We start from the raw sequence: 64,454 nt of genomic DNA on the forward strand, positions 1-64,454 counted from the left end.
TTAATAACCATAAGATAGTTACAAGCTTTCATGTTTAGGTTACAATCTCACAATGATCAAACACCCATCCCTCCACAGTGCACATTCCCCACCACCAATATCCCCGGTACACATCCCCTATCCCACCCTCTCCCTGACTCCATGGCAGACAATATTCTCCATACTCTCTCTCAGCTTTAGGGCATTATAGCTTGCAACACAGACACTGAGAGGTCATCATGTTTGGTCCATTATCTACTTTTGGCATGCATCTCCCATCCCAGCTGGTTCCTCCAGCCATCATTTTCTTAGTGATCCCTTCTCTATTCCATCTGCATTCTCCCCTCCACTCATGAAGCAGTCTTCCAGCTATGAGGCAATCCTCCTGGCCCTTGTATCTACTGTCCTTGGGTGTCAGTCTCATGTGATGTTATTCTATACGCCACAGATGAATGCAGTCCCTCTCTTTCTGACTCATTTCACTTAGCACGATACTCTCCATGTCTATGCATTTGTAAGAAAATTTCATGACTTCATCTCTCCTCACAACTGCATAGTATTCCATTGTGTAGATGTACCAAAGCTTCTTTAACCAGTCATCTGTTCTTGGGCATTCGGGTTTTTTTTCAGATTTTGACTATTGTGGACAGTTCTGCAATGAACATGTAGGTACAGATATTATTTCTACTATGCTTTCTTGCATCCTTGGGATATATTTCCAGAAGTGGTATTGCGGGGTCATATGAAAGCTCAATTTCTAGTTTTTGAAGGACTGTCCATATTATTTTCCAGAAAGGCTGGACCAGTCGGCATTACAGTGAAAGAGCGTCCCTTTTCCCCCACATCCATACCAGCACTGGTTGCTTTTGTTCCTTTGAATGTGTGTAGGTCTCTGTGGTGTGAGATGATATCTCATTGTTATTCTGATTTGCATCTCCCTGATGACTAGCGATGTGGAGCATTTTTTCATGTGCTTTTTGCTCATTTGTATTTATTTTTTGAGGAAACTTCTGTTCATTTCTTCTACCTATTTTTTGTTGGGGTTGGAGGTTTTTTTCTTGTACAATTCTACTAGTGTCTTATATATCCCGGATATTAGTCCTTTATCAGATGGGTAATGGTTAAATATTCTTTCCCGTCAGGACTTCTTACTGAAGGGGAAAAAATGGAGCATTTCAACACTGAAGTGGCTAGGAACAGCCCCTTAGACTTTATTGGTTTCTAAAAATGGACAACTGGGTGAAAAATGGAGGAAGGGAAGACCGTCAAAACTGGGACTGCTCTTAGCAGTTTGCAAGGGAAGAAAGAGGCTTCCTCTTTCACTGGGGTGATAGTTGAGGATATAATAAAACTTGGCAGAGAGTCTCTTGCCCGCACGCCTGGCTGTCTTCCCCGGGGCCCCTCAGAGGGGATGGGCTCCAGCTTCCCTCCCCACCCCAACCAGAGCTCCCGGCAGCTGAAGACCACAGGAACCTAGCTACAGCCATGCTGGAGGCCCCTCTCCACACGTTCGGACAGGCCTCATGCATGAAGGTACCAACAGAGGAACCCAGGTGTGTGTAATCCCATCAACAGCCAACATCCAGAGAGAGACTTAAAAGCAAGCTCCCAGAAGCGATATCTTTAGCCTACTTCTCCCTCTGGAAGAAACTGACAAACTTCTGAGAGTTTCCTGCCACATGGGACAGCTTTGCAAGCTTTCCATGGTGCATTCCTATGCAAAATCCAGTAACAAGCTGGATCTCATTGCCCTGACCCTGAAGTGCCCCCAGTGCAACATCATTAGGAGGGCTTAGTTGAGATGGATTTCTAAGATCTCAGGGAAAGGACGAAATGAGATGTTACTGAGCCCGCCTGAGAAATCAGTGATTAATGGCATTTCATGATTTCGTGATAATAAAACTTGATAAAGCAAACCCCCTACATCCAGTTTTCATGTTCACTGGGATGTGAGTGTTCTCATTTACTCCCCACCTTGCCACTGCTTTTGCCTCCATTTTCCTTATAGTCTTTTTAGCTGCGATAGCAGTGAAACCAGGCTTTTTAATTTGCATCTCTTTAATGTCTAATGCCATTGAGCTTGATTTTTCTCATAAGTCTGCCAGGGTTCTGCTAAGCTTGTTGAATATCCAAACTGAAAGAGGAACCCTTGATTTTCTCCTTGCTAGCTACTGTGAGCAGCTCCATTTTAGCTGTCCCCATCCTTCATATTTAAACATACCTGTAAATTTCTGGGCTCTCTCTGAGCCTGGAAAACTTAAAATTTCTCAAGACCCAGGCAAACAAATATTCTAAAAGTCCATCAGAAAAGGACTAACATTCTAAACAGAAACAAAATATAAGACCTTATTAGCCTTAAGTTAGCAACACAAAGGCCCCAAATTAGCCAGGTGATTTTGTAAACAAACAGGAATGCTGGCATTTCTTTTTTTTAACAATCTTGTCACTTGATAAGACAAATAACCTAATTTTCACTTAAAAGGACCTAAACAAAGACATCCTTAATAGCACAGCGGGTAGGGTAGGGTGTTTGCCTTGCAGGAGGCCAACCTGGGTTCTATTCCTCCTTCCCTCTGGGAGAGACCAGCAAACTAAGAGAGGATCCCACTCTCATGGCAGAGCCTGGCAAGCTACCCGTGGTGTATTTGATATGCCAAAAACAGTAACAAGTCTCACAATGGAGACATTACTGATGCCCTGTCGAGCAAATGAATGAACAACAGGAGGACAGTGCTACAGTGCTACCTTTAACTTTAATCTTTAGGTACTCCGTTCCTCCAGGGCATGAAGTTTGTTTTGCTTCTACTTTTCAATAAACTATTCTATTTCTACTCTGAGCATCATTATTACTCAATATTGTCACTCTTGAAAATACCTATCCTATGGAAGAATGTGCGAACTGTGGACAAACACAAAGCCCCCCACATCGAAACCAGTACTGACACCTCCCAGGCTGTGCAACTTTTACCTTTTCAAGTCCCTGAGATCACTTTTGTATTAAAAACTTCCCTAGAAAAAAGTTTGTTATTTCAAACTTCACTCCTATGTCTTGCAGGACAGCTGGCGGCCCTCACTGAATTAATCCAAATATCATTCTTGCTTCCAAAAGCAAGAATTGGAATACGCTAAGAGTAACCAAATAGCCTCCAAAAGTAATGGGTAAGAATGTGCCCACTTTTGGAGGATATATGTGTCATAGATCCATACAAAACAAAACAAAAGATTCTTTTGCAATCACAAGACTGCAAGATGAAACAGGCCAGCAGGTGGGGAGCCAGGGGCGAAGAGTTTTAGGTGAATGTATTAAAGTCACAATGAGTGAAGCCACATCAAGGATTCATCAAGTCCTCTTAAAAAGGATTCAGTGGTCCTAGTTCCACATTAGCCTTGCAAGGAACCTGAGAGGGAGGCTCAAACAGCTTAGAAAATCCCAACTAAAGCAGCAGTCATGACTTCTAATTTCATTGTAGCTCTCTGCTCCTCACCCTGGTTGGGTTGGGTTGGGCCAATCAGGAGGGTGGTGGTGTTAGCAAAAGCAAGTTCAAGTGCCAGTAGTTCGCCAGCCAATTATTTAAGAAAAGTGCAAGCCTATTAATTTATTCAACAAATATTTCAGGTGCTACTTATGGATAGTTTTCCGTATGGAACTTCTGATAACTATTTTAAAACCTGCAATACTAGCTTTTGAGGACTCCATATAGAATGTTTCTTGGATGGCTTTGTGCTGATACTTATTTGAGATTCCAAACTCTCAGATAATGAAATTTAACTTTAGTTATTTATGTGTATAACTAGATGTATAGATGTTGAAATCACTTGTTTATGTTGATATGTCACTCAGTTTCGTTAGAGTGGATGATTGTCTAAACGCTCCATGTTTCTGAGTTCTATACCATAGTTACTAATTGACCATTTCTTTTTGTTTTCTAGTTTTTGGTCCACACTCAGAGGTGGTAAAGACTTACTCTGGACTTTGCACACCAGACAGGGCTCAGGGGACCACATGGGGTTATGGTAATCAAACTCAGGTGGGTCGTTTACAAGACAAGCATCCTATCCACTCACTGTACTATCTCTACAATCCCCTAATTGATCATTGATGTTGTTGCAGGAAAATTGTGTCATTGATAGGTCCTGGAACTTACCCTGTGCAGACAGAGAGAAAGTGACAAGTAAATTGAAGAAACAGGAGAAATTTTGGGGGGTGCACCTGTGGCTGGACCCTAGTGCCCTGGACTCTAGTGCACTGGGAGAGGCTCAGCAGAGGAGGTGGCGGGGGTTAAGGTGTATTGGGCAGAAGGGGAAAAAGGACCAATGCATTTGGTCTGGCATAAGGAGTGGGTGTAAGGAAGCATGGCACGCAACCTGGTGGCTACCAGGCACCAGGTGGACCAATAAGTGTGTGTGTGTGTGTGTGTGTGTGTGCGTGTGTGTGTGCGCGCGCGCGAGTGCGGGGTGGAGGGTGATCTTTGATTCCAGGAATGTGTTGCTATTTTATCAGCCAATAGCCATCCTAAGAAAACTAACAATCATTCCCTTCCTCAGTTATTGGAAATAACTACTTATAAATAATGTGTTCACAGTTTCTCCAAAGACCTATTTTAGTACAACAACACAAGGCATTTGGTAAAATCTGTGTCTCTAAATGAGTCACTCTGAAATAAATAATAAATAAGATCTATATTTCAACTTGATGTATAGGGGAAGAAGAGATTTGTTAATCTTTTTAATGCTGTTGTGAAAATAAATCTTGTTAGTTTTCTTTTTAAATAAATATCTATTGACAGTGGTCTAGAATAAAGTGAGGAGGTAAATAGAATGTGTCTTTTCTTTTTTTATGGTATTTGTATAGAATACGTTGATAGAAACAAATACTCAAAATCTCAGTCTGCTTGCCTTGTAAATGATAGTCAAAGTTGCAGTATATGCATTTTGATTATATGTTCCAGGGATCAAATTCATTTTCTCTCTCACTCTATAAGTATATATATTTTTCCATGATGATATTCCAATGTGGTACACTTGATAAAATAACGCATCTCTGTGCCTTTTGTAAAGTATTATACTTGTAGTTTGGTATTGAGTTTCTTAATCATTTTGTGCAAAATAATTCTTACAACAAACAAACAAAAAATAGGAATATGAGTAGTGTGCTGGATAAGACATTTGAATTTAAGTGCAATTAAGAGAAAAACCATAGTGATAAAGTGAATATATTTTATCAGTTGTGTTTGATTAGCACATATAGTGTTTGAAATGTATCAGGTTAAGCAATGTAAAAAAACAATATATATATATATATATATAGGGACCATGTTAAAGGCAACTATAAAAAACAAAATGGCATGTTATGTGTAATTCAGACTTTATGCAGTGAATCCTGCATGTTGGGCTTGAGAGCAAACAGTACATCCATTCATATTAAGACTTATAAAACCACAATCATCCATATGAAACTCATGAATTAGATCACTCTGCAATACAATTTCCTCGCTTTCATATTTTATCATAATCAAAGTTATAGGGATAGCATCTGTGAATATATGCTTGGTTAGGGGATGGAGAGATATTACAGTGGGTAGGGCACTTGCCTTGCACATGACCCACTAGAGTAATTTTAAGTTAGAAAAACATTCAAGCACTAGAGTACAAGTACAGCTGTAGATAAGCAGCTACTCAAAAATGGGAAATTATATTAATCTTTGGTGTCTTTTGATATCCCAATTGAGAATAAACTGCAATTTCTAATCTTGCTTGCATCATGCCTTGTGATAAGATCCTTGGGGACAGTGACACTCACAAAACTATGCAGTCACTTGCTACTAAGATTCATTATGAGGCAAAAAAGGAGCACCTTCCACGCAGACAGGAGAGAGGGTATGTTTCTAAAGAATGGCCTTTGACTCACTGATGTCAAATAACTTGACTAAATAATATCACCATGTAACTTAAGATAAGAAGTTTTAAAATATATTAATGAATGGTAAAATAGTTTCTAAGTAGAAATGTTACTATTTGCACTTTTGAAATTGGAGAAAAACAATTACAAGTAAAAGGGACAAGATGGGTAGATAACAAACTAAAATTTTAGAACTTTGAATATGCTTACACCCTTTGGATTAAATTACATGGAGCACATTATGGTAGAATATCAGAAAACATGAAAGATAAGTGAAAAATAGGTAATGACTATTAATCTGATTGATAGTACACAAATTAACACTACACCATAAGCAACTGCTATTTCTTCCCGTGGTTTGTGGGAAGAAATGTTGGAGTCTAGACGCTCACAGTTTAAATAAGAGCCTTGGTTGAAACATCAAGCAAAAAATTTGTTTTATCTTCCCTTTTATCTTTGTATTTTTGATCAAAATATATTTTCCCATATTAAATGCAAATAGATATTTTGAATGAATGGGTTTATAGGTCCTTATTTTTCTTATTTTTCTGTAATTGTAATTGTACATTAAGGCTGGATCTGTGCTAGAGTTTCAAAATAAAATACAAATTTACTGGACCAGAGAAATATAACAGCAAGTTATGTTATATTTATGCTTGTCTGTATGTAGCCTACCTGGGTTTAAACCACAGCATTACATACTGTCCCTTGACACCACCAGGATTGATCCCTGAGCCGTGCCGTGGGAAAGCCCTGAGCAATATATGGTGTGTCCCATAAACAAAGGAAAACAAAACAGAATTTATGATGATACTTTCAGTATTTAAAAGTAACTAAGTATTTGTTATTAGCACACAGTATTTCTTCATAAGCATATCAATGAAAAAAATAAAAAAGACATTAAAATGTCCTTTTAATAATTTGAATAATAGTTGTACATAAAAAAGAAAAATTGATAAATTCTGAAGAAAATTTGAACAGATACAGACCATTCATTCACTTTTTCCCCTATATAATTCCCAGAATATAGAAAAGAATATGTATGATTTAAAACAAGAATGTGGGCCAGAAAGATAGTTCAGCGTGTGGACTTTTGCCTTGTGTTGGTCTAGGCTGGTTCAATATCCTACTACAATATCTACTACCACAAACCCCTCAGACCTGTTAAAGACATCCCTAAGCAAGAGCAAGGAATATGTCCTGAGCACTGCCAGGTGTGACTCAAAAATTCAAAAGTACATAAATAAATAAAGAATATGTTGCTTTCATTTTCCAGGTAAAAGAAAGAGAAAGAAAAATTGCATAAACAAGAGTTGATGTTTAATATTGATAAGAAATTCATGATTTTTATAATTTCTAGTTAAAAAAAGTGGTAATTAATCATTCAACTTTTAAGAAATATGAAGTGGGGCTGATGTTTTGACTCGATAGTAGAGCATTTGCCTCGCATGTGTGAGTCCTAAGCTCAATTCTAAGCACTCCAAAAAAATAAAACACCAAAAAAAAATGCAAAAATTTTATCAACTTAAAGAACATATAACTAATAGACAAAATACAATTTAATTTTTTTAATAAAATGTAAAAACACTCATCAGAGATTGGAAATGTGAATGAGAAAGTTACAAATCACTTACAAAGAAAATAATGACTTTATTAGAAGTCATTATATATTATAAAATTATATGTAGATTTATTCTCTTGGAGCGTAAAAGTTCATGGTTTAAATAAAGATAAAGATGGGGGCTAGTACAATTAGGGCACATGTTTTGCAGGACAGCCTGGGTTCAATCCCTGGCTTTCATATGGCCCCCCAAAACTGCCAGGAGTTTATCCAAGAGTCCAGAGTCATGACTGAGTGCCACTGGGTGTGGCCCAAAAACAAACAAATAAGAAAGAGTGAAAGATGCTTAGCAATATTGTATCGAGAGATCTAGAAATAATATAAGAATCTAACAATAGAATATATATGATATACTATATTGAGAACAAAATGAAGAAACGCAAACCACCAAGTGAAAATTGCATGGGTTTTAAACCTAGCTAACTTATTCAGGGCCCCTATGTAACTTGGATTGGTATTTCAATTTTGATCTTTTCTGCACCTATAAAGTAGCACTGTAGCACTGTCATCCCTTGTTCATCGATATTCTCAAGCGGGCACCAGTAATGTCTCCATTGTGAGACTCGTTACTGTTTTGGGCATATGAAACATGCCACGGGTAGCTTTCAGGTTCTGCTTTGTGAACGGGATACTCTCAGTAGCTTGCTGGGCTCTCTGAGAGGGACAGAGGAATCAAACCCAGGTCGGCAGCGTGCAAGGCAAATGCCCTACCCGCTGTACTATCGCTCCATCTAGCTTTGAAATCTGTCACCCCATTGATCGCCAGGGTTGATTCGGCTGATCTGGCTGGCTAGGAGTGTGTCCCCTTCCTCACCGCTCCGTGTGCAACCCTCCTGAATCTGTGCACTTGGTTGAAGAGGACAGCCTTCCCGGAATAGAGACGGACTAGTCTTCAGTCTAGGGTACACAAGTAGCTGTGCTCGCCTACTAGAACCTCCAAACAAAATAGGCATGATAATATGGTTTTTACACAAAAGTTTAATGAAACAAAAATGATAAAATAAACATCTCATCAGCCCTTTCTTATTATCCATTCTCATAATTGGTATTATTGAATTAAGTATGGAATTGGAAAATTAAAAAATTATGCTGATCTTCATAATAAAATATTAAAATGAAATAGAAAATGCAAAATTGTTTTAGCCAATATTTGAATGGTGTGGATTTTTGTCTGCACAGTCGAATCAAGCCACTATAACAGACCAGTGTTTCTTTATAAAACTAATGATAGTACGTGATAACAAATTCAGAGCTTAGTCATTCTAGCAAATCTAGTTATCATTTTAAATAATTTAGTGTATGAGATTATTGAAGAGATTTTGGCAATGTGGATTGTGGACAATTTCCACTTTTATATACGGACACTGACTTAGAATCTCAACATACAAACAATAATTAGACTAAGTAAATAGTGTCTTGACAAGATTTTAAAGCATAAAACCATCACTTACAGAAATATCTAATCAAATTGAATTAATTTCTTCCACCTTATGCAGATGTCTTAGCGCGATATGGCCCAGATGAACTGCACGGAGGTAGAAGAGTTTATTCTTTTGGGTCTCACAGACCGTCAAGACTTGAAGATGCCCCTTCTTGTGATTTTCTTCTCCATCTATGTCTTCACTGTAGTCGGTAACCTGGGTTTAATCCTGCTCATTAGAGCAGATGCAAGACTCCACACACCAATGTACTTCTTCCTCAGCAACCTGGCCTTTGTCGATTTCTGTTACTCTTCTGTCATTACACCCAAAATGCTTGGGAATTTCTTGTACAAGCAAAATGTCATCTCCTTCAATGCATGTGCTGCTCAGTTAGGCTGTTTCCTCACCTCCATGATATCCGAATGCTTGCTACTGGCTTCCATGGCCTATGACAGGTATGTGGCCATTTGCAACCCTCTCCTCTACATGGTTGTGATGTCTTCTGACATCTGCATTCAGCTTGCAGCAGTCCCCTATGTCTACAGCATCTCGACAGCTCTTTTTCACACCATCCTCACCTTTCGCCTCACCTATGGCCACTCCAATATCATCAATCATTTTTATTGTGATGACATGCCTCTGCTCGGGCTTGCCTGCTCAGACACTCACACCAAACAGCTGTGGATCTATATCAGTGCTGGGATGACATACATTCCGCCTGTTCTGATTGTCTCTGTCTCTTACGTGTACATCATTTCTGCCATCCTGAAGATGAAGTCAGCAGAGGGCAGGCGCAAAGCCTTCTCCACATGCGGCTCTCACATGCTGGCTGTCACCATCTTCTATGGGACCCTCATCTTCATGTACTTGCAGCCCAGCTCGAACCATTCTCTGGACAGAGATAAGATGGCCTCTGTCTTCTACACTGTGATCATTCCTATGCTGAACCCCTTGATCTATAGTCTCAGGAACAAGGATGTGAAAGACGCCCTCATTAAAGTGATCAATAAAACACAGGCTTTAGCATTCATGAAATCTGAAAGATGATTTGGGTCAGGGATGTGTCTCAATCATAGACTACATGCCTTACCTTTGTGGGAACCTGAGTTCTACCCATAACAGTGACACACAAATTTAATAACAAAATTAAAATGCGTTTGAATAGTCAAAGCATACTTTCTTTCACAATTGGCTTCTCATCCTCCATATAAACTAGTAGCCACTCTTGATCTTATGTGGTAAGCAATAAACAGTTTCATTATAAAATGGAATCTTCTCTGAATTCTTGATAAATAAGTTGACTTCTAGCAACATAGTAGTCATTTATATAGAAAAGCACCATAGGAACTTACATCATCAGACCATGGAAATAGCTCAAAGGAAAGGAACATGCATTTTGTGTGTGGAAACCCCAGGTTCCATCACAGGCATTACAGCGTCCCCTCCAGCACCACCAGGATATACTGAGCTGAGAGCAAATCCAGAGCACCACCAAACGTGGCCCAAAAACCAAAAACTAACACAGTAAATAAATGTGACCCAAAAATCAAAACAAACACACTAAATAAATAAAAGCAATTTATACCATGTCACTATGCAAATAAAGGTATACATATTTTTCAAATGTTGTTTTATTGTATTACCATGCTTTACAAAGTTATCCATAGTTATGATGTAGATGTAGACATACAATGTTCCATCTCTGATCCCACCACCAAGGTAAGCTTTCCACCACCAGTGTTCGCAGGTTCCCTATTCTACTCCCTCCCCAGCCTGACATGTGAACAGGAACCTTTTCAAGTACGGTTATTAAAGTTTGGGTCTCATGATCTCAATGTTGTTATTTAGACTCTGTGATTTGGATACTTAGCTCGATCATAAATGGAGGGTAGAGAGAAAAGATATAGATTTTTCTAATATTAATTTTTTATTTTATTGAATCACCATGAGATAGAGCATTACAAAACTGTTCAAGATTGGGTTTCAGTCAAACAATGTTCCAACACCCATCTCTCCACCAGTGTAATTTCCCAGCTCCAGTGTCTCCAGATTCTCGCGAACCCTCCCAAACTATGCGCCCCCCCAGCCTGTCTCTATGTCAGGCACCTCTCTTCTCTTTCTCTCTTTTTCTTTCTCTCTCTCATTTTAGGCATTATGGTGTTCAATGCAGATGCTGAAAGTTATCTTGTATAACCCTATACTTACTTTCATCTCTCAGTTCTTGTCCAAAATGATCATTTCTAACTCATGTAGTTATAATGCACCCTCAGAGCAGAGCAATAGTACAGCTGCAGATAGTTTGCTTGCCTTGGTCACAGCTTGCTCAGTTTTGATCTCTGCCCACATATAGACCCTCAGGATTGATTTCTGAGCACAGATCCAGGAGTAAGCCCTGAAGACCACCACCAGGTGTGGCCAAAAAACAAAAACAAAAAATAAATTCTCTGATCTGATATTTACATAAATTAACCAACATTGACTAAAACAATTTATATTGATACTAGGTATATTGGTACTAGGAGCATAAGAGGGTTTTAAAGACATATTCCAAATAAAATATTGGGACAATTGTAAATCAGCAGTTCTAACTGAATTGACTTCCACTCTAGAGAACATTGACAACCTTTGGGAATATTGATTTTACACTGGGACAAGGAGATATAAGGGAATAAAAGGAGAAATAAAATGAGTGCTGTTCCATAAAGAAAAACATACAGAAAGAGTTCACACACAAACTACCCAGTCCCAAAGGGTAACAATACCAAGACTGAGAAAGTTTGCCCTTAGTATGAAACTTTATTTTGGGGTAAAATTTCTTCTCTTAGAGTCTATTTTTTAATCACCTAAAAACGATTCCAACTCTCTTAGAGTTGTTATTTGCCTTAAATATTTATTGTTATATTTTCAAATAACTTACAACTTTCTGAAGTATAAAATGAGTTGTGGTTTTCACTGTGTCATTTTAAATATTTTTAATAGGGGGTATGGTGCCACCATTAGGTCAACCTGTACCTGCGGGGCAAGTGCATCAGCAGCCTGATGGTGCCTTCAAGCTTCCTGATATCCCAAAATTGCTGCTGTGCCTCTGGCCAGACCCCAACAACTTGGGACCAAGTTTACCAAGAAATTAAACGGCCAAAAGTTAGGTATGTGGGAGTCACATCAACAAACCACCTCTAGCTCAGCTATACAAGTTTATTTATTGGCCTTATTTCAGAGACCCATAGATAAATCTCTAAAGAGATCAAAAGCCACAGTTAATCTCTGAACCACACATGGCTGAACAGACTGGGGTAAATCAGAGGGGGCAGGTTGGCATGGTGGCCTGTCCAAGCAGAGCCCCCAGCAGCCACTCACAATCCAAAATTGCCACCATATCCTGGCCTGACTCCATTGTCTCAGGACTGACCTCACCAAGATATAATCTGCTGAAAATTCTGGTGCTTAGATTTTGTGACTGAAATCTCCTGTCTTTTTCAAAATTGGGGTGGGCTACCTCCCCCAACTTCCCAATACACATGGAAGCACTGGCAGTAACCCCCCACGAACCAATTCCAGTGCCACCCCATAAGCTCTACTGCCGGCCTTGCTTCAGAGACCCCTACATAAATCTCAAAAGAGATCAAAAGCCACAGAAAAGCTGGGACCCGTGCATGGCTGAATGGACCGGGGTAAAGCAGAGCCCCTGACAGTCACTTGCTTCCACAATCCAAAATCACTGCCATAGCCCCATCCTTGACTCCGTCTCAGGATGGACCAAGATATCTACTGAAAATTTTGTAATGTGGATCATAGCATACCAACAGCCATGACCCAGAAACACAACAGCAAGTTCTGGAAGACACCATCGCCCCAGAGATCTCTCCAGACCCCATACTGAGCCAATATCACCAGGGCACCCCAGATAGAGCAGATTCAGTCTCCTCACCTACTCCAGACGGAATCCTAGTGACCAAGAGTTTCCACAAGGAATGTCTGGTTATGCGGGTTCCAGGACTAAATCTCCAGGCGACATGGTGGCAGATGACCTGGGCTATCCCTCCCCAGGTCCCCACTGCCCAGCAGACTGTGCCCACAATTTGCCTCCGGGCATCATCTTAGTGCACCAACAGCCTGACCCAGAGACACAGCAGCAAGTCCCAGAAGACACCACAGTGCCAGAGATCTCTCTGGACCCCATACCAAGCCAACATTACCGGGCCCCCCCCAGATGGAGCAGGTGTAGTCTCCTCGCCTACTCCAGATGGATGCTCAGTGGCCAAGAGCTTCCACAAGCAAGGTCCAGGTATACGGGTTCCAAGACTAAATTTCCAGGCTGTGGACCCAGGCTGTCCCTCCTGGGTCCCTGCCTGCCTGATAGACTGGCTATCACGGCCACAATTTGCCTCCGGGTGCCATCTTAGCACATCAACAGCCTGGGCCCAGAGACTTCCAATTGAATCCTAAAATGGATTAGTGCCATAAAGAGATGTTTCTGGAACTCAGCCACTTGCAATCCAGAAATTGACATTTACAATCGCGGCTGTGTGAGCTCTCATGATATTCAAAACAAGCAATCATCTGTATCACTTGTCATCCCGTTGATCTTCGATTTGCTCAAGCAGGCACCAGTAACATCATTTGTCCCTGTCGTGTGCTAGTGTAGCCCAGTGGTATCTGCTCGCTCCAGGAACACGAAGAGCCTCAAACCATTCATTCAGGGTTTTGACGAAAAAGTCTGACCATCTTGTAGGTGGGTGGCCACATGGTCTTTTGATGTCCAGTGGAATGCAGCGGGTAACGGCTCTAGTCCAGTAGTCATCTCTAAATTGCATTACGTGTCCAGCCCATTTGATTTTCGATGCCTTGTCAAACGAGACAGCGTCCTGATTCTTGATCGTCGACAGAGGTCGGAACTCCAGATCCCTTCTCTCACTTGAGTGAAATGTGATATTCCAAGCAGAGCTCTTTCGATTCCTCTTTGGGATACCCAAATAGTGTTCTAGTCCTCTTTTCATAGGGCCCAGTCTCTGAGGCGTATGTTAGTGCAGGAAGATATATAACAAATTATATAGCATCTACCTCTGACAGGTATGCTTGAATGGTACTGGGAAATTTGGAGCAGAACATAATGCCCACAAGTAGAGAGAGAGTATTGGGGAAATTGTCTGTCATAGAAGCAGGTTGAATACTGTGATGTGGGTGGTGGAAAATGTGCACTGGTGGAGGGATGGGTGTTTCATCATTGTATGGCTGAATCTCAAACATGAAAGCTTTGTCAACTCTATCTCATGGTGATACAACAAAACAAAAAAGTAAGTGGAGTTTATGCCCAATTCAATCAGCTTAATCAACAGCTGAAGAAATAACAGTACTTCTACATTATTAAATATATATATATTTAATATATGTCTGAAATAGCTGGTTCATCGTCAGCTAAATGAGGATGTCCTTAAATTACTGAGAATACAATCATAAATGCAATACAGTGTGAAAGAAAAATAATTCCATGATTTTTCTCCATACGTAAGAATTTTTTAGATTGGAGATTATTTTGTTTCCTTGGAGATATTTTTTGGATGTTGCTGTTATTGTTCTTTAAGTGACCATCACAAAATACCATAACCTGGATGAATTAAACTCTAACGATGTGTTTCTCATAATTTTTGAGGCTGAAAAGTCTAAATTCAACTTTTTTGCTGATTTATTTTGGTGGGAGCTCTGACGCTGGTATACTGACCCTGAGACGCTGTCTGTTCATATGATTTCTTGGGTGTGAACAAAGACAGGTAAAGAGCAAGATATCTTACCATATCTTCTTATAAGAGATCAGAATTCCGATCTTCACTTTTTAAAAAAAAATAATTATTTTATATTAAATCACTATGGAGTATAAAATTACAAATTTGCATATTGAGTTTCAGTCATATGTTTCAAATCCCATCTCTTCACCAATGCACATTTCCTGCCACCAAGGTCACCAGTTTTTCTTCCACCTCAGCCTACCCCACCCCATTTCTATGTCAATCACTTTCTTCTCTCTCGCCCTCTATCTCTCTTGCTCTTTCTCTCTCTGTCTCTTTCTCTGTCTCTGTCTCTGTCTCTCTCTCTCTCTCATTAGGCCCTGATGTTTGCAATCATGTTACTGAAAGGGTATCATGAATATCATTTTTAGCATTCAGTTTTTGTCCAGAGTTATCACTGGTGATCATTTCCAATTATCACTGTCACAGTAGTCACCTCTCTGTCTCAACTGTTCTCTCCCTCCTGCTTTGTGGCAAGCTTTCTACCGTGGACCAATCCTCCTGGACCTTAATTTGATCAAAATTTACCCTTCACTAACCTCCCAAAGATCTCATCTTCAAATACCAAAATAGTGTAGGCTGGAACATCAACATATAAATTTGGGGAGGATACAATTCAGTTCATAATAACTATTGCTCCTGAACAAACCCTTAAACTATATTATTCTTGCTTACTCTTGCTCTGGTTGTAAATTAGCTAAGAAACCAATCTGCATAAACACTCTTCAGGCTAGTAAACCAAGAAAGTTAATGATCGAGACAGCTGAAAGGAAGAAGCATATTACAGATGCATTTCGAGTTAGCCAATTGACCAATGAGACAGACCTAGGTGTTAATACATTCAAGATGAGGGTCTTGGGAGAGCTGGTCTGTTCTCTGAAAGATACAAGGTATTAAAAAGTTGAAAACATGTGTCCTCTTTATTTCAAAGATAAATTTAAATTATCTCATCATGCCAAAAGACCACGAACAATTAAATCAGATGAACAATTAACATTATATTGAAATAATAACAACTCAAAAATTAAGCAATTTAAAGACAACAGTGTCATACTAAATACAGAGCCATAACCAGAGCAGATTCTTGGAGCCATGCATTTTGACTGTGAACTGAACTACAACCTCGTGCAGCCCGGGGAGGGATTTTTTTCCCTCTCCACCCCATTTTTCTGAGCGAAAATGGCGGCAGCGGCAGCAACCACGTGGTGAGAGCCACCCTCTAAGACCCCTACACCAGGAGGTAGGACTTTCTTTAGTGACGTAGCCTGTAGGTGATCCTGGGAGGGGAGGTGTTCCCGGCGCGCCTTCCGCCCAGAGATGAACCAAGAGCTGCGGCACGAGAAGCAGAGCCTCCCGCCTACTGACTGTGATCCTGAGGTCTCCTAACCCATTTTGGCACCAGAGCAGATTCTTGGAGCCATGCATTTTGACTGAGAACTGAGCTAAAATATTAGAAACCCAAAACCGCGCGGCCGCGATAGCGGCCGCGCGGACTCAAAATCTTCACCTTTACCAAGGAAGAGAAATTATTAGATGATGCTTATTCAGCAGGCCTGATTGTTGGGGAAAATTTCCAATCAACAATAGTGAGTTCTGTATGGAAATATGAAATGTACTCAATATATAGAGAGAATAATGGGAATATCATCAGCTACTTAGATGGGGGGTGGGGTGGGAGGGGGGTGTATTGGGGTTTTTGGTGGTGGAACGGGTGCACTGGTGAAGGGATGGTGGTTTAATCAGTATTTGACTGTGACTTAAACCTGAAAGCTTTGTATTTTTTTTTGTTTTCACGGTGGTTCAATAAAATATTTCTTTAAAAAAAAAAATAAAAAAATAAATACAGAGCCATAGGTCCATGGGTCCTCAAAAGAAGAAAATAATACTAATTGATCTCCAGACTCAGACTGCCCTGGGATCCCTATAGACATGAACTGTAATTTTTCTGATTATCTCTCATATATAGTAATCTAAGTATAAACCTTTTGGGATAAAGTCACTAACAAAACCTCATACTCTGTTTCCGCCTGAAGCTACTTGGTAAAGAAACAGAAGCACCCTTACCCAGGTAGTTTCAAAGAATTAATTTAGAAGCAAAAAAAAAATTAGACATTTTTAAATGAAATAGAATAGAATGGATTTAATAATGAAGAATTATGAGGTGGCATTTATCTACACAGTAAAGACTGTTTTTAATAATTTAATTTTGGTTAAATTATTTACATGATATTATATCAAATATATTATTTATTTGGCATATTTATTTGGCATAAGAACTGTTGAGACCTCCAAGATTGAATTGATTGGACTAGTTGGGAAACTCAGACAATAAGTAGATTATATCAAAATCATCTTTCTATTTTTTCAAAACTGGTCAGTTTATCTGGATAAAGAGGCAAGCACAGCTCCATGGCTGACAGCCTGCCTCATGAGCTGGGGGATAAGACAGCTGGATTAGAGAAGCGATCACTAAGTCAATGATGGTTGGAGGGATATCTGAGTGGAAGATGTGTGCTGAAAGTAGACAAAGGAATAAATGTGATTGCCTCTCAATATCTGTATTTCAAAACCACAATGCCCACAAGTAGAGAGTATGGGGGAAATTTTCCGCCATGGAGGCAAAGGAAGGGATGAGATGTGGGAGATACAGGGGACACTGGTGGTATAAAATGTGCACTGGAGGAGGGATGAGTGATCGATCATTGTATGACTAAAACTCAAACATGAAAGCTTTATAACTCTATCTGATGGTGATTAAAAATAATAATAATATAATAAAATAAAATAAATTTTTTAAAGTGGCAAGCACATTTAAATTGAGTCAACAAAATATACCTTAATGTCTTTGACATAAGTTGAGGATATTATGAAGGAGTACAAATATTAATTATTAAAAATAGTCTTTGATTCCATATTATAAAGCATCAAAATGAGTTAACTTAGGAAATGAATTAAAAATTATGGCTTCCACAATTTATCATAAGAAAAAATATAGAAACAATTAGACCTATAAACATGAAATTATTTGTGAATGACTTATATATAAAATGTTTCTAGAACACGAAAGAAAAATCTGAAAAGAAAACGGGAATGAAGGTGAAGAGAGGTCTTTATGTGAGTGGTACAATTTTGATACACTCTGACGCATAAATAAGAGTTTTCTCCAACTGTTCATTTTCTATTTCCATTCCTATGACTGGGAGTTGAAGATATGTGTGTAAGTGTTTATTAAAACAAATATCAAAATTACTATAAACTAAAGTGAATTAGCATGCTTTGGAAATAAATACCACAATGTAGTGACTCGAAGAAAATTGGTGTTCTACTGCTGACATGAGTATAAAATCAAGGTTGTGTGCTGTAGAAAAGCATGTAAGGATGCATTGTAGCGAGAACTGCATCTGAGAAGCAAGAGGTTAAATCATCTGTTAGGTGATGGCTGTAAGTTAATAGAAAGTATTTGCTTTTTCTTAGCTGGTAGCAGTGAAAAGTGGTCCTGTATGGTGGCAGGCAAGAGAGTTAAACTAAAGTAAAGATGATGAATGAACAAGTATATCGTAGTCTATTTTTTAATTAAATTTCATTTTAAAAGATATTACTGCTTTGTGATAATTATTTGAATCTAGGGATTTACGCATCAGGCTGTGACACTATTGTTTTGGATGCATGTCTCTCTTTATGTTTTTTTAAAGAAGTTCCTGCTCAAAACTGTTTTGACAGCATTAGGAAAAGTTTGTAACTATCTCACAGTGATTAAATAAAATTTTTAAAAAAGAAAGTATTAGGAAAAGGATGCTAGTCTGACCTTCCTTATAAGTGGATATATGATTTAATTTTCTCCAGTATTTATTTTTTTAGCATTGAAAATTAACTTTTTTAATCTATAAACATATAAGACAGAAGGTGTATTTTTCCTACAAGCCAGCATTGCTGTGATTGGAAGTTAAAGATATACGTATCAGGGTTAATTAAAACAAATATAAAAATTAGTATAAAGTAAAGGTGAATTAGCATGCTTTGGAAATAATTACCAAAATGTAATAACTCTTAGAAAATATCCATCCGGCTGTAGTTTATGTGTATTGACCATCAGTCATAAACTGCATAGGAATTAGCTCCATGTACCCAGGTCACCAGACACTGCCAGACAATATTCACATATAGATCTAAATTTTGAAAACTATCCTGTTAAATGTTAAATAATACAGAATGCAAGAAGTTAGAATACAAAACCAATATGACAAAATTCTCTTTGACAGACTTTCATTTTATAAGCCCCCTTAATTTGGGAAATAAACAGGTTGTTCCCACAAAGCATTTCCTTGTGTACTTTGCCCCTTAGGCCCAGACAAAAAACATGATTTTAAAAGTACATTAAGGTCCTTCCTATACACAGTAATTTTGCTTTTGAAAACACAGTTTATTTAATTAATATGGATTTGCTTCTCTTCCATTCTTCCAATATACAGAAGACACATGGCTCAGGGGAATTGCACACAGGTGACAGAGTTTATTCTTAAGGGCATCATAGACCGTCAGGAGTTGAAGATGCCTCTCTTTGTGGTTTTCTTCTCCATCTATGTCTTCACTGTAGTCGGCAACCTGGGTTTGATCCTACTTATTAGAGCAGATGCAAGACTCCACACACCAATGTACTTCTTCCTCAGCAACCTGGCCTTTGTTGATTTCTGTTATGCTTCTGCCATTACACCCAAAATGCTTGGGAATTTCTTGTACAAGCAAAATGTCATCTCCTTCAATGCTTGTGCTGCTCAGTTAGGCTGTTTCCTGACTTTTGTGACAGCTGAGTGCGTGCTACTGGCTTCCATGGCCTATGACAGGTACGTGGCCATTTGCAACCCTCTCCTCTACATGGTTGTGATGTCTTCTGACATCTGCATTCAGCTTGTAGCTCTCCCCTATGCTTACAGCATCCTGACAGCTCTTTACCACACCATCCTCACCTTTCGCCTCACCTATGGCCACTCCAATATCATCAATCATTTTTATTGTGATGACATGCCTTTGCTCAGGCTTGCCTGCTCAGACACTCACACCAAACAGCTGTGGATCTTTATCAGTGCAGCGTTCACAGCCGTTCCCTCATTTATGACTATCTTTGTCTCCTACGTGTACATAATTTCTGCCATCCTGAAGATGAAGTCAGCAGAGGGCAGGCGCAAAGCCTTCTCCACATGTGGCTCTCACATACTGGCTGTCACCATCTTCTATGGGACCCTCATCTTCATGTACTTTCAGCCCAGCTCAAACCATTCTCTGGACACAGATAAGATGGCCTCTGTCTTCTACACTGTGATCATTCCTATGCTGAACCCCTTGATCTATAGTCTCAGGAACAAGGATGTGAAAGATGCTCTCATTAAAGTTATCAATAAAAAACAGGCTTTAGTGTTCATGACATTTCAAAGATGACTGGGGTCAGGAATGTGTCTCAATGATAGACAACATACCATACGTTTGTGTGATCCTGAATTCTACCCATCACAGTGAAACGCAAATTTCATAATAAAATTAAAATGCATTTGAATAATCAAAGCAGAATCTCTTGCACAGTTGACTTCGTATCCTCCATTCATAATCAAGTAGGACTCTTGATCTTTTGTGGTAAGCAATAAACAGCTTTATCATTAAATGAAATCTCTGAATTCTTGATAAATAAGTCAACTCCTAGCAACATAGTGGTCATTTACATAGAAAAGCACCATAGGAATTTATATCATCTGACCATGGAAATAGCTCAAAGGAAAGGAACATGCATTTTGTGTGTGGAAACCCTGGGTTCCGTCACAGACATTATAGGCACAAAAAATAAAAACTAACGTAGTAAGTATACATGTCCCAAAAATCAACACAGACACACTAAATAAGTGAAAGGAATTTACGCTATGTCACTATGTAAATAAAGATATACATAGTTTTCAAATTATTTGTTTTTATATATTCCATGGTTTGTAATGTTATCTATAGTTGGGATGTAAACATACAATGTTCCATGACATACAATGTTCCGCCACCAGGGTAACTTCCCTCCACCAGTGTTCCCAGGTTCCCTGTTCTAATCCTTCCGAAGCCTGACATCTGGACAGGAACCCTTTAAAGTTTGATTATTCAAGTTTGCATCTCATGATTTAAATGTTGTTATTCAGACTCTGTGGTTTGGATATTTAACTCAAACATAAATGGAAGGTGGAGAGAAAAGATATAGAATTTTTCAATGTTAATTTTTAATTTTAATGAATGACCATGAGATAGAGCATTACAAAACTCTTCAAGATGTGGTTTCAATCATACAAGGTTCCAACAGCCATCTCTCCACCAGTATAATTTACCATCATCAGTTTCCCCAGATTCCCTCCCACCATCCCAAGCTACACCCCCCCAATGCTGTCTCTATGACAGGCATCTCTCTTCTCTGTCTTCTCTTTCTCTCTTTCTCTTTCTCTCTCTCATTTTAGGTATTATGGTTTGCAGTACAGATGGCAAACATTATAATGTCTAACCCTATACCTACTTTCAACACTCAGTTCTTGGCCAAATTGATCGTTTACAAATAATGCTGTCCTAGTGGACCCTCAGAGCAATGGTACAGTGGCAGGTCGTTTACTTCCCTTGTCCACAACTTGCTTAAATTTGGTTCCTGCCCACATGTGGTCCCTGTGCTCCTCAGAACTGATTCCTGAGCACAGAGCCAGGAGTAAGCCCTGAAGACCACCACCAGTGTGGCCCCTAAGCAAACAAAAAATAAATTCTCTAATCTGATATCTACCTATATTAACCAAGAAGAGACAAAAGCAAGGATATGATACTAAGTGTACAAGAGGGTTTTAAAAATGTATTCCTACTAAAATGTTGAGACATTATAAATCATCAGTTCTAACTGAATTGACCTCCCCTCTAGAAAAAAATTGACAACCTTTGGGAATACTGATTTTCACCAGGACAAGAGAAGTGAAGAAAAACTATAGCGATATGAATGAATAAAATGGATGCCTTTCCATAAATTAATTCAAAAAGTTTTCACACACAAATGCTACCCAGTCCAAAAGGGTAACAATACCAAGACTGAGAAAGTTTTCCCTTAACATGAAACGTTATTTGGGGGTAAAATTTCTTCTCTTAGACTCTAAGAGAAGACTTAAAATTTATTCCAGCTTTCTTAGAGTTATTAATCACATGAAACATTCATTGTTACATTTTCAAATGTAGCATAACTTACAATTTTCAAAAGAATAAAATGAGTTGTATTTTTCACTCTTTTTAAATATTTTTAGTATATTTCTGAGGTAGCTTATTCAGCCTTAGATAAATGATGATGTCCCTAAATTACTGAGAGTATAGCCAGACATGCAATAAAATGGGAAAGAAAAATAATCCAGATTTTTCTCCATATGTAAGAAGCTTCTAGAATGGAGAATTATTTTGTTCCCTTGGAGATATTTTTTGGCTGTAGTTGTTATTGTTCTTTAAGTGACCATCACAAAATACCATAAACTGGATGACATAAACAATAACAATGTATTTCTCATCATTTTGGAGGCAGAAAAGTCTGCCTTTAACATTTTTGCTAATTTATTTTTATGGGAACTCTGAGGCCAATATACAAACCCTGAAGTTGTACATGATTGAGGTTCAGTCAGACAATGTTCCAATACCCATTCCTTCACCAGTTCACATTTCCCTCCACCAAGTTCCCCATTTTTCCTTCCACCTCAACCTCACCCACCCTTGTTTCTATGGCAGACACTTTCTTCACTCTCTTTTTCTCCCTTATTTGGGAGGTTTTCAATACTGTTACTGAAAGGGTATCATGAATATCACTTTACCTCCTTTCAGCATTCAGTTCTTGTCCAGAGTAATTGTTTCCAATTATCATTGTCAGAGTGGTCACCTCTCTGTCCTTACCTTGCTCCCCCTCTTGGTTTGGGTCAAGCTTCCTACCGTGTACCAATACTCTTGGACCTTAACTCCCATCTGCATTGACCAAAGATTACCCTTCATTCACCTCCCAAAGATTTCATCTCCAAATACCTTGTCGGCTGGGAAGTCAACATATAAACTTTGGGATAATACAATTCAGTTCATAATACTCTTTACTCCCTAATAAATTTTTAAACTATATTATTCTTGCATACTCTAGCTCTGGTCACAAATTAGCTAAGAAACCAATCTGCAAAAACACACTTTAGGCCAGTAAACCAAGAAAGTTAATGACAGAGACAGCTGAAAGGAAGAAGCATATTTCAGATGCATTTCGAGTTAGCCAATTGACCAATGAGACAGACCTAGGTGTTAATACATTCAAGATGAGGGTCTTGGGAGAGCTGGTCTGTTCTCTGACAGATATAAGATATTAAAAAGTTGATAACATAAGTGTCCTCTTTATTTCAAAGATAAATTTAAATTATCTCATCATGCCAAAAGAGCACGAACAATTAAATCAGATGAACAATTAAAATTATATTGAAATAATATAACAACTCAAAAATTAAGCAATTTAAAGACAACAGTGTCATACTGAATACAGAGCCATAGGTATATGGGTCCTCAAAACCAGAAAATAATACTAATTGATCTCCAGACTGCCCTGGGATCCCTATAGACATGAACTATAATTTTTCTGATTATCACTCCTACATAGTAATCTAAGTATAATCCTTTGGGGATAAAGTCACTAACAAAACCTCATACTCTGTTTCCACCTGAAGCTACTTGGTAAAGAAACAGAAGCACCCTCTACCCAGGTAGTTTCAAAGACTTAATTTCGAAGCAAAAAACATTAGACATTTTTAAATGAAATGGAATAGAATGGATTTCATAATGAAGAATTATGAGGTGGCATTTATCTACACAGTAAAGAGTGTTTCCAATAATTTAATTTTGGTTAAATTATTTATGTGATATTCTATCAAATATATTATTTATTTCGCATAAGAACTGTTGAGACTTCCAAGATTGAATTGATTGGACTAGTTGGGAAACTCAGACAATAAGTAAATTATATCAAAATCATCTTTCTATAGATTCAAAAACTGGTCAGTTTATCTGGATAAAGAGGCAAGCACAGCTTCATGGCTGACAGCCTGACTCATGGGCTGGGGGAGAAGGCAGCTGGAATAGAGAAGCGATCACTAAGTCAATTATGGTTGGAGGGATAGTTCTGGACGGGAGATGTGTGCTGAAAGTAGATAAAGGAACAAATGTGATCGCCTCTTAATATCTGTATTTCAAACCATAATGCCCAAAAGTAGAGAGTATGGAGAAAATTTTCTGCCATGGAGGCAAAGGAAGGGATGAGATGTGAAAGAAAGAGATGGCACTGGTGGTGTAAACTGTGCACTGGTGGAGGGATGAGTGATTGATCATTGTATGACTGAAACTCAAACACGAAAGCTTTATAACTCTATCTGATGGTGATTCAAAAAAATTAAAATAAAATCACTGTCACTGTCATCTCGTTGCTCATCGATTTGCTCGAGTGGGCACCAGTAATGTCTCCATTACTGGTGAGACTTGTTGTTACTGTTTTTGGCATGTTGAATACGTCACGGGTAGCTTGCCAGACTCTGCCGGGGGTGGGGGGGCAAGATACTCTCAGTAGCTTGCCGGGCTCTTTGAGAGGGGTGGAGGAATTGAACCCAGGTCGGCCTCGTGCAAGGCAAACGCCCTACCACTGTACTATCGCTTCAGCCCCCCCAAAAAAATAAAATAAAATAATTTTTTTAAGTGGAAAACACATTAAAATGGAGTCAACAAAAAGTACCTTAATGTTTTTGACATAAGTTGAGGATATTATGAAGATGAGTACAAATATTAATTATTAGAAATAGTCTTTGATTCCATATTATAAAGCATCAAAATGAGTTAACTTAGGAAATGAATTAAAAATGTTGCCTTCCACAATTTATCATAAGAAAAAAATATAGAAACATTTAGACCTATAAACATGAAATTATTTGTGAATGACTTATGTTTAAAATGTTTCTAGAACACGAAAGAAAAATCTGGAAAAAAAACAGGGGAATGAAGGGTTAGAGAGGTCTTTATGTGGGTGGTACAATTTTGATTCACTTTGATGCATAAATAAGAGTTTTGTCCAGCTGTTCATTCTCTATTACCATTCATATAATTGGGAGTTGAAGATATGTGTGTAAGGATTTAGTATAACAAATATCAAAATTACTATAAACTAAAGGTGAATTAGCATGCTTTGGAAATAAATACCGCAATGTAGTGACTCGAAGAAACTTGGTGTTCTACTGCTGAGATGAGTATAAAATCAAGGTTGTGTGCTGTAGAAAAGCATGTAAGGATGCATTGTAGCGAGAACTGAGTCTGAGAAGCAAGAGGTAGTTCTGTTAGGTGATGGCTGTGCGTTAATAGAATGTATTTGCATTTCTTAGCTGGTGGCAGTGAAAAGTGGTCCTGTGTGGTGGCAGGCAAGGGAGTTAAATTGAAGTAAACATTATTAGATGATGAATGAACAAGTATATCATAGCCTATATTTTAATTAAATTTCATTTTAACAGATATTACTGCTTTGTGACGATTATTTGAATCTAGGCATTTATGCATCCAGCTGTAATACTATCATTTTGGATGCATATCTGTCTTTATACTTTTTTAAGTAGGTCCTGCTCAAAACTGTTTTGAAAGTATTAGGAAAAGGATGCTCCTCTGACTGTCCCTGTAAATGGATATATGATTTCATTTTCTCTGATATTTAATTATTTTTTTGCATTGAAACTTAACTTTTTTAACCTATAAATAACATATGAGACAAAAGCTTTATTTTTCCTACAAGCCAGCATTGCTGTGATTGGGACTTAAAGATTTGTGTGTCAGGGTTTATTAAAACAAATATAAAATTTACTATAAAGTGAAGGTGAATTAGCATGCTTTGGAAATAATTACCAAAATGTAATAACTCTTATAAAATATATTGAAGTAAACAATAAATTAATATTGTGATTTTAAAAAATGAAACAAGTAATTTTATGGTGTTAAGAACTATGTATCATTGAAAAGAAAACCATAAAATATGTGTGTTTTACTCTATTATATTTTTTAAAAGCTTAATTTTCATTGTTTATAAAGGCTTTCTCAAATTTATTATCTCTCTCAAATTCATTTTAACTTTTTTATACAGATAGAGAAAAATAACTAATATTATAGGAGTCAGTATCTTTATTTCTGCAATTACCTTGTTCAAACAAACCTAATATTAATGTGTAAACTATAATGTTGAGTAACAATCTAAAACTAGGCAAAGCATATAAATACATTTTATTTAAAATAGCAGAACAGGGGCTGGAGCGATAGCACAGTAGGTAGGGCATTTGCCTTGCACGCGGCTGACCCGGGATCGAATCCCAGCATCCCATATGGTCCCCTGAGCACAGGCAGGAGTAGTTCCTAAGTGCAGAGCCAGGAGTTCCCTCTGTGCATCGCCGGGTGTGACCCAAAAAGCAAAAATAAATAAGTAAATAAATAAATAAATAAATAAAATAGCAAAACAAAGAAAAGATCAGCATTAAAACAGATCAATGCCAATCAATCTTTTCAGATAAATGGTGAAATGTCCAAAACTAGGCATATAAATAAAATTGTATTTTTAAATCAACTGATTGTTTTATTACACAACTGATTTTAATATTTTTAGATATTTTTGTGTGAAATAAGGTTTATTAAGCTCTCTATATAAACTTGTCCATGAAACACTATATTAAGAAACACAGAGAAACAGGTGACTATGAAAAGAATGAATTTTGTGTATTGAGAATAAAACAGTGGGCAGATTTCAGAATCAGAAAAGGACAGGTTTAATTATAGAGGTACTGCAAACTGTCTAAATTTACATCAAACAAATAATTGTTTCTGCTTATACCACCCTTCCACATGTAACCGTTAATCCCACTTTTCATCTCCCTCTTACCACTTGTCTTCAACCCATGTCTGTTGCTTTCTGTTTGCCAATATATAATCACTTTTCACCTTTAATAAAATTGTCTAATGTGCCATCAGGCTGTAGTTCATGTGTATTGACCATCAGTCATAGACTGCATTAGAATCAGCTCCATGTACCCAGGTCACCAGACAATATTCACATATAGATCTAAACTTTGAAAACTATCCTGTTAAATGTTAAATAATATAGAATGCAAGAAGTTAGAATAGAAAACCAATATGACAAAATCCTCTTTAACGGACTTTCATTTTATAAGCCCTCTTAATTTAGGAGATAAACAGGTTATTCCCACAAAGCATTTCCTTGTGTATTTTGCCCCTTATGCCAGGACTAAAAACATGATTAAAATAGTACATTTAGGTCCTTCCTATACACAGTAGATTTGCTTTTGAGAACATAGTTTATTTAATTAATATGGATTTGCTTCTATTCCATTCTTCCAATATACAGAAGACACATGGCTCAGGGGAATTGCACACAGGTGACAGAGTTTATTCTTAAGGGCATCACAGACCGTCAGGAGTTGAAGATGCCTCTCTTTGTGATTTTCTTCTCCATCTATGTCTTCACTGTAGTCGGCAACCTGGGTTTGATCCTACTCATTAGAGCAGACGCAAGACTCCACACACCAATGTACTTCTTCCTCAGCAACCTGGCCTTTGTCGATTTCTGTTATGCTTCTGCCATTACACCCAAAATGCTTGGGAATTTCTTGTACAAGCAAAATGTCATCTCCTTCAATGCATGTGCTGCTCAGTTAGGTTGTTTCCTGACTTTTGTGACAGCTGAGTGTTTGCTACTGGCTTCCATGGCCTATGACAGGTACGTGGCCATTTGCAACCCTCTCCTCTACATGGTTGTGATGTCTTCTGACATCTGCATTCAGCTTGTAGCTGTCCCTTACGCTTACAACATCTCGACAGCTCTTTTTCACACCATCCTCACCTTTCGCCTCACCTATGGCCACTCCAATATCATCAATCATTTTTATTGTGATGACATGCCTCTACTCGGGCTTGCCTGCTCAGACACTCACCTCAAACAGCTGTGGATCTATATCAGTGCAGCATTCACATCCGTTCCCTCGGTTGTGACTGTCTTTGTCTCCTATGTGTACATTATTTCTGCCATCCTGAAGATGAAGTCAGCAGAGGGCAGGCGCAAAGCCTTCTCCACATGTGGCTCTCACATGCTGGCTGTCACCATCTTCTATGGGACCCTTATCTTCATGTACTTTCAGCCCAGCTCAAACCATTCTCTGGACACAGATAAAATGGCCTCTGTCTTCTACACTGTGATCATTCCTATGCTGAACCCCTTGATCTATAGTCTCAGGAACAAGGATGTGAAAGATGCCATCATTAAAGTAATCAATAAAAAGCAGGCTTTAGTGTTCATGACATTTCAAAGATGACTGGGGTCAGGAATGTGTCTCAATCATAGACAAAATAACATACATGTGATCCTGAGTTCTACCCATCACAGTGACACACATATGACACACATATTTAATAAGAAAATTAAAATGCATTTGAATAATCAAAGCAGTTTTTCTTGCACAATTGACTTTTTATCCTACATTCATAAACTAGTAGCCACTCTTGATCTTTTATAGTAAGCAATAAACAGCTTTATTATTAAATGGAATCTTCTCTGAATTCTTGATAAATAAGTCGACTTCTAGCAACATAGTAGTCATTTACATAGAAAAGCACCATAGGAATTTACATCATCAGACCATGGAAATAGCTCAAAGGAAAGGAACATGCATTTCATGTGTGGAAACCCCTGGTTCCATCACAGGCATTACAGGCACAAAAAATAAAAACTAAGGTGCTAAATAAACATTGCCCCAAAATCAACACAGACACACTAAATAAGTGAAAGGAATTTACACTATGTCACTATGCCAATTAAGATATACATAGTTTTCAAATTATTTGTTATTATATTGCCATGGTTTATAATGTTATCCACAGTTGGGATGTAAACATACAATGTTCCATGACATACAATGTTCCGCCACCAGGGTAACTTCCCTCCACCAGTGTTCCCAGGTTCCCTGTTCTAATCCCTCTGCAGCCTGACATCTGAACAGGAACCCTTTAAAGTTTGGTTATTAATGTTTTCATCTCATAATTTATTTTTTTTAATTTTTTATTGTGGAAAGTTACAAAGTTACAAAGTTTTCAGGTTTAAATCTCAGTTATACAATGCTCGAATACCCATCCCTTCACCAGTGCTCATATTCCACCACCAAGAATCCCAGTATAGCTCCACCCTGCCCCCTCACACCCCAAACCCCCCCACGCCCCTAGCCCCCCCACCCTAAGCTCCCCCCCGCCTGTGTAACTAATAAATTTCACTTTACTTTCACTTTGATTGCATACAATATTTCAACAAAATTCACTATTATTGTTTGGAGAGTCTCTCTCCTAAAGTCAGACCTGCTGAAAAGGAAGCATTAGATAATTTGTTTTCCATTGCTGTCATCTCATAATTTAAATGTTGTTATTCAGACTCTGTGGTTTGGATATTTAGCTCAATCATAAGTGGAAGGTGGAGAGAAAAGATATAGAGTTTTTAATCTATATCTTTTCTTCCTTCCTGAGGAATGCTTGCAAAGCTATAAATTTTCCTCTTAACACAGCTTTAGCTCCGTCCCATAGGTTTTGGTAGCTTGTGTCTTCATTCTCATTTGTTTCCAGGTATCTTTTGATTTCATCCTTGACTTCCTTCCTGACTCATTCATTGTTCAACATTGAGTTGTTTAATTTCCAGGTGTTTGATTTGGTTCTCGTCTGTATGTGATTAGCTTCTATCTTCAGTGTATCGTGGTCTTAAAAAATAGTTGATACAATTTCTATCTTCTTGATTCTATTGAGGTATGTTTTGTGACCCAGCACGTGGTCTATTTTGGAAAATGTTCCATGGGCACTGGAAAAGAATATGTACTCTTTCTTTTGGGGGTGTAAGGCCCTGTATAGGTCTCTTAGCTCGCTCGCTCTCTCTTCTATTACTTCCTTCAGAGCCAGTGTTTCCTTGCTGAGTTTTGGTCTTGTTGATCTATCAGAGGTGACAAGGCAGTGTTTAAGTCTCCAACTACTATTTTATTGCTGGCTATGTCCTCCTTAAAGTCTGCTAGCAGTTGTTTTAAGTATTTTGCTAGTCCCTCATTAGGTGCATATACATTTAAGAGTGTGATTTATTCCTGTTGTACATAACCCTTGATAAATAGAAAATGGCCTTCTTTGTCCTTTCTGATCTTTTCAACCTGAAATCTATGTTGTCGTATACTAGTATGGCCACCCCAGCTTTTTTTAGGGAGTTCTTTGTTTGCAAGATTGTTTTCCATCCTTTAACTTTGAGTCTTTGTTCTGATTGTTCAGGTGTGTTTCTTGTAGGCAGCAGAATGTTGGTTTAAGTTTCTGGATCCATTTTCCCATTCTGTGTCTTTTGATAGGTGCATTTAGACCATTGACATTGAGAGATTATTTTCATGGGGTTTTGTGTCATCTTTCTATAAGGGTTTGTTGCACTTAAGGGTGTTTTCTTTCTTCTCTTACAGGAGCTCTTTTAGTCCTTTTTTCAAGTTTGGTTTTTAATCTATGAAGTTCTTGAGCTGTTGTTTATCTATAAAATGGTGTATCTTTCCATCGAGTTTGAGAGTTTGGCTAAATAAAGTATTCTTGGTGAGGCATTCATTTTATTGAGATTTTTTACTATATCCCACCATTGTCTTTGGGCTTGGAGGATTCCCTCTGATAGGTCTGCTGTAAATCTAAGGGGTGCTCCTTTGTATGTGATTTCTTTCTTTGACCTTGCTGTATGCAGTATTGCATCTCTAGAAATGCAATACTGCATACAGGGATCTCTAGAAATGCAATACTGCAAAGAGCAAGGTCAAAGAAAGAAATCACATAATTTGCGGATAGAGATGCAATACTGCATACAGCAAGGTCAAAGAAAGAAATCACATAATTCTGATTGTGATATGCCTTGGTTTATATTAGGATTTCTTTTAACTGGCACCCTTCTGGCTTCTTGGATCTGGATGCTTGCATTCTCTAACTCTGGGGACTTTTCGGCAATGATTTCTTTAACTGGGTTTTTTTTCACTGGGGTTGGCTCCCTGTCCTTCCGGTACTCCAATGATTCTAATGTTGTTCCTCTTTGAGTCATCTCCTAGGTCTCTGATTTGCCTTAGAGCTATTTTGAGGTCTTTTCCCATTGTTTGTTGTTGTCTGTCCAATTTCTGCTGCTTGTCTTCAAGTTCACTGATTCTGTCTTCAGCTGTAGACATTCTACTATTGAGGGCACCTATTGAGTTTTTAAGTTCATCTATTGAATCCTTCATTTGTGACAATTTTTTGTAGTTTTCTTATTTCTGCTCTCATTTCTTCCTCTATTTTCTCAGTTATCCATTCCCCCATTTCTTTCACTTCTTCCTTTAAGTTTCTGTATGACACTTCTATTGATTCTTTGAGTTCCTTGAACATCCTCAGCATTTCATCTCAGAATTCTTTGAGGATTCAGGACTCTTTTCTTTGTCCTCTACTCGTAGTGGAGATTTGCGCTGTTTATTCATGTTTTTGTGGATCTATAGAGGTGAAGCCTTTAAGTTCACTGGCACTGTTCCCTCATATTGCCAGAAATAGTTCTGAATAAGATTGACGGTGGTCAACCTTCTCCTAGTTTTGAGTACGTCTTTCCTCTTGGACATTATTCTTTGACTTATGATAGGCACCTAGTGCAGCACTGGAAAAGATATTGTTTCCTATAGGGCTGTATGCAAATTCTTGAATACACTTGTTTTTTGGAGTTGGCCAGAAGATTGTTGTCGTATTGTGTTTGAGGTAGCCAGAACGATTTCCACGGAATTAGATAATGAAGATTCTGATGGGAGTGGAGAGTTTGGATTGGAAGATATAACTGCGGCCCCACAGAAGGCCATGCCCACTTTTGATGAGGCCCCAGCCCCACAGGATGCCACCCCTCCCCCAGCTAGTCCCCTTGTTAATATCCATTCCACAGACACAGATGCCTCTTGCCGGGATGGTCCTGGCAGTGGCCTTTGGGAAACGCTGGGCTGCACAGGAAGGGAGCGCACAGTGATCCACCAACCTGTTGAAAGGACCAGCCATGTTGATGCAGGCACAGAGGGCTCAGGTGAGGGCAATGCATGCTGCCAGGATGGTCCTGGCAGTGGGCTTTGGGGAATGCTGGGCTGGACTGACAGAGTTTATTTTTAAGGGCATCACAGACCGTCAGGAGTTGAAGATGCCTCTCTTTGTGGCTTTCTTCACCATCTATGTCTTCACTGTAGTCGGCAACCTGGGTTTAATCCTACTCATTAGAGCAGACGCAAGACTCCACACACCAATGTACTTCTTCCTGAGCAACCTGACCTTTGTTGATTTCTGTTATGCTTCTCTCTCTACACCCAAAATGCTTGGGAATTTCTTGTGACAAGCAAAATGTCATCTCCTTCAATGCATGTGCTGCTCAGTTAGGCTGTTTCCTGGCCTTTATGACAGCTGAGTGTTTGCTACTGGCTTCCATAGCCTATGGCAGGTATGTGGCCATTTGTAACCCACTTCTCTACATGGCTGTGATGTCCCCCAAAATCTGCATTCAGCTTGTAGCTGCCCCTTATACCTATAGCTTCCTGGTGGCTCTTTTCCACACCATCCTCACCTTTCGCCTCACCTGTGGCCACCGCAATATCGTCAATCATTTTTATTGTGATGACATGCCTGCTCAGACACCCACTCCAAACAGCTGTGGATCTTTGTCTATGCTGGGATCATGTTTATTTCCTCCCTTCTAGTCAGAATTCTTTGTTTCCTACGTGTACATAATTTCTGCCATCCTGAAGATGAAGTCAGCAGAGGGCAGGCGCAAAGCCTTCTCCACATGCGGCTCTCACATGCTGGCTGTCACCATCTTCTATGGGACCCTCATCTTCATGTACTTTCAGCCTAGCTCGAACCATTCTCTGGACAGAGATAAGATGGCCTCTGTCTTCTACACTGTGATCATTCCTATGCTGAACCCCTTGATCTATAGTCTCAGGAACAAGGATGTGACAGATGCCCTCATTAAAGTGATCATCAGTAAAAACCAGGCTTTCCCGGTGAATTTGAGAATGTAACTTCAGCAAATAAAAGTATAAACATTTTTATGGTCAGATGTTTTTGCTATTTAAAGTCAATCAGAATATCTGTGTTGGGGATTGTAGGTTTGTTCCACACTAAGGATGCCTGGTGTTGATGTCTGTTTCTCATCTGTCATTACAGCCAAAAAGCTTAGGAATGTCTTGTACCAGAAAAATGTCAACTCTTTCAATGCTTAAGCTGCTCAGTTAGGCTGTCCTGGCCTTCATGATAGCTGAGTGTTTTCCTCTCTCTTCCATACACTATGACTGATGTTCCTGGTTCACTTCTGATGGTACTTGGGTATCAAACCCAGGTTGGCTACATGGAATGCAAGCAGCTTATCTCTGTAAAATCTCTCTTGTCCCAAAATACATATATTTTTCATAGATTTCTCTCTATATAGATCTATATATAGATATAAATCTATATATAGATTTCTCTATATTTTATGCTTTAGTACTATCTTACTCATTTTTATAGAAGCAGCATAGATTTTTAAGCATTTAGAAATGTTTTTGTCTTAGAAATACACTATTTTACTACAGTCATCACTGTTGTGTCAATATCCCTTGCCATATCTGATAAACTTCCTTCTACTCTTTCAGCCAACTTCCTGTACCCTTGGTTGCCTTAGTTCCATGGTCAAAGTACAAAAGCTTATTTCCTTTAGACTGTGTCTATTTCCTAGCATCTTTTAAATGTTTTATAAGCAACACTATTAAATGTCTCTCTTCTGACTCATTTTGTTTAACATAATTCCATCTAGTTCAATTATATCATCAAAAAAGATGACATTTTCATTGTATGGTAACTGCATAGCAATAGATGTCTATACAACAAAAGTTTCTAAAAATTTTTACTTTGAATGGAATTTCAAAGATATAAGCAACCATAAAAATGTAGAACCTTCTTCATTTTTGAAAAGAAAAATGTATAAAAATAATTTACTCTTTAAAGTAGAAGAATCTATGGAAACTTTGCCCTTTATAAAATAAAAAGGTGTGTGAAAACTGATGTATATCATAATATATATGAGCTTTATATATACTTATATATAACAAGACATAATTTAAATATCAGTTTTATATATATTTCTATATATCAAAACATGTCTCATATAAATACATTTTATATATTTTATACAAAATATATATATTTACATATAGTATACTTATACATTATATAAATATATGACAAAGCATATATGTGCATATATACATGTATCCTATGTATGTTATGTATACTTGTATACATGTATCCTATATATATATACATGTACCCTATATATAATGTTAACCAAAGTTATTTATTACTGGAGCTCCCCACAGTCCAGGAAGGAGTTTACCAAGAGTCCTCCCCCCAATCCCTCAACAGGGATGTGTTGGTGGAGGCTGGTCAGGGCATTTGAGGTTCCTCCAATGCTGAGAACATGTCCGCCTGTTGCCTCCCTGCAGCCCAGGACTGGGCAGGGGCAGGGGGCAGTGTCCATCACATGCTCACGGTCATCTTAGGGGAGAATCTTTCTCAGGAATGTGTGCAGGAAGGTCCTGGCAGGTGCCATGTCGCCCGATGCCAGTGATCTGATCACGTGGTGAGTCTCCAGGGCTGGGCAGGATGGGCATTCCCCAGGGCTGCCTACTCCTGGGGATTCATTGTAGCTGCCAGGGGAGAATACACACTCACACACACACACTCACACTCACACTCACACACATATGTACACACATAAATATACACACATATATACACACATATGCATAGATTCATATGCGTGTGTACATACACACACAAATAAGTCTTGTTAAGGCAAAACTCGATATGAAGTGATACTTTTCTTAATACCTAAATCAGGTTTAGAGTCTCAGAGCTCATGTTTTTCTAGTTAACAATATTCCATGTGAAAAAGCAGAGACTCAAAGTCTAAATATATTTTCCCTTTTTAAAAATATTCTTGACACATTGTGACAACAAAACTCTTTACTTGTGAGTGATATGTAACAAACTGTCCTTATGAAAATAATATTGCATCTTATTTTTATCCAGGTTACTGATTTTACTATTTCCTACTGAACATCTGTTTGGTCTCAAAATAGTAACTATTCAAAGTGAACTCTTTTTTTATGCCTATGAGACCTCATTATATTTATCCAGTTATCCAACACTATATTCAATAGAATAGAATGATATGTATCTGTAAATATATATATATATATCTGTAGACAAATCATATACAACCACTTGCTTTTAGAAAAAAAAATAAAGAAGTCAAGCCTTACTGAATGTTACTTTGCCTTAGAAATTCTAATCTCAATTTACATATATATACGATTCTATTCTGACTTTTCAGTAAAATGGAGATGAATGGCCTTTATAAGATTTGAGCAGAATGCTAATTTCTCTATGGAATGTGTTTAGATATTTGACAACAGATGTTAGGAAACAAAATGAAGTCAATATTAAATCAGTTTAATCTACGAACAAGTCTTTCAAAAATATTCTATGACTGAAATAAATATATAGCCAGATCAATAAGAAATTCATGATTTATTTTCTTGCAACTCGAAATACTCTTGAGCTTTGTACTGGGTTTGGGTATTAGTATGATCTAAACCAATGTTTGGCCAATTTGAAAAGTCCAATAACAACAAAATTTCCTTCACCTACTGTGTATTGTAACATCTTACTAAAATTGAGAATGTAGCAATGTAATAATCATGTCAATGCAATAAAATTTTACTAAGGCAATAATGGTTAATAAAAACAATAAGGCATTTGCATTGTTTTTCTCAAATGTTTAATATTTACTGCTACTAATGCTTTATTGTGTGCTTGGGTTTACCATAGTGACAGGATCTGTCACTGTCACTGTCGTCTCGTTGCTCATCAATTTGTTCGAGCTGGCACCAATAACGTCTCTCATTGGATATGTTTTTGGCATATCCAATATGCACAGATAGCTTGCCAGGTTCTGCCTCTCGGGCTCGGTACTCTCGGTAGCTTGCCAGACTCTCTGAGAGGGGCAGAGGAATCAAACTCAGGTTGGCCGTGTGAAAGGCGAACGCCCAACTGCTGTGCTATTGTGGCAGGATATTTCAAATTATTGTTAATTTAAAACTAGATAAATTGAGTCCCAAAAGATTAACTATCCTATAATTGCTCTTGCTTATGAGATTTCATTACTTTGTTTATAAATTACTTCAAATGATGCAACACAACTGAATATTCTAGAGGGGTTAACAAAAACCATAAAATATGTCCGTCCTCCGTAAGCAATGTTAAGTTCTAGGAGCTTATTTCCTCCTTAAACTGATACTTAACCACACCTCCACCACCACCACCTTTATAAATCTGTCAAGCTCTCTTCTCCAAAGCTGCTCTATTGAATGAATTTGCTATGTTTGATTTTGCTATGGATTTCTGAAAGGCAGCATTTTGTGAGGAGAAAAATCAAGATAACTGAGGTATAAAATAAATTTCAAATACCATAACTTTTGTAATTTCTGTGTTTCTACCAGCATATTTGAAACCAACTAGATTCACTAGGTTGTAGAGTAAAACACAAGAAAAAGGAGTTTCTTTGTTTATCCATAATTTAAATTTAGAATATGTAACCTTTTTAGAGGTGAGAGAATTATTGGAAATAACACCTGAAAAGTTGCCTCTATGATGTGAATCATAAATTCAAATAATGGCCAACTCCAGAAGTGAAGAAAAACATAGGAAAGTCTTTCTGCCCGACTGCCCAAGCAGTGGTCACTCTGATATCCCAAGTAGATCACTCCATGACGTCGGAAATGAAACCAGAGTTGGCTGCATGTAGGAAAGCAATTTAACCATTCTACTATATCTCTCTATAACTATTTATTTTTTTAGATCATTGCAATGATTGGATGACAAATCACTCTTTTAGGAAATAAAAGATCAAGTAAGTGATTATTTGTCTTTGATATATAGCATTGATAAGAACTCAATTTCATCTAGAGAGTGTTCTTGGTAGTTGAGGAACAGTATCAGAATATGCATATTTTGGAATGTCTGGCAGGGAATCCAGCAGGTATCTTTTGGCTGTTGAAGAGAATAGTTGTAGGGTCTTTATCAAAGATGTACTAAAAAATAGGTTTTAAGCTTTACTCAGTTGTATGGAATAAAGGATGTGACAATATATAAGGAATAATTAATAGAGTTAAAAGAATAGTAATATGCGTGGGAAATTATAGTATCATAACTGAGGTAAAGTGACAGGAGAAAGTTGTGGTAAGATGATGTTTAACTTTTCTATATTTTATGCCTAATTAATTTTCATATGAGACATTTTTAATTAGATCTATGAGGCGGAAAGCTCAAATGAAATGGTTGTAAGGATGGCTGATACTCTGATCAATCATTATTACAAACGGGGCGTGATATGCTAGGTTGACAACCTTAAGAGGCACTCAATGACCATGATACCAGAATCTTCAAACAACCAGAGGGTGTGACCCAGGTGTATATGTGACAACAGTAAGTAACTGGTATAAGCCTTTAAACATAAGGGGAGTATCACTGTATCACTGTCATCCCATTGCTCATCGATTTGCTCCAGCAGACACCAGTAATGTCTCCATTGTGAGACTTGTTGTTACTGTTTTTAGCATATCAAATACCCCTCAGTAGCTTACAAGGCTCTGCTGCGCAGGCGTGATGCTCTTGGTAGCTCGCTGGGCTCTCCGAGAGGGATGGAGGAATCGAACCCGAGTCAGCCATGTGCAAGGCAAACGCCCTACCCTCTGTGCTATTGCTCCAGACCACATCCCACATCAAAATATAAATAAATGCAGACATGCTGCAGACCCTCCTTTCCGCTAGTCCAAGATGCATCCTAAGGCTTGGCAAGCATCAGCTGGTTGCACAGACCTCCAAGAGGGACCCCAACTTTAGATCCCCACGTTCACACAGCAACCCCGCCCCTATTCTGAAATCTGTGGTTCTGATCCAGTGGAGGGATCAGAGGAGGCTACCGGTCCTCTGGGCCATCAGGATGGAGGAAGATGCTTTAAAAAAAAGCTCCACACAGGAACAAGTAGTCACCCCAGAACAGCCCTTGCAGAGGACCCCACCCACCGCGCAGGACAGCGGGGTGGGGCGGGAGAGGGGGGCGCGGGAGGTGTCAGGGTCAGAGGCCCCATCTCACTGCTCATGCCCTCCCATGTCAATCTAAGGATGGGGGAAGCCAAAAATGTGCCGCTCTCCTGGCACAGTAGGTCCTAGGACAGCCCCAAAGAAATGTTCATCCAAGAAGGTGCTGGGGGTGCTGGAGCGATAGCACAGCGGGTAGGGCGTTTGCCTTGCACGCGGCCGACCTGGGGTTCAATTCCCAGCATCCCATATGGTCCCCTGAGCACTGCCAGGGGTAATTCCTGATTGCAGAGCCAGGAGTAACCCCTGTGCGTTGGCGGGTGTGACCCAAAAAGCAAAAAAAAAGGGGGGGGGCTGGGGGGATTATCCTGTTTCCTAGGACTGATTACTGGGGCGGACTCCACAGCGCCCGGGTGCACGGCCTTGGAAGGGGAATGAGCACAGTGCCGAGGGGATCTCTTCTTGGGCAGCACCCCGACACACACACACACACACACACACACACACACACACACACACACACACTCCCATCCTTACACAAATTAAAAATATAGCAATAAATAGGGAATTACACTACAAGTGTATACAGTCTTTTCTCACTAAATTTGAAATGTTTGGCATGATTCAAATGGAGCAGCTTTGGAGAAGATAGAGTAACAGATTTAAAAAAGGTGGTGGAAGGGGTTCTGGTTAGGTATTGTTATATTTAATAATACTACTAAACTCTTCAGCAATTCGTTTTATTCTTTAAGAAGGAGCTACAAAGACTCCAACCTCAAAGAAATAGAAATCCAAGAAAGAAAGAAAGAAAGAAAGAAAGAAAGAAAGAAAGAAAGAAAGAAAGAAAGAAAGAAAGAAAGAAAGAAAGAAAGAAAGAAAGAAAGAAAGAAAGAAAGAAAGAAAGAAAGAAAGAAAGAAAGAAAGAAAGAAAGAAAGAAAGAAAGAAAGAAAGAAAGAAAGAAAGAAAGAAAGAAGTGACAAAGTTTTGAGATCACAACTACTGAGTGAGTCATGACATATCGTCAGCATCGCTGGGTGTAGCCCCCCCAAAAAATAAAATTAAATTAAATTAAATTTGAGAATGTTGACTAATTCTAGAACTTTTTGATGGGTGTAGAATGATACATAAACTTCTTAAACTTCTTTACCTCTGGAACTTAGGTCGTTGAGTAAAATCATGGTAAGCCAATAAGTGAGAAAACAAACTTAGTCTTTTTCTGCTTAAATCAAACTCATTAAATGCTGCTCTCTTTTTAGTCAATATGTGTTTGTATTTCTACAAAATCATCCTAGAATTTTTATTTCCTTTGCATTTAAATTGTTTAAAGATTTATGAGATGTTTTCTGAATATTTCTAATCCTGCTATACCTATTTCCAAAAAAGTAAGATTATTCACAATCTAAAAGGAAGTTTTCTCCCCTTCTATTTAGTAATTATATATAAAATGAAAAGAAAATTCAGAATCATAGTAAGAGCACAAAATAAAATTTATAATAATTCTAAATAATTGCTACCAGAGAGATTGTATAGCAGGAAGAGCACTTTCCCTGCGTGCAGCCAGCTGGGATCTAATCCCTGGCATTCCATACCACCAAATGCTTACACCTGAGCACGGAGCCAAGAGCAAACCAGGAGCACTTCTGGGTGTGGCTCCCAAAATTATTCTGAATAGTTGCTCTAAAGTCTATTAGTATTCAACATCTAGATTTTGATGGCATATTTACTTTTCCTGAATTTTAATTTTCAAATTTTTGTCTCCTGCTGTAAAATATATTCACAGAAATTTATATATTTTGCCTAAAGTAGCCCATTGATTATAATATGCTGGTGCTTTCAAATAAAGTTCAACCTTTCTTTTTCTTTTTTTTTGGGGGGGGAGGGAAGGTGTAGGAGGATCCTAAACAGTGCTCAGAGATCTCATGTGCCACTCTGGTGCTCCCGGACCCAAGAAATACTGGGAAGTACCAGGGTCACATCTAGAAATACCATAAAAGTTCATATATAAAGTCAGGGCTCAAATCCAGGACACTATGCATGCAAAGTATCTACTACTGATTGCTAATTATATTCCTGTCTCTATTTTGATTTTGTAAGTAATAGTTATGAGGGGCTGGAGAGACATCTTAAAGGTTGGATCTGTGTATGCCAAACATCCTAAATTTGATCCCTGAGATCTCATGACCCAGTGCTTGGCATTGCTGAATTGTGTCCACAGGATGTGAGAGGTACTGCATCACCTGGCCAGATGTTAAAGTGTCCAGCCACATACAACGGGGTTCAATATTCTTGTGAGGTGCCCACATATTCCCTAACTTCTGTCTGGAAGACCCCCATTTCTTTTTTATTAAAAACAAGTTGAGGGGGACCTGAGTGATATTACAGTGGGTAAGGCATTTGCTTTGCATGCAGCTGACCTGGGCTCAATCTCCAGCATCCCATATGGTCCCCTGAGCACTTCCAGGAGTGACTCCTGAGTGCAGAGCCAAGAGTAACCCCTGAGCAACACCGGATGTGACCCAAAAAGCAAAAAATAAAAAACGAACTAAAACAATTTTTTTAAAAAATAGTTGAGGGGCAAGAGTGAGAGTACAGCAAGTGGAGCGCTTGCCTTGAGTGTGGTCAACCTGGTTTGATCCCAACACCCCAAAGGGTCCCCAGAGTACAGAGCTAGTAAGTAGGAGTAAGCTAGTAGTACTGGTAGTACTGCCAGGTAGGGCACCAGAACTAAAAAGAAAAAAATATTTGAGAAAGATTATTCAATAATGCAGTTTTTAATATACCATCTTTACAAATCTCCAGTTTTGTGTTTTAGAATTTCTGCCTAGAACAAATCACTAGCCTGAAGATCCACCTTTGAATATCTTCAATATAAATCACTGAATCAGAACCAGCCCCAAACAATTGCTTAGTCATTGCCAATGAGGATGAGAATGCTCAGCATACCTGCTCTGAAGGGCTTTGTAATGTAAAACCATTTTTAAGTCTCTTCCATGGCCAAGGGCAATTATTCAACAGTGTCTGGATTTATTCTTGTGGGACTCACAGACAATTCGGAGCTTCAATCTTTTCTTTTTGTCGTGTTTCTCATAATCTATTTAATTACCGTCCTTGGCAATCTTGGTTTAATTGTGCTAATCCAAATCAGTCCCCAGCTGCACACACCCATGTATTTTTTTCTCAGCCACCTGGCTTTTGTGGATTTTTCCTTGACCTCCTCCATCACCCCAAACACTTTGGTGAATTTTCTGCAGGAAATCAAAAGCATATCATTTTATGCATGTGCCATTCAGGTGTGCTGCTTTATCACATTCGTCGTTTGTGAAATGTTTTTGCTCTCCATCATGGCCTACGATCGCTATGTGGCCATCTGCAACCCTTTACTCTATGTCATCCTCATGCCCAAGAAACTCTGTTATCAAGTGATCATAATCACGTACCTCTACGGTTTCACGGTGGGGGTGGCTCAGGTAGCGGTCACATTCCAGATGTCTTTTTGTGACTCCCACCGGCTCAACCACTTCTACTGCGATGATGTTCCCTTAATGGCTCTGGCCTGCTCTGATACTCGTGTCAAAGAGTGGATGCTGTTGATCATTGCTGGTTTCAACAGCTTCTGCTCTCTCCTGACGGTGATGACGTCTTACATCTTCATCCTCTTGGCCATCCTGAGAATGAAGTCAGCGGAAGGAAGGAAGAAAGCCTTTTCGACCTGTGCTTCCCACCTGACGTCCATCACAATCTTCTATGGGACAGTCATCTTCATGTACCTACTGCCCAAGTCGAGTGACTCTCTGAACACAGATAAATTTGCTTCGGTGTTTTATGTGATAGTGATCCCCATGCTAAACCCCTTGATCTACAGCTTGAGAAATCAGGAAGTAAAGAGTGCCCTAAAAAGAATTATACAAAGTTCTGCCTGGCGCTCAAATAATTAAAAATGTGCAGAGGGAGAGGACTGAAGATTCTTTTTTCTCAGTTTGGATATTTTTCTTAAATTGCATTTTAGGTAGCACTGTTATAGTGTAAGGATGAAACTGATGTTATGACAGGCCACAGCTAAACTAACATTAAGTTTTGACTAGGCATAAGTTTGTTTTCCAGAAACTGAATTTCAATTTCTGGTAAACTCCCAGTTGAGTAACCTGCCCAAAGAAGGAACTGCTAGATCATCTGACTGGTGACTAGGGGTTACTATGTCCATTTTTGGGGACAACCACAAACTAACTTTTACTATGTCCATTTTTTGGAACAACCAGAAACTGACTAACTGTTATCAAATGTTGACTAATCGCTGACAACTGTTGCTTAATCACTGTTATCATAGTGCTTGTTAAACCTTGAAGCCTATATAAACTGCTTGTGACTTGGAGTCGGGGTCCTTGTCAAGACTCCACTGCGTTCCACTGTGTTGGATGAGACTTCGACCTTAGCTCAAGCCAGCAATAAAGTTCCTTTGTGTTTGCATTATTGTGCAAAATAGGTCTCTTCTCGACTGGGGATCATAAACGCTACAGCACAATAATAGTGATATCAGCATTTATGGTTTTAGTGGGTGAAGTTACGGCACCTTCAACCAACACCAAAACAAAATTCCCAAGACCCTCCACCACTGCCTTTAAGTTACTTCTGGCCAGCCTCATCCCTTTCTTCCCTCCCTGCCTCTTCTTGGTAATTTCAGTTCTGCAATTATCAATCAAGGTTCATCACCATTTGCTACTGTTTGTATCTTTGTAAGACTAGAGCCATAGCACAGCAGGTAGGGCGTTTCCCTTGCACACGGTCGACCCAGGTTTGATTCCTCTGTCCCTCTCAGAGAACTCTCCAAGCTACCGAGAGTATCCACCTGCACAGCAGAGCCTGGCAAGCTACCCGTGACATATTCGATATGCCAAAAACAGTAACAAGTCTCACACTGGAGACATTACTGGTGCCTGCTCGAGCAAATCAATGAATAACCGGATGAAATGGGATGACAGTGCTACAGTTCTATATCTTTGCATTTTTCTCTCTGTATTCCACAGAGGAACAAGATTTGTTCTTCTCCCTCTCACAGAATTGTTTATCTGTTCATCCAGGCTTGGGCATTTGGTTCATTTCCATATCCTGTCTACTTTATTTAGTGTTGCGATGAACATAGGTGTGCATATATTATTGTGAGCTCGTGTTTTTTTAGAATAGAAAAATTTTTTGTTTCATGTTGTGCAGAGAGAAATGATAGAGTCAAATTCCTCATTGCCAGTGTCACTTTGTCAAACTCAATTTATTAAATTGTAAAGGGAGAGGATAAAGAAAGTATGTGTGTGTGTGAGAGAAAGAGACACACACATATTATAGAAACAGAAGAAGTAAGAGAGAGAAAAGAGAGACGATAGAAGACATCTTTTAATTTATTACAGCCATGTCTGTTCCTGGCAGTGCTCAGGAAATAGCCCAGCTTGGTACTCCTGAGAGACTCTCTTGCCATGCTTAATGGACCATTTGGTTCCAGGAATCAAACCTGAGTCTCTTTCATGCAAAGTATACACTCAGAACACTGAGTTATCTCTTCAGGAAATAGGAAAGTAAAGAGTGTCCTAGAAAGAATTGTACAAAGTTCTTCTTGGCATTCAAATCATTAAAAATGTGCAGAGGGAGAGGACTGACAATGTTTTATCTCAGCTTGAATATATTTTTAATATGGCAGAGTCAAATTCCTAAAGAAAATATTTTGACATTTTTTAATTGACTCACCTGGGTAACACAGTTACAAAGTTGTTCATATTGGGTTTATGTCATATTCCAATATTCAATATCCAATATTCATATATCAAATATTCCAATATTCATGCCTTCACCAGTATACATTTACCACCATCAATGTTCCCAGTTTCACTTTTGCCAACTCCACCACCCCTATCCCTGGCCCTGGCCAGCTTGTATGGCGGGCTCTCTCTCTCTCTCTCTCTCTCTCTTTCTCTTTCTCTCTCTCTCTCTCCCCCACTCTCTCTCTCTCCTCACTCTCTCCCTCTCCCTCACTCTTTCTCTGGGCATTATGATTTATAATACAGGTTCTGAGAGGTTATCATGTTATCCCTTTACCTCCTTTCAGCACTTAGTTCTTGTCCAGAGTGATCATTTCCAACTATCATTTGTCATGGTGGTCCCCTACTTACTGACCTCCACTACCCCCACTCCCACCTGCAGCAATCTTCCAACTGTGGACCAGCACTCCCAGCCCTAGTTTCTATTGTCCTTGGATATTATTCTCATACTATGTTTTATACACATATATATGTATATATATATTTCACAAATGAGTGCTCTCATTCTATGTCTGTCTCTCTCCTTCTGAATCATTTAACTCAGCACAATACTACAATACTATCCAATGTCCATTCATTTATAAGCAAATTTCATGACTTTAGTTTTCCTGGTGGTAAATAGTATTCCATTGTGGAGAAGTATAATGGTTTCTTTATCCAGTCATCTGTTCTTGAGTATTCAAGAATTCTTTTTACCATGTAATATAGGGAAATAGGGCATTTGTAAATAGCAGGTTTATCTGATTTCTGTGTCATACTGAGAAATTTGGCATATGGACAAAGTTCAATATCTGGCATTTTACATTTCAAATTTCTGCATACATAATCTGGAAGTCATATTAGAGTCTATAGCAAGGAATTTGGTCATTAATACCGGTGATTTTCCTAGCTCTCCACTTCTTACATTCAGCTGGAAAAACTTTAATGTGAGGAAGTTACTGATATATCCTATTTCAATTTAGTTCATCAGAGTCATTTTAAGATTACAGTTTATTTATTCTGTAACTGGATAATTGGGAACAAGGAATCTTACTTTATATAGTTTGGCTATCAATTTTATCTTTCCCAAATTTTCGTCATTGTCAAAGCAAAATTTTCAGGTTTTGGATTCTTCATCTGCAAAGAGCGCCAATAGTTCCTTTCTCTTGGACTGATTTTCCTTGTGCCTTTATTATCCTTTGTCTGCCAGCAATGTTACTTATGCATTTGTGTGAAAATCCCTTATCTTCCTCCAATGCCAATTCCTCCAATGTTGGGGGCATTATGGTTTGCAATACAGATATGGAAAGATTACTATGCATATCCACTTACCTACTTTCAACACTCAGTTCTTGTCCAAAGCAATGATTTTCAACCATTATTGTCATACTGGTCCCTTATTTATCCTAACCATCCTTCATCTGCCACAGAGTTGTGGCAGACATTTAACCATTCACCAGTCTGCCTGGCCCCTATTTTACCTGGCCTTAGATATTAGTCTCATACTATTTTTATATCATACTTTTGTCGATACATTTACGAAGCACAAAAGTATAAAACTTTTTCACAAAGCAGTGTTCTTAAGGTGAGATTTCAAGATTCTGGATTTCTTAACTTGCAAAGATGTGAAAATATACTTTGAAAAGTGCTTCAAGCTGTCCTGGATGAGATTAATGAAATATATGTGTAATTGTCTTTAGAAACATACACATGAAGAATGGAATTTATTGATTAGAAACACTATATTTTTCTATAGTTTCCTTTAAATATAAGATTCAATTCAATCCTTGGTGTTTGAAAAGTACCTTATGGAGCATGTTTGAGGTATTTATAAGTGAAAGATAGAGAAAGAAACTATTGCTTCATAGTGAAAATCTCTACTTGTATTCTGTATAATGAACATACCTAAGCCTGAGCTCCTTCTAAGATGTTTTTGATATTTTATATCACTAGTCTATTCCTTTTTTAAGATGTCAAAATAAAACATATCAAATAACTAATTTTAAACTGCATGTCATAATCCTATCTATAAGAGTGATCAAATAAGTAGCAGACAGAAATAAATGACACCATAACAAAATTGTTTTGATTAAAATAGATGTGCAAATACATAAATTCTTTTACTTCTGAGCACAATTTATTATAAAATGTGCTCTTCCAAATAATATACTTATAACAAGGTCATATTAAGTCTAGAAAAATCTCAATGATAGTATCCTTTTTAGTTAATATCCATAGTGATGAGAAGACAAACGGGGTTGATGGGATAATGCAGCAAATAAGATGCTTGCCTTGCAAGTGACAAAGTCACCTTGCATTTGAGCCCCAGCACATCATGTGGTCCCCTAGAATCCTGAATAGTAAATCCTGATGACATCTGAATGTTTGCTGGACATACATACACACAAAATTAAGGTAGATTTGAATTTGCGTTTAGAATTGTCATTATTTTAGTTCTAGGACCTTAGATAACATAAGTAGCTTGAGGCTCAAAAACAAACTCTCCTACCTTACTAGGTTACTTTGATGTTACTCAAAGGCCAACGTCCTCTTAGTCCTTCAGTTCCTATTAGGTGGGAGAATGCTTTTACCTTAGCCTTTGAGAGCCCACAAATTAATCTTTAATTACTTCCAAGGAGAATGCATCTAACAAACACACTGCATTTATTATCATGAATATGCTCCTGACATGTCAGCAATATTGACCTGTAGTGCTCAAAACAACCATGAATTGAACCCTGCTGTTCTTCAGAATTAGAAAGATATCCAACAGCTTGAAGCTCCATTGCCCAAGGCAATGGAGTTCATAAAGGAAGTATGTGGCAATATATCTCAGGTAATCTTGAGTCCAGCGTTCTGAATTCAAACAAAAACATGCTTCTGCATTTGCTTGGGATACACATATATGTCTTTTATAATGAGTCTATGTTCATCTTTGAACATATGTTTAATGATCTGTCCTAAGTGTGATGGCTTACATAGGGTCTTTATGATACTGACTTTCCAAGATCCCTGTAAAAAATGTTCAAGTTTATTGAAGTAACAGTCACATGTTTAGTCCTTGGAAAACATTGCAAAAATAAAATATCTACAAAAGAAAGTTTTATTTATTTTCTTGTGTAATAAAACTTTTTCTCTTTATTATCGGTGTTATGATTTCCCCATTTTTAACATCTTTAAAGACTCATAACCTTTTTCCAATGCCTTCTTGGAAGCGTCTTTGACCTCTTTATTCCTTAGGCTATAGATCAAGGGGTTCAACATGGGGATCACCACTGTATAAAACACAGATGCCATTTTGTCTGTGTCCAGAGAGTGGTTGGACTTGGGCTGGAGGTACATGAAGATCAATGTGCCATAGAAAATTGTGACAGCCACCATATGGGATCCACAAGTAGAGATGACCTTGCGGCGCCCCTGATTAGAGCGGATCTTTAGGATGGCAGCGATGATAAAGACATAGGAGGTGAGAACAATGGAAGAAGAACAGATCATATCGAAACCAGCAAAGGCAAAGATCAGAATTTCTTTGATGTGCGTGTCTGAGCAGGACAGCGCCAACAGAGGAAGGTCATCACAATAGAAATGATTAATGACGTTGGGGCCACAGTAGGTTAGACGGAAGGTAACGATGGTATGGAATAGGGCCACCAGAAAGCTGTAGATATAAGGAACTGCCACGAGTCGAATGCAGACGGTTTGGGACATCAGTGTTGTATAATGCAAGGGGCTACAGATGGCTACGTACCGATCGTAGGCCATGGAAGCCAGGAGGAAACACTCGGTGATCATGAAGGTGAGAAAACAGCCCAGCTGAGTTGCACATGCGTAGAAAGGAATCGTGTTTTTCTCCACCACAAAATTCACCATCATCTTGGGTGTGATAGCAGAGGAGTAACAAACATCCACAAAGGCTAAGTGACTCAGGAAGAAGTACATAGGTGTGTGGAGCCTGGTGTCTAACCTGATTACAGTAATCAGCCCCAGGTTGCCCAACACTGTGACCGTATAGATGATTAAGAACAACACAAAGCATGGGGCCTGAAGCTCAGGCCGGTCTGTGATTCCCTTGAGAATGAACTCGGTGACATAAGTGATGTTCCCTTCAGCCATCTATTCTGGCAGACTTGGCAAGGTGGACTGCAAGTTAATAAATGCAAAGGACACTTCTCCTGGCCCTGCCAATGGAGAGGGAATCAGTGATCACTGGTGACTATTCATCTTGAATCATGTTACCTTGTGGGAAAAATGTGTAAATTAGCTTTCCAATGATATGCCATTCTCGCCCTCAAGAAGACACCTCAGAATGGCTTCCTGAAGCACTTGTTTGCTTTGAAATGTTGGAAGGGTGCTGGCGAAAAGTCGAATATCTGAATGAGAGCATTTGAGACGACAAGTACTAATATTTCAACATGTTTGCTGCCTCTGTCTTTTTTATGCATAAATATAACAGCAATACTAGGTCAATGCATTGAATGGACGGAGCAAGCTCCTATTCCATTTCCTAATCCCCAAAATCTGTTTAATATATTGTTCTCGGATAGAGGACATATAAGATATTAAACTGATGGGCAAAAGCAATATCACAGTAGGTAGGGTGTTGCCTTGCACGTGGCCAACCCGGTTTTGATTCCTCCATCCCTCTCGGAGAGCCCAGGAAACTACTGAGAGTATTCCGCCTGCACAAAAGAGCCTGGCAAGCTCCCCGTGGTGTATCCGATATGCCAAAAACAGTAACAAGTCTCACAATGGAGACATTACTGGTGCCCACTCGATCAAATCGATGAACAATGGACGACAGTGCTACAGTGCTACAAATATAACATCACTAAAACAGTAACTCATGTGAAATTGTATTTATAGTCGCTATTTTTCAATTGTGTTTTTTACCACAGTCTTAAAACATCAAAATGATTTATTATAACTTACTGATTTTTCTACATCCTTTCATAATCGAAAGTAAGTGCCTCATGTTATAGAGGCTAAACAAAAATGAGTTCTAAGTTGGGGGAATATCCCGTTATTTGCACAGGAATTAAAGAGATCAATTTTCCAATTCAAAACCCACATTTTGAGGTTAGCTGTCAGAAGAACAAACACTAGTTTGAAAATAGCCTATTATTCTGAACTACACCTTGATAAAACTCTTGCCTATAAATATGAATCAATATATTCCAAAAGTTTAAATATGGCAAGCACTTATTCTAGCAGGCTTCACTTTTAGCAACATATTGCAAGGAAATAATCAGCAAACAATTTTAGATAAGTATAAACATATACATATATGCACAGCCCCCATATGTGTGTATGTGTGTGGAGTATATATATATATATATGTATATATATATGTGGCATTCTTGATGCATGCTTGAAATAATTTTGGTTTGTCTTCTGAGTGGAAGTGTCCAGTTTTATTAAGCTTTATATTAGCATGAGTGAATTTTAGTTATTGTTCTCAACTTTAATTTCTACAAAATGGAGATATAAACAGTATAAAAGATGGAGAATTTCCAGAGTTTTACATACCTAACTCCCTCATGTTTTTAAATTTATTTAAATTATTATAAAAATTGATAATTACTCTGGAGGTCAGGCTCAAATTTTATTTATTACTGCTATTATCATTATTATTATTTGTGACAATTTCTGTTGGTATCAGACCTTCTTTGGTGCAAAATATGAGTTGACATATCTTGCTTCTGTTGGCACAAAAATTCCATGCTCCACAGTTGATTGAAAATTGAAAACCAAATTAAACATATGGATATATAAAAAGGAGTAGTTGGACAGGGTATATCTCAATTTCTTCTGATCTTTCTCTATTGACCCAAATTTGTATCACTGTGATAGAATAAATCAAGTAGATAAATACTGGAATATTTTTTCTATAACATCAAAGTTCTTAGTAGTTACAAAAAAAAAGCTTTGCAATTATATTTTATTGAAGATTGCAAAGTTCTCCATGTACATTGCCAGTGTGAAAGTTCAGAAGCCTGAACTTTTAACATGGCATTGTGCAATACGACATTTCCTGCTAAATTGCTCTTTTGTTAAAAGATTATCTCAAAAGTTCTCTTGCCTTATGGGGACTGAACATAGTCAACACTTTTCTCAAAGTCTATTACCTTATTTCCAGCTGAGAAGTTAAGATATGAGTGTTAATTAATACAATTATTAGACTTCCTTATAATGAAGAGTAAACCAATTTCCCTGAAAAATTACATCAGTGAAATATCTGTAATTTATCATAGTAATTTAAACAACAAAAGCTATCTGTGCATTAGGGTTTCTTATGTTGTAACTTTGGTTGCTTGTGGTAGTTCTGAAGTACATGCCAAATAAAATATGAGGAAAATATATGAAAAACAAGAAATATGTCAATGAAAATATTAATTATAGTAGATACAATGAAAATAGTATACAATGAAAATAGAAATGTTTGATATTTGATATTTGTAAAATATAAGCCCAATATTACTGAAAGAAAAATATAGTTTAAATAGTTTCACAGTGAGATACAAATTAGATTCCAGATTCAATTAGTTTAACAAACGTATAGAAGCAAGATTATCATGAAAATCTGTAAAGTACTCAGAAAACATGCATAACCTTACAGATCTGTGCATTATTTCCCTCAGCTACTCTAATTTTGCTTTATTTTGTTTGTTTGATTCCCAGCATCCCATATGGTCCCCTGAGCACTGCCAGGGGTAATTCCAAAGTTCGTGAACCAGGAGTAACCCACTGTGCATCACTGGGTGTGGCCCAAAAAGAAAAAAAAAAGCATGGTTGTGTACTGCCTTATTGTGCAAACCATTCTTAGAACAAATTTTATCTCAAAATTATTAACATTGGAATAAATTATAAAACTTTCACTTTCCAAAGCCAAGGCAATTTGACCAAATTTATGCAGAACTTAACCAGGGCTTTGTATCCAGAGTCTGTGCAAGGAAGAATCATTATTTTTAAGGCCCCTTAGGTGCTTTCAATGCACAATCCTGTTTGAGAAGCAGTAATCAGTGAATAAATTTGTTGATGATAGTGACAGGTATATCTCAGCCATGTTTCTAAAGTTACTTCTCCTTTTTGTTTTTCTAACTGATGGCTCAGCCAGGTTGAGTTTTCATCCATGTCAATAGAATTCAAGCTGTAATATGCCTATTTTTGTTTTAGAAAAGACTCACCCATGAGTATTCAGCCAATAATATTTTTTTAAAAAGTAACTTTCAATCACTGTACTTCATGTGTTTCTTTAGGAAATATTTTCTCAGGAGGTAACTCTGTACTTTGTTTGTTTCTAAATTTCTATTTCAAAACTCACCCATATCTCACTTTACAAATAAAAGACATTACTCATCCATCAGAACTTTAAAAAACTCCAAGGTTTTAAAGTATTCAGAGTTCTAAACAATTTAGTTAGTTATTTAGATCAAGACATCAAGGATCTTTAATGAGGCAAACTTCAAATGAAAGTTTTATTTAGACTTGATCATTATTAAAACTAGAAATATGTGTAGTTTAAATGTTAGAGACTAAAATAATTACAATTATAACTGAGATTTATTGTTAAGGGATATAGAATCTTAGAACCTTATGGATATAAGAATAAAATTCCAGGTCAGAGCAATAGTACAGTGGATAGGGTTTTTGATTCATACATGGCAGACCTGGCTTTAAAACCCAAGACCACATGTGTTTCCTATGAGCCTACCATGAATAATCCCTGAACAAAGAGCCAGGAGTAATCCCTGAGAACAGTTTAGTGTGTTCCTCAAATTAAAAAAGAAATTCAATCAATACACATGTATGCTAAAGTGTAGGGGTGAGATACTATGTTGGATATATATTACAATATTACATTGGGTATATATTTTTCCAATATATCCAATGTTACATTAGATGTATGCTTTTTCTCTTTTTATACAAGTTAAATAGAAAGATTTAAGAAATAATAAAGTAACTCACTAAACAGGAGGCAAAGTTTGTACTCCATCACTGAGTCACATTCTAGCCCCATAAATTATATTTTTGAGAATTAAAATCGATAAGTTCTGTTGTCAGCCTTTCTTGCTAATTATTTTTAGTGACATCATTTATTTCGTTTTGCAGTGGTCTCTGTAAATTCTGTTTCTCACTGAGATTCTCAAAACATAGCTGCAGAGCAAATTAAATTTGACTTTATACTAATAATTAAAGAGTTTTCTTTGCTTGTGAAAGATTAGAGACATAACTTTGATGTTTCTGTACTTTGAAAAGTAATGCAAGGACAGAATAACAAAAGTGCTCAGTAATTAGGAAGAAAATAAAAGTCCTTGGAGACCCTCCTCTTTTCTCTGATGCTTTCTTTGTTAATGATGGCACTTCGGGATTGATCCACTAGCTAGTTAATTAAGACCCTACTCTGAACTTTATCAGGATCTGTATGGATTTTCCCATCCAAGCATCCTCTTCCCAGAGCTGTATAAACTTACTTCCTCTTTAGAACATTGAAAAAAAAAAACCTATAGAATCACCCAGTATGTTAAAGGTTAGTAGCTAAGATGAATATCTCTTCAGCATCAGATACTTTTTCTGTGTAACCCCAAACAGGTATAAATAGCACAGAAGACCTGAAGGAAGTCCAGGTTTGTAGCTTGAATACTTTTGAGCCCTGCTAGAGGCTCAACATCTCAGAGATGCAAAATGAGAGAAACAGATAACACTCTATTCTCATTTTGCCATATTTTAAAAGAGAATTTTTTACGCATGGTGTTTCCAAAGACTGAGGATAGATGGGGAATATAAACTGTTACCAGCATTAAGCCTAAGGTCAGTCATGGTGACTCACCCTTGATTTCGGCAGGAAATCTCATTGTCCTTATCGCTCTTCATTAACCATAGCATAGCAACTCTATTTGTGCAGGACCAATCCTAGGAGATCAGCCAGTTAATTCAACAAAAGGTCACTTAAGGGGTGTGTGTGTGTGTGTGTGTGTGTGTGTGTGTGTGTGTGTGTGTGTATGTGTGTATGAGAGAGCGAGAGAGAGAGAGAGAGAGAGAGAACTGGAGAGAAAAAACACCTTAATTATAAATAGCTATATTCATCTAATTTTACAGGCAAGCAGAGAGGAGCACTGTAGCATTGTCTTGTCCTATTATTGATTTGCTAGAGCAGACACCAGTAACATCTCCATTGTGAGACTTGTAGTTACTGGTTTTGGCATAGCAATTATGCCACGGGCAGCTTGCCAGGCTCTGCTGTGCGGTCAAGATACTCTTGGTAGCTTGCCGGGCTCTCCAAGAGGGACAGAGGAATTGAGCCTGGTCTGCTGTATGCAATGCCAATGCCCTACCCACTGTGTTATCGCTCCAGTCCCAAGCAGAGAGTAAAGAGTAATAAATGTATGGATATTGGTCAAATTATCTTTAAATTTGAACTGATTTCATTTACTGTCACAGTTAACCAAGTAGAGGTATTCTAAGCAGAAAACTAGGTCCAGGATTGAGTATTGGTGATTCTCTTCATGTACAAACCCCATTCTGACTCACCTGGTTTGCAGTGATTCTGACTCACAGTGAGATCATTCTGAAATAGTTTGGGCAATTTATTAGTTCTCAGAGCCCTTTGGGTCTAAGCTTAAATCTCCAGAGATATTTGCAAGATAGATCAGTGATTTCACAAGTTCTGTCAAGTAAGGTGAACTAGATACATTGGGAATTTCAAAAACAATCTTAATTATCAATATTCCTAAAAGACCATACCTCATGTCTATCCATCAAACAAGTTCCATAAAGGCATGAGTAGGCTATACATAGTTATCTTTACAGTTCAGAATACTTTTAATATTCTATAACCCTACACATCTAATATTGCTTTAGCTCTTTATGCTTTTGCTATTATGTCCAATGAACAATTGACAAGCTCAATGCCGTACAATTTCTCCCCTATACTTTCTTCTATAATTTTTATAGTTTCAGTTCTGTGTTTAATTTTTTAACTCATTTTGAGTTGATTTCACATTGCTTAAGAAAAGGTCCAGTTTTATTTGCAACATATGCACATCGGGTTTTCCATTCATTGAGAAGACAATCCATTCATTTAATCATTCATTCAGAAGAATATACTTCTCCCAATGTTTAGCATCTCACCCTGCAAAAATCAGTTGACAATGTAACTGTGCAATTATTTCTGTTCTATTGATTTATGTGACTATTTGTATGGTAACACCATGTTGTTTTAAATGCTCAATTTCATAATATATTTTTAAATCAACAAATATATCCCACCTTCTTTCAGATCTTTCATGAGTCTATAAAAAATTTTAAGACTACAAAAAATAAAATGACAATAGTATTTTAATAGAGATCACATTTCCTTTGTTCTTTAATTACCTTCTGATTTGTATTAGCCTCTTCTTTTCTGCTGTTCTTTTGTAAAAGCTTTTCCTTTTTGTTTATACATTTTCTTTCTGTTCAGAACATCAATCAATAAAATTCAAAATAATTTTTCTATCTTGTGTACCAGTTTTTAGCTTCATAGCTTTATGGCCACATATCCAGTGCTGTGAACAAATCGATGAGCAATGGGATGACCGTGACAGTGACAGTGACAGTGACAGTAGTTTAAATAGGACATCTTGAAACAACTCCATTTTTACATTTCAAAATTCTCAACATTTTTCCCCAAATCTGCTTTCCATTATATTTGATTAATCTTGGTAAATGACCCTTTTACTCTTCCAATAGGGCCACTCTCCACACACTCAGATGAGCCTCACACATGAAGGAACCAGCAGAGGAACCCAGGTATGTGGGACCCGGGGCTGAGATCGAGCCTGCTCGAATCAGAACTGGGCCTCCTCCATCCAGACCCCCCACTTTCCAGTAGCTTGGCAGTCATACCCACAAACTGCCCACCAGCACCATGTAATCCCATCAACGACCCAGATCCTGAAACTATAAAACGAAGTTCCCAGAAGCTCAAGGCCATGACCTCTTATAGTCTAGCACACTGAAATACTTAAAGCAGCATACATGTGTTTGGTTTTAACATACTTGGTTGTATTCTCTTATATACATTCTCCATCCCTCTTGGAGAGCCCAGCAAGCTAACGAGAGTATCCCGCCCGCATGGCAAGGCCTGGGAAGCTACCTGTGGCATATGTGATACTCCAAATACAGTAACAATAATGGGTCTCATTCCCCTGACTCTGAAAGATCCTCCAATTGTTGGGAAAGATGAGTAAGGAGAGGCTGCTAACATCTCAGGGCTGGGACAAATGAAGACGTTACTGGTGCCCACTCAAGCAAATCGATGAACAATGGGGTGACAGTCCACACAGTGATACAGTAATATTCTTCCAATAATGTAGTTTGTATAATAGTATTCAACCTGGAACATTTTATCTCCCTTATCTCAAATACCATACCTATTTTTTTTCTTGCAGATATCTGCCTTCCCTTAATTTTCCTCAATCTCTACTTCTACACTCCAATATCCATAAGCATAAAACTATTTCTTATTTAAAACTGACAAAGTGATATTTTAATTGAGGGACTTTTGGAAATGCAAATTTTGCTGAATGACCCCACAAATTTAAAAAGCATCAATGACTCTAACATTCTTAGAATGTTTTACATAAAGGTCCTTTATGTAAAAAAAAAAAAAAAGTTTGTAAGATTCTGCACGATCTGATCTAGGGTTTTCTCCTCAGTTTGACTTTGATCTCCTTACCTACTATAAGTTTTATATAAACTGGTTTTGTATAAACTATTTTTATGTCATATATTTTCTAGTGTAGCAAACCTTGATTTATTGCATCTTTTTTCATAAATCAGGTCCCTTTACTCCCATACATTTTATTATCCTTTTCATGAGAATTCAAACTAAGGATCAATTTTCTGAAGAATGTTTTGCTGAAATCTGAGCTATATTGGATGCCTCTGCGTATTGCCATAACCACGTACTTATAGTCAAAAGAAATTTTCATGATTTATAATTTTATGCTCCTTTCTGTGAAAACACATATATACATACAAGTCACTGTGTTCTAATCCTTACATTTATTTCGGTAATACAACTATGATAATTTGCATAACTCTCAATATGGACATTAGAGATAATCTAATTTAGCCTCATCTAAACAGCTGAAATAAAGATTCTTCTACTTTACATGACTGTGTTTCTCAGTTTATAGCAATAAATGAACAAGACAAATATCTTTATTGAGGGTGGGAGCTCATACCCTGACAATATGAAGGACTGCATTCAGACTCTGCTCAGAGTTTACTTCTGGCTATATCGAGAGGCCATATATTGTGTGGGGGATTTATCAAGGATAAAAGGCATGTGCTTTACCCATTACACCATCTCTCTGGCCCCAAGAGTATCACACACACCCTTAAATAAAATAACAACAGCAGTAATAATGATAATATCAACCACTAACAAAATATTATGATTATTCCTATTGTGCCAGGCAAACTTCCAAGCATATGTATTGTGCAATTACTATGGCATATCTCCTTTTGCTATTTTGGTTACAAAGAAGGACATAAAAGTACAGAAATATCAGTCACTTGCTCACGAAATGTATGGATCCAAAGATCTATGCTTTGGACTCACTACAGATCTATAACTGTTAATTTAAACTGCTGTTCTAGATTCAGCTTTACTGAATTCTTGGACATTCTTTTTTATTTATTTATTTATTTATTTATTTTAATCACCATGAGATACAGTTACAAACTTTCATGATTAAGTTTCAGTCATACAATGATCGAGCACCCATTCCTCCACCAGTGCACATTTTCCACCACCAATATCCCCAGTATCCCTCCTAGACATTTTTTTTTTTTGCTTTGTGGGTCACACCCAGAAATGCACAAGGGTTACTCCTGGCTCATGCATTCAGGAATTTCTCCTGGAAAAAGCTTGGGGGACCATATGGGATGCTGAGAATCAAACCCGGGTTGGCCTCGTGCAAGGCAAACGCCCTACCCGCTGTGCTATCGCTCCAGCCCCGCTGGACATTCTTGATAGCTTGAATCCATTGGATTCTGGCAATAGGAAGTTGTAGCAGGACAGACAATATTAGGAGAGGAAGATAGGGTACCTGCTCTCTCTCTCTCTCTGCTTTGCTTCTATGTCTCTGATGGAATGTATAGATGTAACAGCCTCTCTCATCCTCAGCAATACTCTCAGATTCTAATTTTCAGCTCTTGAGGTAACAGTAAGGTTATAGATACCTCAAGATTATGGCTTCTTTATACCTCCTTGTTTATAGGATGTGGATTGGGGTCAGAGAAATAGCATAAGGGGCAAGGCATATGTTTTTCTTGTGGGCAATTATACCAAAATGACTGGTAAAGGCCTCTAGGGTCTTCTAAGTACTGTTTAGGAGCCCTTCCCCAAATTAATTAATTAATTAATAATATTAATTGATTCTCAGGCATCTGTTCAGCAATTCTTTAACTATTTCAAAACAAAAGAACAGCAATACAAAAATCATTTGATCTTGTATCAAGTTTAATAATGTGTGCTTGTGCATACATTTGCATGCATATGTATTGTCTATCTTCTAAGGCCATATCCTTAGTATTACCAAAACTAACTCAAGTGTCCTAGATTTTTCTATGGTCATTGAAAGGAACTCTATAATATATATTCTTAAGAATTTTAGAACTTGGGGGCTGGAGCAATAGCACAGCGGGTAGGGCATTTGCCTTGTACATGGCCAACCTGGGTTCGATTCCCAGCATCCCATATGGTCCCCGAGCTTTTTCCAGGAGTAATTCCTGAATGCACGAGCCAGGAGTAACCCCTGTGCATTGCTGGGTGTGACCCACAAAGTAAAAAAAAAAAGAATTTTAGAACTAGGTTCCTTTTGAAATTGATGTGGAAAGAGAAATTACAGTATTGCAGTCTACATTCATACCTAAAATCTCAGCTATAATTATAATATTATCATCTGTGTCTTCAGGCAAATTTCTTAAATGATCTTAGCCTCTTATCTGAAATCTAAGATATCTCTATATCATAGTGTTTTGTTCAACATATGAAACCTATTGCCTTATACAGAATTGCCTTATACAGAATTAAGTGGACAATAAATTAAACTCACTAGGTTGATTATTGTTGGGTATTATTATCGGTACCATTATCAGCCTATTAGTGATCATTGCAGTCCTTTCAATTTAAAGTGTACAAATTATCTATAATAAATATATTTTTTACTACTCCAAATAGCCCTGCACACTAAGTAGCATTTTTATTTCTTAATTCAAGCTTAGAATGTATGATAGCCCCAAGAGTATGTGCTTAGCTAGTAGAAGAATCTGAGAACAAGTCCAGGTCTGGCTCCAAATCCTCTTCCCTATCGACTACTGTCTCATTTCCCTAGGGAAATTACTTCGAGGAAGAGGAAAGAACCATCCCAGATGAATCAGATAATTGTCTCAATGCACTCAAACTAAACTGCATATTCATTAATTTTTAGTTGAAACTTTATGTTACTTGAAATTGGCTTGAGTTAATATGTCCCCAGGAAAAAGTTGAGACAGCCATCTTTTTTAATAAGGCCCCTTGAAACTGGTTAGCAAGTTTCTGCAATTACAGCAGGGAATTCCATTTACAATGAAAGTAACAAGATCCATAGAGACATGTTCTATCATTAACATTTAAGCAAACTCTGCCTTCATTTTCAATCTAATGATTAGGAATTATTTAATTAATATAAATAAAGAATAGTAGCTATGGGGGGGAAAGCATTTTTTTCTTAATTTTCCAGAAACTCTGAACTTTTGCACTGAAACTAGAAATTGAATGCTATCCATATTAGATTGCTACTTTCATATTACATAATATAAGCAGGCAACAGCTGAGTGGAACTCTTAAGTTCTGTGAAACAGTATTGTACTTTAAGCTGTACCAAATAGCATGGGAATGTAATCACTCATCTAAATGTTTCAAATTCACTGGCAAAATAATAGCTTTATTTCACAATTAATTTTTTGACAAATGTTATAATGAAAAAGTTGGTTCTTCTAGAATTGCTAAAGAGACTAATGATTATTCTGTTTAGAATCTAGAAACCCAAAAGTTGACCAGGCAAAGGCCTATTTAAACTGAGATAGCATAAAAATATCAATTATAGGGTGTAAATATTAATCAAATAAATTGGATGCATTGGAATATGCCTTTTTGCACAATGTAGATGACAGCTGAGAGTTGCAGAGTTGGTCCAAGTATAGTTTTCTATGTACTTCAGAATATGAATCATCTTTTTCTATAAAAAGGACAGGACATAGAATTCTTATCTCAATGCAAACATTATATTAAAAGATGCAGTCCTTTCAGGAAAAAATTGCTTGAAGGAATACACTGAACTTTTTTTAATAAATTTATTTATTTTTAATTAATGAATCACCATGAGGGTACAGTTACGGATTTATACACATCTGTGCTTATGCTTCCCCCATACAAAGTTCGGGAACCCATCCCTTCACCAGTGCCCATACTCCACCACCAGTAAACCCAGCATCCCTCCCATCCTCCCCAATCCCATCTCCCCCCACCCCACCCTGTCACTGTGGCAGGGCATTCCCTTCTGTTCTCTCCCTCTAATTAGCTATTGTGGTTTGCAATAAAGGTGTTGAGTGGCCACTGTGCTCAGTCTCTAGCCCTCATTCAGCCCGCAACTCCCTTCTCCCACATGGCCTTCGACTACATTATAGTTGGTGATCCCTTCTCTGAGTTGCCCTTTCCCCAGAATGTGAGGCCAGCCTCCTAGCCATGGAGTCAACCTCCTGGTAGTTGTTTCTACAATTCTTGGGTGTTAGTCTCCCACTCTGTTATTCTATATGTCATAGATGAGTGCAATCTTTCTATGTCTGTCTCTCTCTTTCTGACTCATTTCACTTAGCATGAAACTTTTCATGCCGATCCACTTAAATAAAAAATTCCTGACCTCCTTTTTTCTAACAGCTGCATAGTATTCCATTGTATAGATGTACCAAAGTTTCCTCAACCAGTCATCTGTTCTAGGGCATTCGGGTTTTTTCCAGATTCTGGCTATTGTAAACAGTGCTGCGATGAACATACATGTGCATATGCCATTTCGATTGTACTTTTTTGCCTCTCTGGGATATATTCCCAGCAGTGGTATTGCTGGGTCAAATGGGAGCTCAATTTCTAATTTTTTGAGAATCGTCCATATGGAATACACTGAACTTTTAATTTAAAAGTTTCAGGGAAATAATCGCATTTGTGTGTGTTTTTGACAACAACAACAAAAAGGAATAAAAATAAAGCCATTTGTTAAGGATGCTTATATACCTTTTTAGTAAACAAAAAAATCCTAAAATTAGTTATGTTAGGAATTAAATACCGAAAATCCAACAAAGAAAAATGCTTCTAAAAATTGATTGAGGAATTAAAAACACAAAGAAACCTGACAAAATTTTAGCCAATTTAGTTTTAGCCAATTTATCTCTAGTTCTAGACACGTAGAAAAGATTCAATAAATCATAGGTTTGTGGGAATTTTACTCAAACTATGAATTGTTTTCCACATTTCCAAGTTCATCTCATTATTTTAAAAATGATACTTCCTGTGGCTGTGAATGTTCATTTAATAATAATTTAAGTTGCAAATTTTCTTCTGATGGAAAAGTTAATATATAACACCATGTAAAAATAACAAGTTTTGCAAAGTGAAATAAATGTGTTTTATTAACAAATATGTATGACATATATTACATTCCAGTAATTGCCTCAAGTGAACTTACTATTCTTGTTTTATTTTTAAAAGTATCTATTTTTGTATTAGAAAGTAGGAAGTAGGACTTATTGGGGTGGGTGGGACACGATGGGGTGGTGAGTATAAGGGAAGGAGGACACAAAAGGGGCAGTTTCTGAGGGCCTCGGGGATGCAGTGCGGTCATTTCCCTGAAAGTCCATGACTAGGAACATACTCAACTCCACAAACATCTGGGAAGAGTCACCTTCAACTCATTTATATTAAACTTGATAAAACTCCAGTTCTTGAATATAGAGATCTTCTGTGTCCAGGGAACTTGGACCCAGCCCAGCACAAAGTCTCAATCATACTCCTTATTCAACAGTTCAGTATGGATGGACATTATAATTTAGCCCAAGTGGACCCCGGTCACCATGCTCTTCGTCATTCCAAAGGCACCCCACATGCCTTCTTAGAACCTAAGATGGAGAAGAGCATAACAGCAGATGTGAACATTCATGACAAGGGAGCTATTTTTGATTTTAGGTTTATTAAGAAAAGTTCTAGATAATATGTGAACAAGAAAGAACACTTAACAGTGGAGTCAGAAGTGAACCCAGAGACCTTAGCTCCAGTGCTCTCAAACTTTACTGTGCACTAGTTCAGGGGTAACAGAACAGTACCCTACCAGAAAAGGCATTCTAGGAAGACACAGTAACTACAAACATCTAAGGCAAGTGTGACAGGAATAACCAATCACTGACAAGAACTGAGTGTTGAAAGTAGGTAAAGGTATGTACATGATAACCTCTCAGTATTGCAAACCATAATTCCCAAAATAATAAAGAGAGAGAGAAAAGGAGAAAGAGTGAGGGGGAAAAAAAGTGCCTGCCATAGATGCAGGCTGAGGTGGGGAAGGGAAACTGGGGACATTGGTGGTAGGAAATGTACACTGTTGAAGGAATAGGTGTGGGAGCATGCATTGCATGACTGAAAGCCAATCATGAACAACTTTGTAACTATATCTCACTGGCACTGGCACTGTCATCCCATTGCTCATTGGTTTGCTCGAGCGGGCACCAGTAACGTCTCCATTGTGAGACCTGTTGTCACTGTTTTTGACATATCCAATACGCCACGGGTAGCTTGCCAGCCTCTGCCGTGAGGGCGCGATACTCTTGGTAGCTTGCCGGGCTTTCTGAGAGGGGCGGAAGAATCAAACACGGGTCAGCCACATGAAAGGCAAATGCCCTACTGCTTTGCTATCACTCCAGCCCATATATCTCACTGTGATTCATATTTTTTTAATTTTTTAAACAATTTTTTAAAAATAAACAGCAGAAAAGAATTAAGAAGGAGAAAAAAAATGCCAGCAAGGACACAAACTTGAGGTTAGGGCCAAGAGGGATTAAGATGATTGAGGTTAGAAAGCTAATAATGTTTCTTATAGTTTAAATGTGTTTTATTATTTCTTATATTTTTATATTAAAATATTAAAATTTTATATTTTACCCTGAGTGAAATGAACAACCATTGCAGGATTCTGTGCCAGAATGAGATAACCTAATATATTGTTTAAAAAATACTTTGTTAAAAAATCATCTATCTGGGGAAAGTATGGATATAGTAAACCTAGTGGCAAGTATGGTGGCTAATACCACAGGTAACACTGTATTTGGTAAGAGGTCACTGGGTACTAGAATCATTGTCACTGTCACCATCATCCCGTTGCTCATCAATTTCTTTGAGTGGGCACCAGTAACGTCTCTCACTGAGAGACTTATTGTTACTGTTTTGGGCACATCCAATACACCTGGGTAGCTTGCCTCATGGGCTTGATACTCTCGGTAGCTTGCCGGGCTCTCCGAGAGAGGTGGAGGAATTGAACTCGGGTCGGCCTCGTGAAAGGCGAAAGCCCAACCGCTGTGCTATTGCTCCAGCCCACTAGAATCATTAAGAGGGTCAAATTCCCTAGACTCATGAATCAGGGCAGTGAAAGTTCACGCTAAGGATTCTGCCTGGTCTCTAGGCAGTTTCCACAGGGTAGAGATGATATTTAGAGAGGGCCTAGCTGGAAATGGGTAGGAGCATCGTTTTAAGAACTCAGTTTGAGATGCGTTCTGAAAATAGACCGTAGACCGAACACAGTGACCACTCAATACCTCTATTGCAAACCCCAATGACCCAAATGGGAGAGAGCAAAGGGGTATGCCCTGCCACAGAAGCGGGACAGAGGATGAGTTGGAGGTGGGGAGAGGCACACTGGGACCATTGGTGGTTGAGAATGGTCACTGGTGGAGGGATGGGTACTGAGAATTGTATGACTGAAATGTAACCACGAAAGTCTGTAAGTCTGTAACTGCACTTCATGGGGATCCATTACAAAAAATAAAAATAAATAAACCACTGCCACTGTCACTGTCATCCATTGATCATCAATTTTCTCGAGCGGGCCCAGGCATGTATCCATTCATCCTCGCCTTGAGATTTTAGCAGCCTCTCTTTACTCGTCCTTCCCAACAGTGAGAAGGTCATCATGTTGAAGGCTCTTTCAGGGGCAGGGGAATGAGACCCATCATTGTTAACTGTTTTTGGCATATGAATACGCCACAGGGAGCTTGCCAGTCTTCCCCAATGCAGGCAGGAAACTCTCCGTAGCTTGACAGGTTCTCTGAGAGGGAGAACTAGGCTATAAGAGGTGGCGCAACCGAGAATGCGGCCGCGTGCTTTGGGAGCTTGGTTTAATATTCTCTGGATCGTGGCTGTTGAAAAATAAAATAAAATAAAATAAAACAATTAATTGATTAATTAAAAAATAAAATTAAAAAAACCCAGTTTGAAGCATTGTATGTGAGGTGGTATGTGCACATCCAAATACGGATGCCAAGTAGGATGTTGAGTCTGAGAGCCTAGAATTAAGAGTTGTAGACTGAGATGAAGTTATATTGGGGAATACCAACATACAGACTATATTAAAATGGATCATCATTAAAGTGACATTTAAAGAAGATTTAATGTCTTCTTTAATAAAGAAGATTTAATAATATGGGCAAAATGATTACTGAGCTTGTACATCTCCCAATCCTTAGGGTTTTGTTGGTTTCTTTGTCTTGGAGTCACACTCAGCAGAGCTCAGGGCCTAATCCTGGCTGTGCTCCGGGATCATTCTTTTTTAAAAAATTTTAAAATTTTATTTAATCACCGTGAGATCATTACAAGCTTTCATGTTTTGGTTACAATCTCACAATGATCAAACACCCATCCTTCCACCAGTGCACATTCCCCACCACCAATATTCTGGGTATACACCCCCTTTCCCAGCCTCCCACTGCCTCTATGGAAGACAATATTCCCCATACTCTCTCTCTGCTTTTGGGCATTATGACTTGCAACACAGACACTGAGAGGTCATCATGTTTGGTCCATTATCTACAAGAACCAATATAAAAACCAATCATAAGGACTCAGAAGTGTGAGGTTAACATAAGTTTAGTCAGGTTAAGTAGATCAGATACTGGGGCTGGAGCGACAGCACAGCAGGTAGGGCATTTGCCTTGCACACAGCCAAACCGAGTTCGAATCCCAGCATCCCATATGGTCCCCTGAGCACCGCCAGGAGTAATTCCTGAGTGCAGAGCCAGGAGCAACTCCTGTGCATGGCCGGGTGTGACCCAAAAAGAAAAAAAAAAGTAGATCAGATACATAGAAAACTAGGAAATGACAAGGAAATATCATAATACCCAGGACCTGGGAATCTTAGAGCAGAAGAAGGAGAAGAAGAGTTGTGAGAAAATAATTGAAGGAGACACCACACATAGGGAGAGAAAAGTAGGATTTGTAATTTGAATCCAGTCATGGGGAAAACATTCCCATGTAAGATCTTTTGGGTGCATATAAATGCTAAATTTATATATGAAGCTCTTTCTGAATTAGAACTTTCACGCCTGTACATGTGTACTAGATAGCAGTGCACCACAGAAACCTCTATTGGATG

General features: G+C 38.1%; 5 protein-coding genes and 1 pseudogene across 5 annotated transcripts; 5 read left to right on the forward strand and 1 right to left on the reverse strand.

The window, feature by feature from the left end:
* The first annotated feature begins 9,010 nt into the window (after nucleotides 1–9,010).
* On the forward strand, nucleotides 9,011–9,967 carry LOC129406020 (olfactory receptor 1044-like). The gene has a single exon (XM_055143760.1). The coding sequence runs from the start codon at nucleotides 9,011–9,013 to the stop codon at nucleotides 9,965–9,967; it is 957 nt and encodes a 318-aa protein (XP_054999735.1).
* Nucleotides 9,968–19,179: 9,212 nt separating this feature from the next.
* LOC101559192 (olfactory receptor 1044-like) lies at nucleotides 19,180–20,136 on the forward strand. The gene has a single exon (XM_004620422.2). The coding sequence runs from the start codon at nucleotides 19,180–19,182 to the stop codon at nucleotides 20,134–20,136; it is 957 nt and encodes a 318-aa protein (XP_004620479.2).
* Nucleotides 20,137–27,146: 7,010 nt separating this feature from the next.
* Nucleotides 27,147–28,103, forward strand: LOC101536808 (olfactory receptor 1044-like). The gene has a single exon (XM_004620423.2). It carries the CDS (start codon nucleotides 27,147–27,149, stop codon nucleotides 28,101–28,103), a length of 957 nt encoding a protein of 318 aa, XP_004620480.2.
* Nucleotides 28,104–31,831: 3,728 nt separating this feature from the next.
* LOC101537076 (olfactory receptor 1044-like) lies at nucleotides 31,832–32,843 on the forward strand (annotated as a pseudogene).
* Nucleotides 32,844–40,908: 8,065 nt separating this feature from the next.
* Nucleotides 40,909–41,898, forward strand: LOC101537341 (olfactory receptor 5AL1-like). The gene has a single exon (XM_004620424.2). It carries the CDS (start codon nucleotides 40,954–40,956, stop codon nucleotides 41,896–41,898), a length of 945 nt encoding a protein of 314 aa, XP_004620481.2. The 5' UTR covers nucleotides 40,909–40,953.
* Nucleotides 41,899–43,079: 1,181 nt separating this feature from the next.
* LOC101537603 (olfactory receptor 1038) lies at nucleotides 43,080–47,856 on the reverse strand. The gene is made up of 2 exons (XM_004620425.2): nucleotides 46,935–47,856; nucleotides 43,080–43,207 (listed from the first exon to the last, which is right to left on the reverse strand). Exons 1-2 carry the CDS (start codon nucleotides 47,854–47,856, stop codon nucleotides 43,080–43,082), a joined length of 1,050 nt encoding a protein of 349 aa, XP_004620482.2.
* Nucleotides 47,857–64,454: the final 16,598 nt, after the last annotated feature.

This window comes from Sorex araneus, chromosome 6 (assembly GCF_027595985.1).
Source record: "Sorex araneus isolate mSorAra2 chromosome 6, mSorAra2.pri, whole genome shotgun sequence".
Lineage (NCBI taxonomy): Eukaryota > Metazoa > Chordata > Mammalia > Eulipotyphla > Soricidae > Sorex > Sorex araneus.

Coding starts and splice junctions, on each gene's coding strand:
- LOC101537341 (XM_004620424.2), top strand. CDS start 40,954: ATGGCCAAGGGCAATTATTCAACAGTGTCTGGATTTATTCTTGTGGGA.
- LOC129406020 (XM_055143760.1), top strand. CDS start 9,011: ATGGCCCAGATGAACTGCACGGAGGTAGAAGAGTTTATTCTTTTGGGT.
- LOC101559192 (XM_004620422.2), top strand. CDS start 19,180: ATGGCTCAGGGGAATTGCACACAGGTGACAGAGTTTATTCTTAAGGGC.
- LOC101537603 (XM_004620425.2), bottom strand. CDS start 47,856: ATGGCTGAAGGGAACATCACTTATGTCACCGAGTTCATTCTCAAGGGA. Junction 43,208..46,934: donor CAAGAAGGCATTGGAAAAAG/GTTATGAGTCTT, acceptor AGTTTGACAAAG/TGACACTGGCAATGAGGAAT.
- LOC101536808 (XM_004620423.2), top strand. CDS start 27,147: ATGGCTCAGGGGAATTGCACACAGGTGACAGAGTTTATTCTTAAGGGC.